This window comes from Physeter macrocephalus, chromosome 8 (genome assembly GCF_002837175.3).
Source record: "Physeter macrocephalus isolate SW-GA chromosome 8, ASM283717v5, whole genome shotgun sequence".
Taxonomy (NCBI): Eukaryota; Metazoa; Chordata; class Mammalia; order Artiodactyla; family Physeteridae; genus Physeter; species Physeter macrocephalus.
Genome location: NC_041221.1, coordinates 135,955,255 through 136,027,343, shown reverse-complemented (window position 1 = coordinate 136,027,343; position 72,089 = coordinate 135,955,255). Strand labels below are relative to the sequence as shown.

At 40.5% G+C, this 72,089-nt stretch overlaps 2 protein-coding genes, 1 non-coding gene and 1 pseudogene across 8 annotated transcripts in view; 2 read left to right on the top strand and 2 right to left on the bottom strand.

The window, feature by feature from the left end:
* Positions 1-5,792: 5,792 nt before the first annotated feature.
* On the bottom strand, positions 5,793-13,115 carry PURA (purine rich element binding protein A). 2 transcript variants are annotated; one of them, XM_024118947.3, is made up of 2 exons: positions 12,741-13,115; positions 5,793-7,035 (listed from the first exon to the last, which is right to left on the bottom strand). In XM_024118947.3, the coding sequence occupies exon 2, from the start codon at positions 6,889-6,891 to the stop codon at positions 5,920-5,922; it is 972 nt and encodes a 323-aa protein (XP_023974715.1). In that variant the 5' UTR covers positions 6,892-7,035; positions 12,741-13,115; the 3' UTR covers positions 5,793-5,919. The 2 variants fall into 2 exon arrangements, with proteins under 2 accessions (XP_023974715.1, XP_028349090.1); XM_028493289.2 differs by having other exon boundaries at positions 12,871-13,115.
* A 25,064-nt stretch (positions 13,116-38,179) lies between these two features.
* Positions 38,180-38,286, top strand: LOC112065671 (U6 spliceosomal RNA). Its single transcript, XR_002892163.1, has one exon. It is a non-coding gene; the product is annotated as a U6 spliceosomal RNA (small nuclear RNA).
* A 2,106-nt stretch (positions 38,287-40,392) lies between these two features.
* On the bottom strand, positions 40,393-40,737 carry LOC102978672 (mitochondrial import inner membrane translocase subunit TIM14-like; annotated as a pseudogene).
* Positions 40,738-66,735: 25,998 nt separating this feature from the next.
* Positions 66,736-72,089, top strand: part of NRG2 (neuregulin 2) — a 178,180-nt gene continuing 172,826 nt past the window's right edge. For all 5 annotated transcript variants that reach the window (XM_024123287.2, XM_024123286.2, XM_024123278.2 and 2 more), the window contains exon 1: positions 66,736-67,399. In XM_024123287.2, the coding sequence (XP_023979055.1) occupies positions 66,736-67,399 (664 nt within the window). The remainder of the gene's footprint in view (positions 67,400-72,089) is intronic.

Here is a 72,089-nt window from a genome sequence, read left to right as displayed (position 1 = left end):
ATTTTACACAGAGGCTCACCACCATGTTTCTACCTATCAAACAAGACAATTTTCCACAAAAGCAAAGCACATCAGGAAAAAAAAAAAGAAAGGGAGGAAGGAAGGGAGGGAGGGAGGGAGGGAAGGAGGAAGGTAGGGAGGAAGGAAATGCCAAACACAATATGGGGACAAAATAAAAATAAATGAACAGCTATGAAATTCTTTTCAAGAAAAATGTTTCTAACAAGTGACGCTTGCCATACTCAACTTTCCTAAAGGCATATATTGCCTAGGACCATTCAACATCAAAACTTGGTAGTCAGTTTAGCAGCTGAAAGATGACAAACTGTTGGCTTGAAACCAATCATGTATTTCACTTTTCACCTGGTTGTCTTGCATTATGAAATTCTACCTGACCCATGCTAATGCTAGTTTAGATGATCTTCATTCAGCCCATAATAATGAAATTTCTGCTCAAAAAGAGTCTATCAAATGGCCTAGGCCTTAAATTCAGGTTTTGTTTTAGGATCAAATAACTCTTCAAATATTAAAATCAGCTTTTCTTAAAAATTTATTGCAAATTCTTCATAGTAATTATGTTGCTGAGTGAAAACAGTAATTTTAATATAGGTGAACGCTTAAGCTTTACATAATTTCACTACGAATGGCCTAAATTTGGTTAATTTTCAATGCAAATAAACAAATATTATGATTTAAAAGTGGATAAACTTCAACAGACAACTTTGCACAAATAACTTTAGTGAATTTATTCACTTAAGGAATTCTAATAAATTCTCTTTCCTATTCATTCCACTCTCATGGGGAAGTGTGTATATATATATATATATATATATATATATATATATATATATATCTCATTAAGATATCCAGATTTAGGGATCATCAACTATAAATGTTATACTCAGAGTTATCACCAATTTTTCCAAACCTAAGTTGCTAAAGATTCTCTTGTTTTAGCATCCTTTTACATAGAAAGCCGGATCTCATTCTGATATTGAAAATGAAAAAAGTCATCAGATTTGGTATCTCATTTTTTACGGGGGAAAAAAATCTTAAAAGTATGTTCACATGTATAACAAAACAAATCATGGAGCTATGAAAGCCACCAGAACAACAATTTCAGAAATCCCCATTCTGAAATCATATGGAAATGTGTGTATGTGTAACATGAAAAAAATGAATGGGAATATTGAAGAGAGGGTGAACCATGTGTGGGAGATAAAAATAATCATGCCCATGGTGGGGTCAACCATGGCTGGCAGATAATCCAAAATATCATAAAAGAAAAATGTGTTAGTTTAGAAAGTTTCAACATTGCCAAATGCAAAATGTTAAAGCACAGAAAAAATGAATGAGACAACCCCCACAAACATCATTTCATAAGAAAAAAAAGTAGAAGAAAGTGACCTATACATCTTTTTCAATATACCAAATCTTAACTGACTTAAAGATTATATAAAGTACTTGGGCCATGGTCCCCACCCAGATTCTCAATATCAACAGACTTATCTTTTCCCCTCCCTTCCACCCAAATTTAGTTGTTTTCCTGCAGAAAAAGCACAGCATTCCTATATTAATAAGTATAAGAAATGAAAACAGTGAGTACAACTGATATAGATCCATTGACTTTTATTACAAATGTACTTGATCACTTGGCTTCAAAAAGTTTAAAATCAATACCCTATTTTCTGTATGCCAGTACAAAGCAAACTGTTTTACAAATTAAATACCTAAAAATTTGACAAAAATATTAAAATTTGATGAAAAACAATTATAAAAATCCTTAATCTCTCTCTTCAAAAAAGGAGGCAGTCTTCCCAGTCCTATTGTACAATATTAATAATATTCACCATTTTTAGAATAGGTAGCTAAATTATATTTTTCTGTTAGCATACAAAACTCTTAGACTAATAGATTTTATTTGTATATGCTCCAGTTAAGTTTGTGAATGCCATCTGATTGCAATATAATCAACTATCTTTGAGTCCTAATTTACACTTATTTAATAATTTGCATAGTTTAAAAGGGATAAAGGTTATTCTATAACTAATTATCATAGGCTATTACAGTGCTATTTTTCAAGGCAACAAGTATTTGCTCCCAAATGAAATTATCTTCTTTAGGCAGGGGTTAAAATTACTAGCAGCTTTCTCCATTACCTGAAAAATCAAACTGGAATAGTTATCCATCTCTAGATGTGAAGACCTAAAAAACACATTGATACATTTTTCACTTTGAGTCAAATTTCAACCCCTGAATGGGACAACTAGAAAGTGAGACTTTCAAGGTTTTTATTTCCCTGTTGGTTTTGGTTTCTACTCTCCATGGCTTTTGAGAAGCTGGAAAAGTTTGTCTTTCCTGACTCACATTGTCTTTTTTTCCATTTGGCAAATATTCATCTACCTCCAATCTGTATCTAGTGGAGGAAAAGCCAACATGACTTTTCTTATGAACTTCCTTTGTTGTCAAAGGCATGTATAATGATTTCTACAGTTCTGGTTAGTTAACTTTAGCTCCCTCTGTGGCTGGATGACTGCTGTTTCCAACATCAGCATGATAAATAGGAGGCACAAATAAAAAGTAGCTTAAAAAAAGATTTGGTGACTTAAAAGAAAAAACAAAAAAACGAACAACACTAAGCACACACACTTACATGGGCATTTCAAATCTGGTGGCTGATCTCTGGATTAAATTACTTGACAATGTCTCTCATTTTAAAGAACGCAATGCATTTCAAGTGTTCTTTTATACTTAGGCAAATAATATAGTTTAACCAAGCTCTTGGACCTTAATTGCAAGACAAAGCAGATCATTAAAAATAAGGCATACTTGTCATGAATTAAGTTTTGTTTACTTGTTTTTGGCACATTTGATCATATTGTCTTCTATGAATAAAACATATGGTCAAACATACCATTTCCTTTTTTGTTTCAGCACAAACAGGGTTTACCAACTAGTAAAATAAAAACAAGGAAAAACTCCAACATAAAACACTGAGATATAGAACCTTGGTAAAGTACCGAGCACCTGGGGGGAAGGGTGGGAAAAGGATGAAACAGGAGAGGGGAGAAGGAAAGGTTGGGAGGGGACTTGGGGAGGTAAAGTGAGATGCAAAAAAAGAGCATCTTTACAGTCATTTGTCTTTTCTATGATCACGTCTTAAGAAGTCTTAAAAGATCTGCATGTGGATTTCTTTTTAAACCCACTGACCATAATTCAGACACTGGTTTCAAAATCTGAGTAAGATTGTGTTTAACTGTTATAGTGTAAAGACAATTGCACAATACATGTGCTTCTTGATCCGGTAGGATTCCAAGCAGAATCTGAAGTCTATAGCTAAGAAAGGCTTCACTTTAGGTAACTCGGACCCTAAAGAAAACCTCATGAAAGAACTCGCATCTCAAAGAAAGGACACTTTGCCTAAGTTTGCTGTGTTTTTTGTTGACTTGCACTACTTATTGCTGGCTACTATGAAACACTGATCTAGGAGTACTCCAACAACCTGTAGTACAAGGCTTAACTTTAAGAAGCTATAGTAAACAAGAGACAAAATCAAAGCAATTCTCTTCCTAACTAGTAACAGCACAGAGAATGCAGTCTTTTCCATATCACAGTTATAGTACAGTGAACAAAACAGCTCAACAAACCTTAAGACAAAAAAGTGCAGGTTATTAATGTTTACATGCAGTTGATAAGCATTCCAAATGTCACATTATGCACTGTAAAAGCTCAACTTTACTATATGGAAATAAGAAAAATGCACCTTGGGGGAAGGGGAAAAGCAATTTAATCATTTCCAGTGATTTTGTAAGTAAAGAAACTCCTAACTATTGTACGGTCACCTCATTAAACATTGTATGAATATTAAAAGCAAACAATTTAATGGGAAAATGCACAGTACAATGGAAATAGCTTGTTATTCAACACATACAGTAGATCTCAAAGACAACACACTCAACCAGGGAGCTTAAAAATACCAAATCAAAACCCAAAGAACCAGCAGAAAAAAAAAATCCTTCAAAGACAACTGTTTCACCTTCCTAGGCCAATGCTTTACAATGTGAGAAGCACTGATACCTTCCAGCTCCTACAGGTGGTGTCTTCTACATACAGCAGTTAGATCTATATGGCTGGATTTGCCAAGAAAACAATTCCATCCCCAGAACTCTTTATGTCAGACAAGATCCATTTTTTTTAAAACCAAAATACTTTCTACAGAATTCCAAACCAAAATGTACTGTTTAAGGCATCTTTTTTTATAACATTTTCTCTTCACTCAAAGATGATAGTCATGCAGCAGTTTAATGATAAAAATATATTAATATTTTACTATACAGCAGCAAGAAGTTAGTTGTCAATTAAAAGCACACGAACATCTTTAAATGAAAACCTGTAAAAGACTATCGTTACAAACAATTTCAGTTGGGAGGACACCAGCTTAGTAAAGTGCTCTCCTAAGCTTTGCATTTTCATACCCTACACCTTGAATATATGAGTTATAGAACATACTTTTGATAGAAGGCTTGTACACTTGGGGAACACAAATACACTTAGCATATAATGTAGCCAGTAATAACTAGCACCACAGCTACATGGAAATCCTTTACATACACCAACTTGGCTTTCACTTTTAAAATGAAGCTCAGAATCCATGGCTCAGTAGGATAACTATAATTGTGTTGCTCTGCTTTTTAACGGGTCTACATAAGTTAATAGCACTGGCAAAAATCAAAGGATAGCTTCAGACCTCTTGTAAGTTTAGGAGACAGTGCTAGTGACCACAAATAGACTCACTACCTGATGTCCAAGTACAGGTTCACTGGAAATTGCTGCACGTTAGTTAAGTTTTTAAAATCTTTCTACACATAATAAAAAAAATATATTATGAACGATACAAGTACATCTCATATACACAATAATGACAAAACGCCTACTCAGTCAAAGCAAACAGATGCAGAAAAATATTATGGGAGATTTCCTTTTCCTTCTTTCTCTTTTTTCTTTTACTACTTGAATAACTTTGGTTCCAACCGTAAAAATCACAACTTAGCAAATTTCATTTAAATGCCTTTTTTAATAATTTCTTCATGTTCACAGAAGTTTCACTGACCATTTTTAAATGTTTAAGGTCCAGATGCAATGCATATTGTATAAAAGAGAGCACTTATTGTTTACCTTGCATGAATTAACCTACGTACCTTTAACTCTACAAACTTCTGCATAACATTTAGACAAAGCTCAGACACACAGCATGCCTAGCCCTCATATATATACACATCTCTAATCACAGGTATATAGGGTGTCAAATATACTATAATAACCTCCATGTAAGGTTTGAAATTTGGTAACAAAATGAGAAAAAACTAAAAATATTATTTTACGTGTTCTAAAATATCTCTTTTTTGTGCTAAAGTCAAATGTTAGCTCAACATGAAAAGGACTTTTATAGAATTCAGCAATATTATAATCTTGACCATTTTGCAAACACTTTTAATAATAATAGCTTAAACGTGTACAAAAGTTCTTGGTTAATTAGGGAAATAAACACTCAGTTCTTTATATTTTTTAATCAAGTAGGAAACACAGTTCATATAATGTTATTACTTTTTGTATTTTTTTTTGTTTTTTGTTTTTAGCAGCTGCTTACTGTTTTATATGGTGGATAAAGTGGACAACATCCAGCGATGGGTGGCAAGTCAAGAAGAGAAACTGTCAGTTGGTGGAGGTTCTGTGGGTGGTGCTCCCTTGGAGTTAACAGTTCTTTTTTTTTTTTTTTTTTTTTTTTTTTTTACTTTTTAACTTTTTATTTTCTCTCTTTCTTTACAGTATATTTTCTCTGTGTGTGGCTGTGTGTGTGTGTGTGTGTGTGTGTGTGTGTGTGTATGTATGCATGTGGGGGGGGGGTTCCATTCAGTTTGATCAATCTTCTTCCCCTTCTTCCTCACCCTGCAGTAGCAGGGTGGCAGCGGCGGTCTCCTCCTGCTGCTGCTGCTGCTGCTGGTGGAGCTGCTCACAGGCAGCTCGCTTCTCCCTCTGCTTCTCTTGAATCTTCTTCATCTCCTCCGAGTACTTGCAGAAGGTGTGTCCGAACTTGGCCCACACCTTGTAGGGCACGGTGATGGAGTTGCGGTAGGTGGGCTTCACCTCGCTCACTCGCATAAACACGCCGTACTTGTTGGAGCCCACATCGAAGAAGAAGCGCTTGTTGTCCACAGTCAAGGAGGTGCCCTCGGGCAGCTCGGCCGGCTCCTCCTCCACTCCGTAGTCGTCGATGAGCTTGGCCAGAGCGTCGCGGAACTCGATGAGCCCCTGTGCGGGCAGTGCAATGGTCTGGCCCTGCGTGGAGCCCAGGCCGGGCCCCCGGTTGACCGTCTGGCGGATGCGCAGGAAGCGGCCGCGCTGGTTCTCCTTGAGATCCATGTAGTACTTGCGGTTCTCGCGCACCAGGAACTCGCTCTTGAGCGCCCGGCGCGGCTCGTCCTGCGCCTGGGCCAGGTCGGGCGGCTGGCTGGGGCCCAGCTGCGCGTAGTGCTCGATGAAGTCGCCCAGGTAGTCGCGGAACTCCACGGCCACTGACATGGAGAGAGTGAGGCGGCTCTTGTTGCCGCCCGCGCCCACCTCAGCGATCTTCAGGAAGCGGCCCTTGGCGTTCTGCTTCACGTCCAGGTAGAAGCGCTTGTTCTGGATGTCCACCCGCTTGGAGGCCAGCTCCTGCGTCTCGTGCTGCAGCCCCCCCGGGGCCCCGCCGCCGCCGCCGCCACTGCCGCCGCCGCCGCCCCCGCCGCCACCACCGCCCCCGCCGGAGCCCGAGCCCGAGCCCGGGTGCCCCAGGGAGCCGCCCGAGCCCAGCGCCGCACCACCCTGCTCGCTGCCGCTGTCTCGGTCCGCCATGATGCTGCGCTCCGCCGCCGCGCTGCCGCCGCCTGCCGCTCCGCCCGCCGCCGCCTCAGTCGCCTCAGCCGCCGCTGCTTTCCCTCCCCGGCTCCGCCTGCTGCCGCCGCAACCCCCACAGCCAGTCAGCCACTCTCGCGAGATCTGCGGGAGAGACGAGACAGACGAGACCCGGTAACAGGGCACTGACTCCCCAGTACAGTAGCCGGGCGCCCTACTGTACGCGCCCACCCGACCGCCAGCACGTGACCCGCACCCCCTCCCCGTTGCCAGTCCCCCATCCGCCCGCCCGCCAGGCGGCGCCCACCCACCGGCCCTCACCCCGCACCCCTGGTTGGGGTGGGGGGGGACCAGAACGCGCCGCGTCGCAGCTGCTGCCGCCACTGCTGCCACCACTGTGGCTGTCGCTGTTGGCCAGACCCTGAGTGGCCTCGGCCCGGGGAGTTGGGGTACTGGCGTGAGAAGAGGACTGCCATACTAAGCACAGGGAGTGGGCCTGAGCTCTGCTTTCCAGTGACCCCAAAGAAGATGTGGGGGGGAGGGGCCCGCGCAGCGCAGTTGAGCCCGCTGCAGAGAGGGGACACCGAGTCACGGCCACCCCCTCCCCAGCGGGCCCCATCCAGACCCAGATCCAAACCCAGACAGGCCCACCCGTCACTTGACTGGACTGTCTCCTACCGCAGAGCCCTGGCCGCAGAGGCGGGCGAGGAAGAGGAGAGGTGGTGCAGCGGTAAACCTTAGCTGCAGAAGGGGCTGCCAGGGATGAGGACGGGGCGCCGGCAGCAGTGGCGCGGAGCACCAGACACCTAGCCCTTCCCTCCCCTCGCTCCCGCCGCTCCCCCTCCCCGCGCACGGCAGCGGCTCTGGCCTCAGATGATCCCGCTCCCCCCTCCCCCCAACCGCAGCCCCGCACAGTCGGGCAGGCGGGCGGGCGCACTCACCGGCAGGGGGGAGCCGAGCAGAGGACGGCAGCCGCACCAGGGCCGGGGTGCCCGCAGTGCCTTTTCCCGTTGGCTCTGCCCTTCTCCCCAAGCAACAATCAAAAAGAAACCCCACACTCACCCCAAAACCTTCAACCAGCCCCCTTTGGGACAACGACTTGGCCGCCTGCCTCCCCCTCCTCCTTCTGAGATTTGGGGAAGGGGGGCACCCTGTTCAGGGCTGAGCCCAGCCTGGGTTGCCGGCCAGCTCTGCGGATAAACCAGGCCCTGCCGAGCCTTCAGCCCCTAGCCCACTCTTCCTCTCTGGAAGGACCCAGATGGAAGAGAAAACCAAGCAGGCTTTAGGAAATTCACGAGCTAAAAATGTCAGGAATTTCCTGGGAAACGCAGTTCCTTACGGGATTCATTAACGCAGGTTCGCTAGCCCCTTTTACTCCTCCTCCCAGAAACTCCTAAGTGTCAAGGAGAGCCCCCATCTCTCAAAAAGTAAAACATTAAATGATCCCTGGTTTTTAGTCAGACAGCTAGGTTACCGACCATTACCAATGACAGCTAAACCAGTGACAGCTAAAGGGGGTCTTCTCTGGTCTCAGGAAGGGGCTCAGAAATAATAGATTTCTCTCTTCCTAGATCTGAGGCATAAACTAGGGCCTATTTTCCTTCTTCCAGATAGATAGCAAATGCTCATACTCTCTCACTGCAGTCTGCAGTCCTAGCAGCTGTGGGAAAGCTAAGGCCTGTCTCCAGGGCACCTCCTGCCTATGCCCCTAAATGCTCCCCATCACCTTCTGCAAGGGACTTAGGGGATACAGACCTCACAGCCCTATTCCTGGCTTTCTCAAACATGGACTGTTGCCTCCATCCTGAGAAGCATATACCTATATCATCTGTAGGCTCCATTCCCATTTAACACCCTCCAACCCCTGCCCCCAAAAGTAAGGAGATTTGCCTCTCTCACTCTTAGCTCCCAAGACATCTGAGTACCTGGCTGCCCAAGCTTCCTGGAAAAGAGAGGGGTAAAGAGAGGACTAATGATAAAGAAACCCAGACCAGCCCAGGGCATAAGCTTTGTCAATGCTTGAGACCTTAAAGCCCCCTGATATATCCCTTCATCTCCTGGGCAAACCCGCCTGCTAAGTATTCACAGCTACCTTTTTCTCTTAGCAAGGGCCCCATTCAACCCAGCATTAGCTACTTCAGCTCTGGGCTGACGTTCGCTACCTCCCGCTAAAGAGGAAGAAACGGCAGAGCACCCTGGCTCCCAAGAAGAAAACTGGGATAGTCCTGTGAACCAGCCTCAGAACCACCCACCTGTCCAGCTGTCCCTGAAATGGCTCCCTGAAGAGGAGGCCCACTGTGAGAGACAGAAATCCAGATTTTGGGCCCCATAAAGAACTTCCCCTTAGTTTAGGGTCATCCTCTAGCACCGCGTAGTACCCTTTCAGTGCTGATTTTTCTGCACTCCCTCCCCTGTCCCCAAGTCTGTCGGGAAGGAGATATAGAACTGTTGGTGCACTTCCCACCACACAGAAATACATGTGTAAGAAGCGGCGGCTCCTCTAGGTTTGCACGGTAGCGATCAGGACCCTGGATAGACCCCGGCCCCAAACAGGGTCTCAAAGGCTGAGTGGCAGGGTCTCCGCACAGAACTGGGCGGGGCATTACGCTTCCACCTGTAAACTGAGACTACTACGACCTGGTTAAGACCGCTCTAGAAGAGCCGCTATTCTTCCTCAAGGGTTTACTTCGCGCTGAACCAAGCCCTTGACCCCTCAGGAGAACTCAAAGCAGCAAGGCCAGTGGGGCTGCGATAAGGGGGCACGCGCCTGCCGGTCCCTGTCACTCTTCCATGCTAATGATCGCTTCCCCCAGGACAAAAAAGTAGGGCTCAAAACTGCCCGCCTTCTTGAACCAACTTTGGAGTCTAAATTTCTTGCCCTCTGACCCAAACGTTTATGTCCAGGGGCTCTGAATTGGTTTGGGTTTGGGCATGCCCTGATTTTCTGAAAAAGTGACTGTCACCAGGAACTGAGTTCTTAGTTCCCCAGCGCAGAGGCAATTGATGAAGTTTCTAGACAAAACACAAGTTAAATATCATTTGCACGCATAAACTGGGAATTTTAAGCTCAAATCAGTAAACAACTGAGACCTGGAGCTCTCCACATAAATATGTTCTTACTTATTTCATGCTTTTTATTATATATGTATAAAATTTTGCCTTTATTAGCTTCTTGCCTACTTTATAAATGTATCTAAAAGCAAACAAGGTTAATAATGCCTTTCCCAAAATAATACAATGATAAATAGGATATTTAACACATTTTCACTACTCAAACAAGAGAGTTTATTTCAGGATAAGCCTGTAAGTGTGGGCTTTTGGTCAGAATAGAGGGGGTGGCGAAAGGCGGCTTTCCGTAGGCTACAGAATATAGTACCCTTAAAAGGCAGTCTGAGAGAAAAGTCTTAAAACAAAGAGTTTAACCTTAAACAGAACTTCAAAGTTAAATTTGAATCCTAACATTGAAAATCCATTAGCAAAGTTGTGGATTTAAAAACACACCTAGCTATTTGTTAATTACCAAAACAATATGCTAACTTGGTAAATGAAAAGCCAGTTCTAGTGTCTAGATGTTTGCATTGTCATTTTAAACCAAATAGTTGTAAAATTAAAATTATAATTTCAATACAATGTAGGAAAGACAAAGGGAAAACGAAATATATTAATATGCACAAAATATCTGTGTTGATGAAAGAATTATCAAAAAATATTTCCTTCCTCCTCAAAGTTTGCTTGTATTTTTAAAACCTAATAAACGTCTCTAGATTTAGTGTGCTCTCTTATTAACACTACACACACATTTCAAGGAGAATAGAGATTGCTTTATTTTTAATCCCTCTATCTCTACATCTTTAACAAACTCTTACCAACAAAAAACTGTTCACAAGAGAAACAGATACTAGGCTGAACAAGAAGGAAAAAAACTCATTTTCCTCAGCCTGAAATACGGGTGAGTCTGAAATAATCTAATTCTAAAAGTAAAAATTAACACACACATTTACAAAATAAACTTGGAGAGAGGGGATCTACCTCTGGGTAATAAACCCTTTTGATTACGGAGTTCCCAACAGAAACAATACGCTCATTAATATTTCACAGAATCACAGATTTCCCAAATAAAAGAGAAGCAAAAACATTAGAACTTGTGTTTTCAAGTGCTACTTAGGTTAAATGCCTGTCTTAAACCAGACAATTATCTTCAATACCCAAATCATTAAAACTAACTGGAATGTTGTACTGTAACTGTTCAAAGTGGAGGAATTACCCATTTCTTCTCATAGCTAGCTACCAGGAAAATTAAGGGAAACTCTCAAGTAAATCTTAACATTTAACAACAACGACTAATAGTATTTCACCGACCATTTTTTAAAAGTCTATTCCCTTTCTATAGCTCGTCTAATCTTTAAAATTATGCCTCTCCAATGCTATTTCAATGTTTAGGGTTAAAGATATGAATTAAACATTTAAAATCTGAAGAGAACAATCCATGTGATAGAATCCTCACATTTCCCCAAATGTTATTTTAAGCATTTGCAGAAGAATTAAATAAATGTAGCACACATTCTAAATTCGATAAAAGATTCAGAGAACCCGACATTTTATGTACCCAAAAGGTCCAAACAGAACCGATGCAAATGTCAACAGCTCTCTCTCTTTCGGCTGATTCTTAAATGGTTTTACTAGTACCCAAAGGAATGAAATCAGCAACTCTCTCCACACTCTAGTCAACACTCCAATTTTCAAAGCCGCAATTCGAAAACGTCAGTTTGGGCGGGGAACAGTGAGGGTCTTGAAGTAATCAAAAAATTCCTTTTCTCCTCTGACAATCTACCAAAAGATGTCAAACCAAATTCAGCCTATTATAAAGCACTGGGGCTTCCTTCCAAGGACACGGGACACCAGCAGAGACACCGCTGCAAAAAGCTGTCCAAAAGCGCCTGGCCCGACAGAAACGTAAAGGGGCCCAGATAAGAACGAATTAGAAGCCTCAAGAGGGTCCCGCAGAGACAACGGAAATTAAAGTAGCATTTATTCAGGGGTAGACAGCAACGAACCAAAGAAAGTTTTCCCAGCCGGACTCTTGGGCCTTTCTCTATCCAAGTTCAGGCTCAAGACAAATATATTTGTTGGGGTCCCTTCCCCTATAGACATAGCCGCAGCCGGGGCCTACCGTCGCTCAAAGGGAAGACCCTCTAACTTCACATCCGTCCGTTTTGCCCTCGGACAAAGGCAGAGGAGACTATGGAGCTGAGCTAGCCCTGTGGGGCTGCAAAAATGCCTTGTTCGGGCCACCCATCTTTGGGCCTGGCTTCGTCTGCGCTGTCAGCACCAGTGTATTCTTTTTTATTTTTACAACGCATACTGGGAGGGTGTATGCATTGCGGGGGTGGGGCGGGGGTTGAACAGAGGAAAGGAGGGGTTGGTAGTGGAGCCTAGAAGCCTCCTTCCTCTCCCCTCCTGCCAGGGTTGCTGTGCAGGGAGTGTCGGCCAGGTTTGGCGAACTGTCCCAGGCCCCAGGCAAAGGTGGTCACGGGGAATGGGGCTCAGGCATTGCTAAGCAAACGGCACCACTGGTGGTCTCCAGCGCCTGAGGAGGTAGGATTGCTTTTTTTTTAAAGGGGCGTGTGATTTTCTTCTTTTTTGGAGGTGGGAAGGAGTTCGTTCGTTCGTGCGCTCCGGAGGGAGGGGGGCGCGTTGCTGCACTACCAGGGTCCCCGGAGGAAGGGTGCGGGGATGTCTACAATGCTACAGTAATTATTCCTGGGGCATAAGAGGGCAATTAGAGGGGACAAGGTGGGCGGCACCTCAAGCTGTGGCAGTGGCAGCAGAGAAGGTCGCGAGGGGCTTACCCGGGCGGGCGGGCGCTGTCCTGCCGCAGGTGAGGGAGGGCGCGGGCTGGAGGGAGGGAGGGCGCGCGCGAGGCAGGCGCTAGGCGGGCGCGAGGAAAGGGGGAGGGGAGGAGAGCGCGCGCGCGCACACCTGTCCTGGACAGCGGCGCGAGCCGAGCTGCGCCTCACTCGGGCTCTGCCGGCTGAGGAGGGAGAAGGGCGGGCTGGCAGGCGGGGGCGGGACGCCGAGGGGAGGAGGAGGAGGCGGCTCGGATGGCTGGCTCGGCTCTCACTCGTTCTCCCTCCCGCTGGCAAGTCCGGCTCACACCCTGCTTCTCCCGCTCACTCACAGCCCCCTCGGCTCTCCCTCCTCCTCCTTCCCCTGCGGGATCCGCTCGCTGCCGCCGCCGCCGCAGACGGCAAGTCGTGGCAGCCAGACGTCGGCGCGTAACCCGGCGCTCCGTGCGTGACTCCGGGCGACGTCAGCGCGCGCTCCCCGCTACCCACCATCTCCCCCCCAACTCCTCCCGTGGCTCGCGCCCTCCGCCCTCGCGTTCCTCCGTTTCAGTTGCCGCGGCGGCGGCCGCCGAGCGCGCTCCCTCCGCCTCCGATCTCGCGCGTGCGCGCGCCCTCCCCGCCGTTGGCGCGTCAACAGCCCACGGCCCAGGCCTTGAGGCGCGTCTGAGGAGGGGGCTCCCTGCGGCCTCTTTGCCCGCCCTTCCTCCACTCACCGCCGGTAGCGCCCCCGGGAGGACTTCTCCCTTGTTGGGCTCTGAGGGCGGAAGCCAGGCTCAGGCGGGGAGGGAACCCTGTAGGGCCTGCGTCAGCTCCAACTTAGGGCCCTCAGCGTCGTTGTCAGTGTCGCTACCACCCTGTCACCCTGCCCCGCGCCCCCGTTCGCCCGCATCTCTTAGGAGGCGATAGGCCTTTCATCTCCCGGGAGGGTCTCACCTTGGCCGTCAGACGCCCGCCGAGAGGGGCTAGAAGGGCAGAATTAACATAAAGAAGAAACGGGCTAGACCACGTTCAGGCTGTAGCCCCAGGAATCCTTGACAGGAAGCGTGGGGTTGCTGCCCAGCCTCCCACGCAGTGTAGGTGAAACTGGGCCCCTTTGAGGGACTGTGACTAAGGACAAAACCCTGATAAATATTATTTATGCGTCCTTGGGCCGAGAGGGAGAGAGTAAAAGGGACGAGTTAATTTTCATAAATTGCTGTGCTAGGGCGAAATGCAGAACTATAAAATGTCCTTTAAGAGTTTTCTTGAAATCTTTGACCAGGTTTGACAAGATTTTTGGTACACGTTAACTTTCTCCCTCATTTTGTATGCTGTCACATCTCCATCCTGCAACACTGCATACATAGAAGATGGATCAGTTAAAAATATCGGCTTCAAAATAAGCAAAAAACAGCCTTCCATCTTTATCATTATTTAAATAGCTCTCAGAGAAGTCAATCTGTGATTTAAGAAAACTTAAGTCAATGTTTTAACTTATTTAACTGAGTATATTTTATTTTGAGGTAACTTTGCAATACACTGTGAGATACTCTTATTAGGCAATAGTAGACTTTTTTTATGTTTTATTTTTAATAGTAGACTTTTCAACTCACTTATTATAGGACCTTTTCCAAGAAGCTTACCTAGCTAAGCCTTAGAGGCAAGTAGGAGAGAGGTGAAATTAACCCCGTTTTATAGACGAGAAAATTGAGTTACAAAAATATGTCAGTTGTTGAGAGTTGCAAGCAGTCTGTCACCGATAGAGGGAAACACCACAGGTCTATTATTACCTGCTTTATCCACTAAACCAGAGATTCCTCAATAGTTTACTTCCGGGTATCTTTTGATTCCCCCTCCCCCAACCCCACACTTGTGTATTGTAGGCAGTGCCTAATGTCTGAGAGAAACTAATCTGGGGAGTTTCTTGGAGACCCCAAATCACAAATTACTCTAAAAGGTTTGAATTTGAAAATTTCTGCCATAGAAAATTACAGCTCAGCAATAATTTATTGTGAAACAAACTTCCATATTAACAAAACAGCAAAATGTTTATTAATCCCTAGTTAGAAATGAGAAAATTTTTGAGACAGCCTTAAGAATGATGGGTCATTTCCTTTGAATTGCTTTTTTATTCGCCTCATCTTTAGGTGGCAGCACTACTATATAAATATCTTTAAAACTACAGTCTTCTGCAACTTGATATCCTAAAGAGTATTTTGTCCTAAATGCTTCCAACTATATTGTGGAGATTAGAAGCTGGTGAAAATATGAAATCATAGCTGAGAATTAGAATACTTAGGAGGTTCTAAAGGTGGAAAAACAGGCTTTCAGAGGAATGAATAAAATACATGGAGCTACTGAGGGAAAAGATTAGAAAGGGTTTTTTTTTAAGCTTTTAAATTTATCTTTACTTTTTAGCTATATGAGGAGCAAGTAGCATCTTTAAAGATCTCTTGTTGAAAAAGCACAAGATAACCTTCCCAAGCAAACCATAGTTTCTCAATACTGCTTGTTTTTCAAGTGTTTACAAATTTAAAGTTGTTAGTTGTATAGTTGCAAGTATTCACTACAATTTTTAAATTCAGGTGCAGTTTTCCTCATTAAACTCCATCAAAATTATGAAGATTCCAAATAGGACCTTATTGTTGACCCTTGTGGAAGGGTCAACAATAGAGAAGAACTCATCTTGGCTCCTTTCCTGGCTTCCTACATTTTTCATGTAAAAAATAAAACACCATTACTCAAACTCAGAGATGTGAGAAGATGAACTAAAACAAATGTAAAGTGATAAAAATTTACAGATATTCTATATCTTAATTTCGCCCCCATTTTTCAAGGGTAATGAATTGGGATATATGGGGGTTATTTGGATCAAGTGTTTTCTAAACAGAACTTTGTTGTAATTAATCTTGTATATTTACAGTCGTTCTTCCTGTACTTCTATATCCAAGCAACCAAGCAAAACTGAATTTACATGCATTTCAAAATAGACTGCTTTAGAGTTACAATATAAATACAACCACCAAGGAATATAGAGGTATGACCATCAGGACTGGGAAATTAAATCATTTCTGAGAAGATGACGAAGTGTTAGTAAAGTCTTTCTTGATGGCAGCTTCCATTTTTCTTAAGTCAGACTTGGGGAAGGAGTCTTAAGCAAATTGGTAGAACTCAAACTCAGCAGTATTATGTTAAGATTTTTAAGCTCTCTTGCGCCAGCAAATCATGCAGCCTGTGGGCCTTAGCTCCAAACTTCTGCCAGCTCCGTTTTGGCAGTAAAGTGTTCTGTTGAACAAAGTTTGCACGTGTTTGGGGTGTGAAGTGGCTCCTCAGGCATTTATTGGTTTTATTCCAGTTTAGGGACTTGAAGACAAGGGTCAGAAGCATGAGGCTTGTATAGTTCATATGTGCCCTGAAACAGACTATGCTAGTGATCTTGAATTTTCACTTAAACAAGGATAACTTTTTCTTTGTTGGTGTCTGAGTTATTGAAGTGGACCCTTTAGTTTACTCCTTAAGTACTCACATGATATTCAACCAGTTCTCAGAAGCAGGTAAGCAGGATCCTCTCTGTTGAGGGAATAGAGCTGTGGAAAAATCACTCCTCATCCTCTTACCCACAATACCACCAAAATGTGTTTATCCAGATGAAACTCACTAAGTAATAATATGCAACTTGAGAGCAAAGGGGCCAGTAATTATTTAAACTCAATCTCATTGTCAAATTATATATAACTATGAGCTTCTGATCTTCTTTTGTATCAATTGTCTGACTTCAACTTTTTTACCTACCTCTTCCCATCCTGGAGTCATTGGTTAACAATACCTGGTCCAGATATGTGTGCTAATTTGTCGTATTTCAGAGGTCCCTTGTCCTGTTGGAAATATATATAAACAGTCTGTTTCCATTATTTTTTTCAAGCAATTCTAATAGAAAATCCTTGCATAATCCGGGGTAACACAATTTGAAAGCCATTAGAGTGCTGCTGGAACATTTTTTTTTTCCCTTCCTGATTTAAGAGTAATGGGGGGAAAAGACAAAAGTAAAAGTAACATGTTGAAATGAAACTATCATCTTACCTTTAACCATGATCAATGGAATGTCAATTTGTAGGCTACAAGTATGGTCATTTGAAAAAGGTAGTTACTCTTGATACTTTTGCCAAGGGACTGTGGCCTAAATCCTTATTTTCACCTTTCCCTTCTCTTTCCTTCTCTTTAAAAGTAATTCCCAAGTCAGAACTAACATATGAATGTTAGAGATGGAGAGGAAAGCTGGGCTTTTCCAAAGAGTGGATCTATCTGGACTGGAAAGTACCATTGAACTTTGTTGCACATTTTATGGTGACCCCAAAACCCTTTGCTTGCATACTATAGGATATCAGTGTGTTGCCATTTTATTACCTGGAGCAAGACTAAATACATTCATGAGTATGTATGTACATGCAACCGGATACCACTGCCCTCTGAGGCTAATTTAGGCCATTTTTTACAACCCAGTGCAGTAGCACTTGGAAATTAGAAGAAGATCAATTGCGTTTCTTCCTGTTGTGAGTAAAATGTGTGAAGGGAAGAATCAAAATATACCGTGGGAAAAATACAAAGGGAGTTCTTTAATATTTTGTGCTATAAAATTTTTGTCTTTCAAGTATAATTTTTCTTCTTGTCTATTTAAATACTCAAAATTAATTATTAAATGTAAATATAATGTAATGATTAGTTTTTACTTTCTAGATAGTAAATCAATATTTACTTGATAAGTATGTGTATAAAGAAGAAATGTTTTTTAATTACTATTTTGGAATCCCACAATACATATTTCATAAACATATTACAACTGATGCTTAGTTTAGATGGCTTTTTTTTTCTCTTTTTTCCCCTTGAACTTCCTTTTGGAAAGTAAATATTACCTGCTATTTTAGAACTAGTCCTTGGAACCCACCACTGTTTGTCAATCAGCCTTATTTTCTTGAGTCATTTACTGAACAGTATCTATCTGTTCTAACAGTATCTATCTAACAATGCCAGACATTGTCTTAGGTGCTTGAACAAAACAAAGTCCTTGCTCTCACAGAGTTTCCAGTCTAGTAAGACACATAATATAATAAACACGTATATAATATAGTGCTGTATAGTGATAAGTGTTAAAAAGAAAAAAATAGCAGGTAAGGGGAAAAAGTTTTCTGTGTGATTGTGTGTGAATGTGTATGTGCATGTCTCCCACCTGATATTTTAAATAGAGTGATCAAAGAAGCCTCTCTGAAGAGGTAGCATTTGATCAGAGACTGAAATAGTCATGGGAAGATCTGGGGAGATGTTCCAGGTGTTTATATATGCCACATAAATTCAGTCACTCAAGTACAATCCAGATAACGTCTCATATATAATCTAGATATACATCACACTATGTATACCTTTTTTTTTTCTTAAGAGAAAAAAGAAATTCATTAGGTTTTCAGAAAAGTTTCTCATTTAATATCAGCATTGCTCTATATTTCCCATGATTATTATTCCATTATTTAATACAATAAGATTTATGGCTCTACAGACAAAGCTTCATAGTCCCTTATCTGCAATTCCAAAATCCAAAAACTTTTTTCTTAATTCATTTTGTGGCAAAAATGGATCTGAACTTACTTGACTCTGTTTCAAGTCTTCATTTGGTCCATTTGGTGTGACTATTGATGCATTTCATTGTGGAAATATGTGTTTGATTAAGGTATGCTGCCCCAGACAACACAAGTTAAGTAAAACATAGGTAGCATAATATCTTACATTCCTAAAATATGAAATGAATTTTAATTCAGAAACACATCTGGCCCTAAGGATTTGGGATAAAAGATTGCAGACCTGTATCAGATTTCTTCTTGGTTCTCTGATTAAATATCATCACTGATGTTAATCTTTAGATATTTTATTCAAAAGTATAATGTTTATATAATGCTCGTATTATGTACCTGGCACTGTGTAAATACTCTCTATTACCTCATAAAATCCTCACAGCAACCTTATTAGTAAGTTCTATTATACTCGTTTTACAGATGAGAAAGCTGAGCCACAGAGAGATTAAGAAACCTGCTAAAAATCACACAGTTACTAAGTGACAAAGTCAAGAATTAAACCTAGACAATTTTCCTTCATAGTTTGCACTCTTTGCCACTAAACTAACTCTCCCTCTCCCCATCCCTTTCACCCTCCCTTCTTCTTTGGAGAAGTTTTGAATATAAGCCCTTTCCAAGAGCATGGTTTTTTTCCTTCTACTCTGAAGTATCAGACATCAAAACTTTACATTTTATTTACAAACAAATATCTGTCAAATTTTTTCATTTTATTTGCTCCTGCTATAATTTCAGCCATTTCTATTTCAAACTGACATTAGAGATTTACTTATTCTCATTCTCAGTCTAACAAGTTTCCAGTTTAACTTCATCTTTCACCATCCTTTTCATTTGAATATCTTTGGATAATTATGAGACACCTCCCTTATTATTGTGGTCTTGTCAAATGTCAGATCATATTAAAAGTTTAGATCTAGTTTATTGAGCAGTAGCGTCTGCCAAATAAACCTCTGTCACTGCTTTGTAAGTTTCTCTCAATGAATTATATAGCTTACTTCAGATCACTTTATTCTAGGCATATTAAATTTGTGTTATTGAGTTGGAATTGATTATATTTTCATTAGTTTGTCCTCAGGTAAGAGTTCTTCCATAAGTAATTACAAACTGAGATAGTTTCTGCTTTTATTTATTTACTTGTTATTTATTGGCTACCTAAAATCAAGATTGATTGAGTATATGTCATGAGGTTGTGCAAAGACTTTATTATGACTGTATAACATAGGTAGGGTCAATTTGAGTAAGTGTATTACGTTGAACTTTCCAAGAATCTATTCTTGATTGTCCCAGAGATCCATTGTGAGACATTAAACAAATCACTTTATTTGTTCTCTGTGAAAATTAATGTGTTGTCCTTGAATACAAACATGAAGGTTCTGACACATACTCAGTAAAGCATTATCTTTTGTGTAACGTTGATAGACTTGTTCTGAGCCAAATAGTTTCTCTGGGGTCACTCGACAGCTCATGTATGCTAAGTTTAGGGGTGCAGTTCATGGCCACTAGAGCTAAAAAGGAATTAAACCCATCAATTTTACCTCATTAGCATAGTGCTGAAGCAAAGGAGCCAACAAGTCAGTTATTAAATTGCTGAGAAAGCAAAGAGAGACTGAATAAATATGTATGTGGGTTGAGATTGGCTATAAAGTACATCAGTTTATTACATGAGAAATTGAGGTCTTTGCCAAGGCTTACCTTGAGTAACTTTCTGTCTCCTGAGGGATCCAAAAGATGAGATTCTTCTCCTAAGACCATGCCCTGGAGACACAGCTTTTCTCTACTAGTTCTGCAATATTCCATGTTCCTAGTGCCCAGTACAAAAGTTTTGAGGCAAACGTAAAATAGATAGCTAGTGGGAAGCAGCCGCATAGCACAGGGAGATCAGCTTGGTGCTTTGTAACCACCTAGAGGGGTGAGATGGGGAGGGTGGGAGGGAGGGAGATGCAAGAGGGAAGAGATATGGGGACATATGTATATGTATAACTGATTCACTTTGTTATAAAGCAGACACTAACACACCATTGTAAAGCAATTATACTCCAATAAAGATGTTAAAAATAAATAAATAAATAAAGATGGCTTCACCCACCTGGAAAAAAAAAATGTTTTGAGGCACACCATTAATATTTACCAAGATGTAATAATGTCTCAGGGTAAAAATCTTAATATTTACAGTGTACCTCAACTGTATATAAACTTTAATGAATTCATATGATGAAATACTTTTTTAGCTCTTCCGTTTTCCCTAATTTTTATTTAGGCGAAACATCCTCTGTTCAGTGTGGTGGTCAAGAATGTGGGCTGGGTAATCAAATCTCCTAGGTTCAAAGCTCTGCTTTCATATTCCTAACTTTGTGACTTTGGCAAATTACTTAACATCTATAGGCCCCAGTTTCCTCATTTATCAAATGAGGGTAATAATACCAACTGCCTCATAGGTATACTATAAGGGTTAAGTTAGTTAATTCATAAAAAACATTTAGAAGAGGATCTGGCACACAGTAAGTATTCCATAAATGTGAACTCCCACCCACTGTGGCACCAACTTTTCCTGCCTTTCACTCAAGGCCCAAGCCAAGTTCTCTTTTTTTTTCCCTTCCAATTTCAGGCTCACCCGCGTTGGCCTGAGATTAAAACTGTCCTCTTCCTCACTACTAGATTCGCCACCTGCATTGTTCTTGAAAACCTCCAAGTATTCTTCCCTTTTCTAGGTTTTGGGCCATTTTACTCCATCTGAAAAACTGTTTATGGGTTCTGTAGAGAAGTATCTCTTCCATTTACACATTGAAAGGTTTTTCTCTGATTACTAGAATATGAGTTCCTTGAGAGCTGGGACTGTGTCTTAATTACCTCTATTACCTCTGTCCCTTCCCCCTCCCTGCTGCACAGTCTAAGTTAAAGAAAAGTGAAAAAAAGAATTAATCCATTTAGCCTTTGTATTTTTTGCTCATTTTATCCTGGGTATTCTGTTCCGAGCCTCCCGTTTTCCTGAAATTTTTCTTGCTCCTTTTATCTCTGGACGTTTTAACTTCACCTAGTCATGCTGAGATCCCATCTTGGATCATCACTATTTCCTGGCAGGTAAGAGGTTCAGTTTATCACACAATCCATTCACATGTTAGAAAAAAAATTCACATTTAATTCACTTGGATTTAATTTCATTTGTATTTTCTTGGCTCCAGCTAGACAGACCATTCTCTTTTAAAAAATCTATCAGTAGCTTTGAGAGGGATTCTATTTTGCAGAACTCTTTGTCTTATTCCTTATTTGAAGATAGGGTTATACCACCCTAAGTTTCTTTCTTTTTTTTTTTTTGAATAAATTTGACATGTAACATTGTGTAAGTTTAAGGTGTGCAGTGTGTTACTTTGATACATTTATATATTGTAATATGATTGCCAATGTAGCAGTATTTATCTCATTACATAATTGTAATACAATAGTACTGTCTATATTCATTATACTATGCATTAGACTCTATGGCTTATTTACTACTCATTCACGTTTGTACCCTTAAACACCATCACCCTTATACCCCTACCCCCACCCCTGGTAACCACTATTTTAACTCTCTTTTTTTTTTTTTTTAACAGGTTTAACTTTTTTAGATTCTACGTGTAAGTGATATCATTACCCTCCGTTTCTTTACATGCAGAGTAAGAATCAGCTCTCACTTGGAGAAGATGAGGATAAATTAGATCAATCTCTTAATTTTTTTTCTTTTTAATACATGCAAAAGATATGTGGAACACATATATTGGGTATAAAGCTTAATCATGTAATGAACTACCCAACCCAAGAACTCGAATATTTATCAGTAAATTGCATCTACAATCGTGTTTCTCCTCTATCTCTTCCTCCTGCCCTCGGAGGTAACAGTATCCTAAATTTTGTGCTGGTTTTTTTTTTTTATTTAGTTTTATCACAAATGTATATGTGCTAAAATAATATATTGTTTAATTTGTATGTTTCTGAGCTTTATAAAAAATGCTTTCACTCAATACATAGTTTTCTGGGATTTACTCTTTTAACTCAGTATTATGTTTCCAAGATTCATTCATGTTGTTGTGTATAATGATTATTGATTTTCAGTACCATATAACATTCTATTGTGTGAATATATAATAATTTATTCTTCTGTTGATACATAGTTGGCTTGTTTCTAGCCTTTTAAATAATTATAAACATTGTTGCTATAAAATTTTTTATGCATGCCTCCTGGACACACATGCAAGGGTTTCTCTTGGTCATATACCTAGGAGTAGAGTTGTTGGTTGTAGAGTATGCAAATATTCATCTTTGTGAGATAATTAATGCCAAACAGTTTTCTACTATTCCCACAGTTTATAAGAATTCCACTTACTCTTCAATATTTGGTATTGTTACTCTTAAATTTTTGCTGGTCTAGAGGGGATAAAATGGTATATATATACATTTTATAGGACGGAAGAAAGTCATCTTTACCTAAAACTTTTTAAACTTCCTCTTCCTTTCTATATTAAGAGTATACAGCCTCATTTGACATTACTGTGCCTGGGAGTTCCTTTGAGGGAAAGTCATCTATTTGTGTGTTAGTTTCTAAGGGTATAAAAACTGAGATAGGGTGGAGGCTGCTAACTGGGTAGTTTTTTTTTTTTTAATTAATTTGTTTATTTTTGGCTGTGTTGGATCTTCGTTTCTGTGCGAGGGCTTTCTCTAGTTGCGGCGAGTGGGGGCCACTCTTCATCGCGGTGCACGGGCCTCTCACTGTCGCGGCCTCTGTTGTTGCAGAGCACAGGCTCCAGACGCGCAGGCTCAGTAGTTGTGGCTCACGGGCCCAGTTGCTCCGCGGCATGTGGGATCTTCCCAGACCAGGGCTCAAACCCATGTCCCCTACATTAGCAGGCAGATTCTCAACCACTGCGCCACCAGGGAAGCCCAGCCCCTAACTGGGTAGTTTGAATATTGCTTTTAGGTTGATTTTGCATAAATACCAAATTATACACAAACTAATATTTCTTGTTAATGTTCTGCAGAAATGGAAATATGCAAAATTGTATTCTTTACTATTGACCCATCATAAATTAATCTAGTCTTGAGTTAAACCTATCTGTAAAACGTTTTAAGTAAAAAGCTCCTACAATCTGTTGATCTGAAATATTTTCACGGAATCAAGTTTAGTAAAGATATCTTTGTATATTTCCTTGTATTTTAATTTACCAGAGATTCAACTTGCCCTCTTTTGACATGGTTACATGATGCAATGCAAATTAATCTCTCAAAGAAAGTTCAAAATTCCAGATGTTCATCTTACTACTGTTACCCACTGAATTGACCCACACACAATACCCAGGAAAATAAGTCCAAACAGATGATACCCTAAAATGTGTTTGTGTGTTTTTTAACTGAAAAATATTCATCTTGTATATAAACAGTTTTCATCAATAACTAAAAACACGTGGAGATGGAAAAAGAATTTACAAGTGGCAATATATGTATATTTTTAAGAACATTTATAGCTCCTTGTGTTTATTGTCTTTAAAAACAAATATCAAATAAAACATAACAATAAAAATAAACAAATATCAGTTTGTCATTTGTCTATTTTTTTTTTTGCCTTTGAATGAAAGATTTTTGAAGGCAGGGACCGTGTATTTGTTTTATGTTTCTTTATTATATTATTAAATACAGTGTCATATCCCAAAGGGAAACTCAGAGAATATTAATTGAGTATAAAAGTCCCCTCTATATCATTAATATTTGTTGACTGACAAAATGACTGAGTGAATATTCATGACCAAACCATAAGAAAGCTGCAGTTACTTTCTTCTTTATTGTACTACAGCTATTTTTGGAGATAATCATTCATCAGGGTGAATACATTTATGCCAGGTGAGTGTTTTTCAACTTTATTTATATAGCTAATACTGTGTTTAGTCAAGTTGCTATCAGCCATTGGTTTCTTCAACGTTCTCTTTTAAAACCAAGTGTTACGCCTCCTTTCCTCATTCCCATAATACCAGATATTCACTTCTATACTAATCAAGGGACATCAGGTGCTGCTGAAGTAAGACTGACTCCTGCCAAAGATCCCTCTAAGTGAGGGCTTTTCCTTTATACCATTCAGTGTAAGTGAGCTTTTTGTTTATTTACTCTTGTGATCTTGTAAGTGGTGATCTGTAAGACGAGGCAAAGCTAGAGGTTTAAGCCTTTACTTCTAACATGGATTGCAACATGACAACATCCTCACTGTAGTAGGCAGCCTTCAAGAAGGCCCTGGGCTTCCCTGGTGGCGCAGTGGTTGAGAGTCCGCCTGCCGATGCAGGGCACACGGGTTCGTGCCCCAGTCCGGGAAGATACCACGTGCCGCCGAGCTGCTAGGCCCGTGAGCCATGGCCGCTGAGCCTGCGCGTCCGAAGCCTGTGCTGCGCAATGGGAGAGGCCACAACAGTGAGAGGCCCGCCTACCGCAAAAAAAAAAAAAAAGAAGGCCCTGATTCCTGCCTTCTGGTATTCACACCCTTGTGTAGTCCTCTCCCCCACTGTATGAGAATTGGTTTGTCTGACCAACAGAATATGGCAGAAGTAGTGGTATGTCGCTTGCAAGATTAGGTTATAAAAGACTTTAAGGACCCAAGGACCATGGGCCAAACTAGAACCTCAGTTCTAAAGGGAACTGTTTCTGAGGTTGGGAAGTGTTAACCCAGATCCTGAGCCAAGAAGGCTCAGGTCTTTCTTGTACCTAAAAAAGTGAGAGAGAGAAAAACCTGGATATGTAAATATAAATAAGTAGGAATTTCACTGAAAGATAGTGAAAAAAAGAGAGCACGTAATAAAAACAAATGAAATACTGATATATGCTACAACATGGTTCAACCTTAGTGAAAGAAGCCAGTCACAAGATTCCACATATTGTATGATTCCATTTATACATAATGTCCAGAATTGGCAAATCTATAGAGACAGAAAGTAGATTGATAGTTGCCTAGGCTGGAAGGTTGGGGTGGGGGAATTTGGGGTGCAATAGCTTAGTCCAGGGTTTCTTTTGGAAGTACTGAAAATGCTGTAACTGATTGTGGTGATGGTTGCGAAACTCTGTAAATGTACAAGCCATTGAATTGTACACTTTGAATGTGTGAATTGTATGGTATATGAATTACAGTTGACCCTTGAACAATGCAGGGGGTTAGGGGTCCTGACCCCTGCCCCTTCCCACACCCCTGCCCCCACCCCACACAGTCAAAAACCTGTGTGTAACTTCATGTATATCTCAATAAAGTTGTTTAAAAAAAACCCTGTAGCTTCTATCTTGGGCTTTCTCTCTCTTCTATCACTTGTTCTAGAGGAAGCCAGTTGCTATGTCTTGAAGACACTCAGACAATCTACCTATGGAAAGGCTTATGAGGTTTCCAGCCAACAGCCAGTGAGAAACTGAGGCCTGCCAATAACTTTGCAAATAATCTTTGCTAATCCTATAGATGGAAAGGGGTATCTTGATGAAGTTTTAATTTGCAGTTTTCTATGAGTGATATTAGGCATATTTAATATGTTTAAAGGCATTTGTAGGAGGAGAACAAGAAATAAAAACATGAACTCCATATTCAATGACATTAGGAAACATCTTTAACCCCAAGGCACAGTATGTGAAGGCTAAAAGTGGGTGGGCAAAAGAAAAATGGCTTAAGTCAGAGAAAGGTAAAACTTAGGTACTGCAGATGAGGCAGACATCAGCAATAGGCACACAGACTTGTCCCAAGGATCCTCAGAAAGCCACAGGAATTGGAGGGGCAAAGAATATGTGCAAGGAGGGAAGGGGCTAGAAGGGGGTGGATTATTTACGAGTCTGTGTAGGGATCATGTAGAACCTAGATCCTCATTCCCTACACCTACCCCAAGTAGCCAGATGTGTTTCTCTCCTTCCATGCAGGAGACAGAAGGTGTCATCCTCTGGAGAAACTGAACTAGGGAGGCTCTGGACTTGGACATACCAGGCTCTGAGGAATGGGTATGAAAACATGAAAGTCTGCATTCTATACAGGACACTCTGCTCTTTTCCCTACCCAGCTCTAGAAAGCTAGCAGCCAGACTATTGCTATCCCCAGGCAGGAGATAGGGGGAGATCTTTCTCTGGAAAACTGAACTGATAGAAAATATTTACATGTATTGAGGATTGCTAATTGAAAAAAAAAAAAAGCCATCTTCATAGTGTAATATAATTCATAACATATCCAGAATGTAACCACCTCTCCCCACTTTCACATACTACCATCCTGGTGCTCACCTTCTGTGAGTTTAAAAAATATCAACACACTTTAAAAAATTGTGCCTAAGATGAAAGTCAATAGGCCTTAAGCCTGAGGGAATCCTTTATGACAAAATGAAAGACATTGAAAACTTTTGACATCGCTTTTGCCTGTTCAGAATTTTTTCCTTCACGTTTATTACTCTTTTTATAGATTATCTACTGCACTATTAGATAAGTAGAAAGACAGTATACAGTTGCCTAGGTTCAAATCTTGGCTAGCTTTGGGCTTTGGGGCAAGAATCATAACTTTTCTGAGCCTCAGCAAAATGGGGATAATAATGATATTTACCTCATAGGGCTGTTGTAAGGCATAAATAGTTTAATACATGTAAAACATTTAGAATGGTGCCTAGAACATAGTAAGTGCTCAATTTTAACTTTTATTATTATTTCTATATTCCTAGAGTACCTTTCCCTGATGTTCTTCAAGTGTCTGATGAACATAGATGAAGATGATTAAGGCCATATTTAAATCTTCTTGTATTTTAAGTTCAGTATTATCATTTTTCTATCTTTGAAGTAGGAAAATTGAATCATAGAGAAGGAAACATGATTTACTCAATCATACAAAACTGTTAAGGAATCATGAGTAGGACCCTACTCTCTTAGTTTTCCCTTTTGAACTTTTTTTTAAACAAATCAGTTATTGATATAATTATTGATGTAGATTGAAAACATGGATTTCATATTCAGGGGAGTGGTTTTAGATGCATTCTTTGTATGGCACTATATTTCTGCTACATTTCATTGGCTGTTAAGGTATAGACAACATTATCACTACCATATTCATTGAAAACCCATATTATTTTGAACATATTAAGATGGATCATTCTTTAAGAAATTCACTTGCTCAAAGCCTAATTGACCTCTGTGTCTAACTTGAACTAAGTAAAAGATAGGATTACACATTTGAAAAGTACTAAGTTCTAGCTACAACAGAATGACATAGAGGGCAAGCAGTTTAGGTCCACAGTCTAGGAAGTCTGAGATGTAATCTCATTTCTACTCCTGTATGCACATCTCAAAATAAATTACTCTTGGTGGTAATTTGCTTCGTTGATAATGAAAAAAATGATGTTCATTCTGTCCCACATCTGCTTTAAAAACTTTTTTTGTCCAGTGGCCCCCTCATAGGGTCAAGTCTTCATTTCTAACCTTGTCCCATAAGATCATTAATAACTGGCCAACAGACCCAAATAATTTAGAATTCTTTTGTTATATATGACAGAAAATCTAATTTAAAATGGCTTAAGTAAATATGGAAATCTACTGGCTAGCATAGGACTTCCCTGGTGGCGCAGCGGTTAAGAATCTGCTTGCCAATGCAAGGGACACAGGTTCTATCCCTTGTCCAGGAAGATCCCACATGCCGCAGAGCAACTAAGCCCGTGAGCCACAACTACTAAGCCTGCACTCTAGAGCCCGCAAGCCACAACTACTGAGCCCGTGTGCCACAACTACTGAAGCCCACACACCTAGAGCCCGTGCACCGCTCACTGCAACTAGAGAAAGCCTGTGCACAGCAACGAAGACCAAAAGCAGCCAATAATAAATTAAAAATAAAATAAATGTATTTAAATACATATCGGCTAACATAACTGCAAAGTCTAGGGGTTACTGGTTTCAGTCATGCTTTCATCCAGGAGCTGGATGATATCACTGGGACTTACTCCCTCTCTTCATCTCTCAGTTCTTCCTTCTGCTATATTGAATCATTTCCTGGCACAAAGTGCTCACCTGTCAGCAGCTCCAAGCTCACAGCATTGTTACTACTAGCAATTTCAGAAGATAAGACCATGTGGCTCTCTTAGTAAAAGTCTCATTGAGTCTTACTGCCCATTCCTGAATCATCTCTACAAATTGAGGACTACGACATTGATTCACCAGGTCTGAGTCACATATTCACTCCTGGACTGTGGTTAGAGTTAATTCTACCCAAAGTTCATCTAGTCAGAAAAGAGGGAGAGGGTGATTTGCAAGACGAAATTAGGGTCATATTACAAGAAGAAGGTTAAAGGGATGCAGAACAGCAAAAACAATTGTCTACTATAAGACTTCCTAACTTATTTGTTGCTGTACTTCCCTCTATCAACCGCTGCTCATGTAGGTCAGTCTAATTATTTCTCCTGATACATCAGGCACATTCTCATCTTTCCCACATAGAGGGTTGTGACCTTCTCCAATTTATCTCTAAGTACTACCCATTTTTTGAATTCCTCGTGGAGTTTCTTGTGGATACATCGATCTTTCCTGCTTGAGAATTCATTAGTTAGACCACTCAAGTAAGTATATTAGGATGCAAATAAATGAGAATGATGTTATCATAAGAACAACTTTCAATTCTGTGTGTGTGTGTGTGTGTGTGTGTGTGTGTGTGTGTGAAATAAAGTGCAAACTCTGATAATGGTTACATTATGGAACTTAATTATGGATACACATTACTGTGACATGCTGCACAATTTATAGTAACATATCGCTGTACTGAGGCATCATGGTTGAGAACTGCTAATTTATACTGCTCACCTGGTTCTTCCTCTTAGGTCAGAGCTATTGACTCATACTATATTATTTTTTTCTAACGTATTAATTTTATATGATTTTTAAACATATCACAAAATTGGAAAATGTTGGGTCTTCCCTGGTGGTCCAGTGGTTAAGAATCCCCCTTCCACTGCAGGGGATGTGGGTTTGATCCCTGGTCGGGGAATTAAGATCCCATATGCCGCGGGGCAACTAAACCCGTGCGCTGCAACTAGAGAGAAGCTTGCGCACTGCACCTACTGATCCTGTGCACTCTGGAACCCCAGGCGCCACAACTAGAGAGACCCCGCACTGCAACTAGAGAAGCCCGCACACTGCAACTAGAGAGAGGCCCTCAATGAAGAGCCCGCATGCTGCAAGAAAGACCCAGCGCAGCCAAAAAAAAAAAAAAAGTTACTGAAAACTTCACAGCTATATTACTTTTTAGCTTTTCATATATCATACCTCAATCCCAACCAGATTAGAAATTTCTTTGTGCTTTTGTTTGCATTGAGTAGCCAATTAATAAATATTTGTAAATGAATGAATTAAAAGATAAACTGGTGATGGGAAATACTACAAAAAATAGTTCTAGGTAATTATAGTGGCAATTTAACAGATCTATTAAGGAAAAAAGAAATATTCCTATTATTAAACTTGCTGCACTTTGGTGTTTCCACAATGTTTTATTCACACTTTCATTATTGCACTTACAATGTTAGATTATAATTTATCTTTTTAAATAACTGTCTCCTCTTCTAAACTCTGTGCAATTAGAGCACAGCATCTGCATCTTCTTCCTTCTTGTAATCCTGAGATGTAGTAGGTGTCCAGTTAATGCTTATGGAAAGAATAAATGACAGATAATTTTGAGCTCAAAATACTATTTTTACATCCTGCTAAAAAGGATATATCTCCTTATTCCTTCAGTCTTGAATATATTTTAATTCAATTTTCCTTCAGATCCATTTACTGTAGAAGCAATGGGTAAGGCTGGCTGGTTATTTTAGGCTAAGAGGTACAGTTGACTGTACTTTGGTGAGGTAACTATGATCTGAGGTCTAGTCACCAATTAATATTTAGGCAGTAGCAACCTGACCCACTCTTGAGTAAGGAAATAACATGGTTGTAGTAAAGAGATATTACTCTGTCACTGATAAGCAGGGTAATTAGAAGGCTATTGCATTAATCTGAGTATGAGGGCATAAAAACATGATGAAAGGTAATAGAAGTAATAGAGAAGAAAAGAGGAGACACATTCTACATATACATGTTTATTTGATTTTGTTTTCTGATCTCAAAGTAATACTTTGATTTTAAACAAGGGTTCCAAGACTATTTGATGGGGGGAAAAATAATCTTTTTAGCAAATTGTGCTGGAACAACTGGATATCCACATGCAAAGGAATTAAGTTGGATCCCGACCTCACACCATATACAAAAATTAATTCAAAATGGATCAAAGATAGGGATCATTATATTTAATAAGTGCTAAAACTATAAAAACTTTTGAAAAAAACTTAGTGTCAAATCTTCATGACTTTAGATTTGGCAGTTGTTTCTTAATTATGACATCAAAAGCACAAGCAATAAAAGAAAAAATAGACAATTAGACTTCACAAAAATTAAAACCTTTTGTGCATCAAAGAACATTATCAACAGAGTGAAAAGATAACCCACAGAATGGGAGAAAATATTTGTAAATCATATATCTGATAAGGATTAGTATCCAGAATATATAAAGAACTCTTACACTCAACAATAAAAAGACAACTCAATTTAAAAATGGACAAAGGAGACTTCCCCAGTGGTCCAGTGGTAAAGAATTGGCCTTACAATGCAGGGGATGCAGGTTCAATCCCTGGTCAAGGAAATAAGATCCCACATGCCACGGGGCAACTAATCCCACATGCCACAACTACTGAGCTCGCGTGCCTCAACAAGAGAGACTGTGTGCCGCAAAACTACAGAGTCCACGCAGTCTGGAGCCATAGCCCTTGCGCCACAACTGGAGAGAGAAAACCTGCATGCCCACAACTAGAGAGAAGCCCATGCGCCTCAACAAAGAGCCCGCGCACCACAACGAAAAAGATCCTGCATGCCTCAACGAAGATCCCGCATGCCCCAGCTAAGGCCTGATGCAGCCAAAAAAATAACAATAATTTTTAAAATGGACAAAGAATTTGAATAGACATTTCTCCAAAGAATATGCACAAATGGCCAACAAGAACATGACAAGATGCTCAACATCATTAGTCTTTAGGGAAATGCAAATCAAAACCAAAATGAGATTCCACTTCTTACCCACTAAGATGGTCATTTTAAAAAACAACAAAAACAACAGAAAATAACAAGTGTTGATGAGGATGTGGAGAAATTCAAACTCTATACATAGCTGATGGGAATGTAAAAGGGTACAGCCCACTGCGGAAAACAGTTTGGCAGTTCCTCAAGAAGTTAAATATAGAATTGTCACATGATCTGGTAATTCTACTCCTGGGTATACAGATGACCCTTGAACAACATGGGTTTAAATTGCCAGGAATCACTTATACGTGGATTTTTTTTTTTTTTGCGGTACGCGGGCCTCTCACCGTTGTGGTCTCTCCCATTGTAGAGCACAGGCTCTGGACGCACAGGCTCAGCGGCCATGGCTCACGGGCCCAGCCTCTCCACGGCATGTGGGATCTTCCCGGACCGGGGCACGAACCCGCGTCCCCTGCATCAGCAGGCGGACTCTCAACCACTGCGCCACCAGGGAAGCCCTATGCGTGGATTTTTTTCAATAAATATGTATTACAGTACTACAGGATCTGAGTTTGGTTGAATCTGAGGGTGCATAACCAAGGATATGGAGGGACTGTAAAGTTATATGTGGATTTTCGACTGCCTGGAGGGTCAGCACCCCTAACCTCTGTGTTATTCAAGGGTCAATTGTATATTCAAAAGAATTGAAAACAGATGTTCAAACAAAAACTTGCACACAAATGTTCAGAGCAGCCAAAAAGTAGAAACAACCCAAATACCCACAGATGACTGGATAAACAAAATGTGATATATCTATAGAAAGGAATATTATTCAATCATATAAAGGAATGAAGTACTAATACAAGCTACAACATAGATAAAGCTTAAGAACATTATGCTAAGTGAAAGAAGCCAAGCACAAAGGACCAAATGTTGTATGTTTCTATTTATATGAAATATCCAGAATAGGCAAATCTAGATACTGAGGCAAATCAGTCTCTATGGCCCAATAGAGATAGAAAGCAGCTTAGTGGTTGTCAGGGGCTAGGGGAAGGAGAGGCTAGGAAATTACTGCTAAAGGGGTATGAGATTTTTGTTTGGGATAATGAAAAAGTTTTGAAACTAGTCGGTTGTGATGTTAGCACAACATTGTAAATGTACTTGATGCCACTAAACTGTACACTTTATATGGTTAAAATTATAAATTGAATGTTATATGCATTTTACCACAATAAAAAATTTATGCCTTACCCTTTGGCCCAGAAATTTCAACTTTAGGAATCTACCCAGCGGAAATAATGGGATGGATGTGAAGATATAGTCAAAAGAATGCTCATTGATGGGTTATTTAGAATGTTAAAAAAATTGGGACAGTCCAGAAGTAGAGTTGGCTTAGTAAATTATAATATCTCCTATTATGGAATATTATGCAGTTATAAAAATCATGTTGGAGAATACTTTATGGACATGGAGAAATATTCTGGATAATATGTCAAACAAACAAAAACATAGTTCACAGAGCAGATATGATCATATTTTTAATAAGAAAAACACTGCAAAAGGACCAGAAGGATATTAACCAAGAGGTTAACAATGGTTATCTCTGGATGTTGAAGTTATAGATGAATTTTGATAGTGTTCCTTTAAATTATTATGTATTTTCTAAGTTTTCTACTCTGAAAATGAATAGTTTTTATAACTTGGAAAGAATAAACAGGGACTTCCCTGGTGGTCCAGTGGTTAAGACTCCATGCTCCCACTGGAGGGGACCCGGGTTCAATCCCTGATCAGGGAACTAAGATCCCACATACTGAAACTGAGCCCTTACACCGCAACTACTGAGCCCTCACGCTCTAGAGCCTGAGTGCTGCAATTAGAGAAGTCTGCCCACTGCAGTGAAGAGCCTGCACGCTGCAACGAAGACTGAGCACAACCAAAATAAATAAATAAATAAATAAATTTTTTTAAAAAAGAGGAAAGGATAAACAATGAGTGCTATTTGCAGCAAGAAAACTGTACCAGGATCCTTATAAACATCTAGAGGGCTTCCCTGGTAGCACAGTGGTTGAGAATCTGCCTGCCAATGCAGGGGACACAGGTTCGAGCCCTGGTCTGGGAAGATCCCATATGCTGCTGAGCAACTGGGCCCGTGAGCCACAATTACTGAGCCTGTGCATCTGTAGCCTGTGCTCTGCAGCAAGAGAGGCCGCGATAGTGAGAGGCCCGTGCACCACGATGAAGAGTGGCCCCCGCTTGCCACAACTAGAGAAAGCCCTAGCACAGAAACGAAGACCCAACACAGCAAAAATAAATAAATAAATAAATAAATAAATAAATAAATTTAAATCATATGGGCTTCTAAGAAGACCTCTGCTTAAAAAAAAAAATCTAGAAAAATAATTTTAAAGGAGAAAATAAAAATCATCTAGTATCCCACTACTTAATGAGAAATTCTGTAATTGACATGTTTTCTTCTGCATGTGTTATTGCTTGCTTTTACTCTCACTTTGTGTGTGTGTATGTAATATATTTGAATTAATAAATCCACATAGAGTATATGAATTACTTCAGTTACTACATTATCAATCACTGTAAATTAATGTTTAATATAAAAGAAGTACATGACCATTGTAAAAATTTAAATGGTTATAGAAGTATTTTATAAAAACCTACTGTTCCCAAAGAAGCAAGAAGAACTACAATCCTGCAGCCTGTGGAACGAAAACCACATTCTCAAAAAGACAGACAAAATGAAAAGGCAGAGAACTCAAACACCTAGAAGAATTAAAGAACAAACAAACAGAGATGAACAATACAAAAATACACTAGAAGAAATCAATAGCAGAGTAACTGAGGCAGAAGAACGGATAAGTGACCTGGAAGACAAAATGGTGGAATTCACCATTCCCATGCAGGGAAGTCCTGCATAGGACATTTTAAAGGCAGAAATGATAAGGCTTGTTGACAGTTTGGTCAGAAGCTTGATTTTATCAGTTCAACCAGGAGTTGAATTAGGCATCAATTAAACCAAATTTATAAAACTCTGAATTAGGGGCTTCCCGGTGGTGCAGTGGTTAAGAATCCGCCTGCCAATGCAGGGGACATGGGTTCGAGCCCTGGACAGGGAAGATCCCACATGCCTGCCGTGGAGCAACTAAGCCCGTGAGCCACAACTACTGAGCCTGCACTCTAGAGCCCGCGAGCCACAGCTACTGAGCCCACGTGCCACAACTACTGAAGCCTGCGCACCTAGAGCCTGTGCTCCACAACAAGAGAAGCCTGTGCACCGCAATGAAGAGTAGCCCCCGCTCGTCGCAACTAGAGAAAGCCCGCACACAGCAACAAAGACCCAATGCAGCCAAAAATAAATAAATAAATTTTTAAAAACACAAAAAAACAAACAAAAACTCTGATTTATAAACCAGGATGTCACTGTGGTAGTTATAGTAAGAGGTGTATCTGTTTGAAAATAGAAATCCATTCTCTAGAGCACCACTTTTCTTGGTTACAAATCATCAGATAACCAGAAAGTTGCTTCAAGAACTGGGTATTATAAGATAAGGAGGTTAAATGCACTAAGGGGATTTTTCTCAAGCTGTGATGGTTTGAGACATCCTTATTTACTGAACTATCTACCTGTCACACAGATTGTAAGGATCCCACACTCTGGCTAGGTACTTTTTCTCTTAGTGCTGGAAGCATGTTGACGTATTCTTACTTAACAGTTCTACTTAAAAAAGAAACTCTATAATGAACTTGCCTTTGTTATTTATCATGTCAGTTTTCATCATTTTGGGTTCTCTCTCATTTTGAGACCAGTAGTCCACTCTTCACTTTGTTTCTTTAGATGAAATTCTCTGCAGTGTTCATACCAGACTACTCTTTTCCTTCCCTTAGTTCTTTTAGCTCCCAAAGGGCTGAGGGAGGATGAAGAACATCACTCCTTCTTCCTTTTCTCCTTTTTAGTTGGTTCTTCATGCATTTCATTTCAAATGAAGAAATCAATTAACTGGAACCAACAGGCTTCCTACCCTTTAAGTGGTGACCAGGGGGAGGAAAAGAGGGCAGTTTCAGCTTTTAGGGGCCCTTGGCTCAATTTCTACAAGAATGGTAGAGGAAGGGGGTAGCCATTTCAGTCACGAATGATTACGTTCTTCTAGGCTAAACCTATAAACGCCAATTCTGTGGTGGTAAATGCCACCAAATTGGATTGCTTTTAAAACTACACATAACCATGGCAAATATAATTTCAGCTCTTTTCTTACACTGCGGTATCCTTTTACTTGCACCATACTTTGACAGAGAAAGAATGGAACAAGCTTCATTTTGATTCATGAATGTTGTTTTTATTCTAAATGCCCCCATGTGAGGAGAATGCAAATGGATACAAGATATATGCAAATTCACTTGCATACCCAGAGAAGGCAAATGAGGCTTAGTTCTTAGATTCCTTGATCAGGCTCCCTGGGTGAGAAGGCTAAGGAAAGAGGTGTCTGTAAGTGAATTACAGAGAATGTCATGTTTGAGAAGGGAGAAGAGAGACGTTGGCTGCCATACAGCTCCCAGCATTCCAGAACCTGCATATAAAAGTGAGTGCAGCTGCCAAAGCAAGAGAAGGAGCTCAATGAAAGAACAGCCTTCATTGGCATGAGGGCGCCCAGGGCACAGAATGCACACAGCAGGATAAAATGGAATCTCCAACTTTTCTGCTTTAGGTCTTGACCCCAAATCCCTGCGTAAGTCTTTAAACCACTGACTATCTCTTTCTGCCTTCCCCCTCTCTCTTTTACAACCCAGGTCAGGACTAGTGTGCAGTGAGTAAGGCAAAGCATTTAAGGGGAGCCCCAGAAATCAGCAATCAAGATAAATAATGTTTTAGTGTAGTATTTTTTAAATTCAAAATTAGAGCAAAAAAAATCTATGTTGAACAAAAACCAAATTTGAAATGAAGACAGAATGCTATTGTGCACTTTTATGACCCTGCCTCAATCGCCCTGAGCCTGACCTTGGTTCCGATAAACTTTATTTGCAAAGCAGGTGTCTGGCTGTAGCTTGCCAAATTGATTTTTAAAACTATTGCATTAAAATATTATTTATCTTGATGATTGAGTTTTGGGTGCCTCTTAAATTTGGTGCCCAAGGGGAGTGTGTCACTCACCCTACCCTAGTTCTAGCCCTTTTTCAATCCCTCCTTTTTTTCTTTTTTAACCTTATGACAGTTCGGTTAGTGAATAAGCTCCCTCCTGGACCTGGCTCAATATAATGAGACCTGGGAATATGCAGGATGTACTGGATTTTGCAGAGAGCTTTTTCTCTTTCCACCTTCCTTCTTTGCCTTCTTTCTCTGAAATCAGTTCCCTGGCAGAGCATTCTTAATTGTCCTTTCCTGTCCTCCTATTTGCTTGACTTTTCTTTTTCTAAGCAGCATCTCCTAAATTTCTTGATCCCGGTTAACCAAGTTCTGTCATCTGTCATCTCAAAATGCCCCTCGGGCTTCCCTGGTGGCGCAGTGGTTAAGAATCTGCCTGCCAGTGCAGGGGACACGGGTTCAAACCCTGGTCCGGGAAGATCCCACATGTCTGCCACGGAGCAACTAAGCCGGTGAGCCACAACTACTGAGCCTGCGCTCTAGAGCCCGTGAGCCACAACTACTGAACCCGGGAGCCACAACTACTGAAGCCCGTGCACCTAGAGCCCGTGCTCCACAACAAGAGAAGCCACTGCAATGAGAAGCCCGCTCACCGCAAGGAAGAGTAGCCCCCGCTCACTGCAACTAGAGAAAGCCCATGCACAGCAACAAAGACCCAACGCAGCCAAAAATAAATTAATTAATTAAATAAAATTAAATAAATAAATAAACTACATTGTCATTAGTGTATAGGAATGCCAGAGATTTCTGTGCATTAATTTTGTATCCTGCAACTTTACCAAAGTCATTGATTAGCTCTAGTAGTTTTCTGGTGGCATCTTTAGGATTCTCTATGTATAGTATCATGTCATCTGCAAACAGTGACAGTTTTACTTCTTCTTTTGCAATTTGTATTCCTTTTGTTTCTTTTTCTTCTCTGATTGCTGTGGCTAGGACTTCCTTGTACTGATTTTAGACAACTAGGAGGGAAGAGAAATTTGCTCTGCTTGTGACAGATGCTCTTATGCCTGAACCATGTCCGTGCACAGGGTAGGCTAGGATGGTTTGCTTAGGAGAATGGACAGTGTGTATATGCCATGACAGACACATGTCAGACTAATCCCTGAGGTACTTATTTCTGTGCTGTGTTTATAAAAGAAAAATTATTACTTTCCCTTACTTTGGTGCCCTCACATTTATGTTCCATTCTAGGTTCGTATGACAATGGAGTAACATCATAAGTATTTTAAAATTATGTACATTCAAATATACACAACAAGAGAGGGAGGAAAGGAGAGAAAGAGGAAAGGAGAGAAAGAGAGAAGGAGAGAGAATTCAAATTTTGAAGGTACAGCTCAGCCATTACCCTAAATTTGGATATATCCCAGGGTGAGCATGAGAAGGGAGATGTGAATCTGTTGTTTCCTTACAAAGCTATGTCTATGGAACAGTAGTTTATGAGCAATTTAAAGGAATTTTAGAGTAATTTGTCTGTGTTCAGTTTTTTTCCTTACATGTTGATTTGGGAACCAACCCCCCATTAGAGGCTATTCTACCAGAGAGCAATGAATGATTGTTACTATTGTGTTTTGTAAGAGTGTTTTCCAATTGTTTAATGCATTTGAATTCTCTTCACCCAACTAAATTTACTGTCTTTGAAAGAAAATGTAGTGCTCGCTTCGGCAGCACTTATACTAAAATTGGAACGATACAGAGAAGATTAGCATGGCCCCTGCGCAAGGATGACACGCAAATTCGTGAAGCGCTCCATATTTTTGTGAGAGGCCCGCGTACCGCAAAAAAAAAAAAAAAAAAAAGAAAGAAAAAGAAAATGTAAGGTCATCGCTATCACACAATGTTGCACTTAAACTTTTCTCCTCCGGGTCTGCAGCAGGTGTAGGTCAAGTCTGTGGGCTCCATATGTTGACTTCCCAGGTTCAAATTTTATCTCCGCCCCTTATCAGCTGAGTGACTTTGAGTAAGTTACTGAGTCTCAGTTTTTTTCTCATCTGTAAGGTGAAGATAATGCTACTACTGACCTCATAGGGTTATTGGAAGGATAAAATGAAATAATGCATGTAATGTGTTTTGCCCGGCACCTGGTGTTTAGTAGGCATTCAGTAAATCTTAGCTGTGATTGTAACAGGTCAGGGCTGCATGGCTGCATGGTAAGTCTGCAATTTGAGGAGTTGCCACTAAAAATAGTGACTTCTCACTATGGTGGTAAGATCCAGTCAGGCTTCCTTCTAACAGACATCTGGTCAGCATGTTATTCCCGTTAGTTATGATTTTTTTCCATAATAATACGTTTAGTAAGTTTACAGATCTGAACAATTACTAAGTTCTAAGGACCACAAAGAAAATGTGATACACTTAGAGCAAAATGGTATGAAATAGACTTAAGTAAAGTTTGGGTCCCTTTTTAGTTTCCACTAACAGTTATCAACTACTTTTTAGTTCCTTGTCCTATTTCCAGGTGTTAATGGAAGATAATCTTCCTCCTATTATTGACAAACTTGCTTTGCATGTTTAAAACACCAGCTTTGTCACTGGTGCCCAAAGGTCTTAGCAGCTTGGCGAAAAGACCATAAGAACAGTTTTCTCCTATTTTCAGTTTTCTCATTCTCTTGCCTTGTGGGTTCTCAGTCCTCATTCTAGGATTTCTTAGGGGGAAAAGAATCTCATCACCCTTCCAATTATTTTATTTCTCTTCTCTGGGCAAAAAACTTACAAGGAAAGTTAGGAAAAGAATTGTGACCATATTGTGCACATACCCTTTTCTAATCAGGAGTTTCCTTGGTAGTTGGCTTTGCAGCCTTTGGCTGAGAAATCCCCCAGCTCCTATTACTCCTTTCTAATCATTGCTTAATATCATTAAAATTGGTTTCTCTAGAGCAGAGGCTGACAAACTATGGCCCACGGGCTTGCTGCTTGTGCTTGAAAATAAAGCTTTATTGGAACACAGCCATGCCCATTTGTTTACCTATTGTGTGTGGCTGCTCTCCTGCTGCAACAGCAGAGTTGGGTAGTTGCCACAGAGACCATATGGTCCAAAAGCCTAAAACATTGACTGTCTGGCCCTTCTAGAGAAAGTTTACAGACCCACTGCTCAAGAGCATCTATAGCTTTCAGCTTTGTATTAGTTATCTATTGCTGAATAACAAATTACCCCAAAATTTAGCAGTTTAAGGCAAGACATATTGTTTCCCAGTTTCTGTGGGTCAAGAATTCAGGAGAGGTTTAAATGGGTGGTTCTGATTCAGGGTTTCTTATGAAGCTGCAGTCAAGACATCAGCCAGGACTCCAGCTATCTGAAGCCTTACCTGGAGCTGAAGCCTCCCTTTCCAAGATGGTTCCCTCACATGGCTGTTAGTAGAAGGCCTGGTTCCTTGCTAGCTGTTGGCAGGAGGTCTCAGTTCCTTGCCACATGGACCTCTCCACAGGGCTACTTGAGTGTCCTCACAACATAGCAATCAGCTTTTCTCCAGCAAGTGATCTGAGGGCAAGGAGAAGTCTGTAACATCTTTTATGATCTAGTGTCAGAAGTCACACACTCTTATTTGCACACTACTCTATTTTATTTTACTTTTGGGCCATGCTGTGCAGCATGCGGGATCCTAGTTCCCCGACCAGGGATCGAACCTGTGCCCCCTGCAGTAGAAGCGTGGAGTCTTAACCACTGGACCGCCAGGGAAGTCCCTGAACATTACTCTATTTATCAGAAGGAAGTTACTGAGTTCAGTCCACACTCACAGAAAGGAGAATTAAGCTTCATCTTTTATTTTTAATTATTTATTTTTTGCAGCTTTGAGGTATTTTATGATAAAAGCTGGTACTCATATACATCAATGAAAAAGAACTTAAAATTCATCATACATATACTTCATTTTCTAGCTTGAACTTCTAGTAAATCTTTAGCTTCATTGATTTTTGACTGTTATCTAAGGAGATCCTGCCTTGTCTGGGTGATTTAAATGCATAATAAGTCAATGAGCATCTCTTTCCTTTATTGGCTGTAGGGCTTACTCCTAGTATTAATGCTGCTTCCCATTTTGTCATTTTGGGTTCACACTCACCTCTGTAATAGCCACTGGTGAGGGCAGATTTTGATAGACTGTGAAACATGTTTTACTTGAGGCTCCATATGCTTCATGGCTTGCAAAACGTAACAGCCTGCACATCCTGCAGCAGCAGTGGTCAGTCCAACGACTACCAGTGTATTGGCCATAGTTCTGGCTCAGCTCCTCTGCCTCCAGGGAGAGCACAGTTGATTCCAGCCCAGAAGTCACAGGCACTGACTTCATTCCTCCAACAGAAAGCAACGCGGCTGCCACCAGCAAGCACAAACCGCCCAGACATGGGGGCCCCAGCACTTCAGCTTCATCTTTTAAAGGCAAGTGTATCAAAGAATTTGTGGACATATTTTAAAACCACCATCCTTAACTCCAAAGCTTTTTTTAAAAAATAAATTTATTTATTTGTTTTTGTTTTTGGCTGCGTTGGGTTTTCGTTGCTGCACGCGACCTTTCTCTAGTTGTGGCAAGCGAGGGCTACTCTTTGTTGTGGTGCACGGGCTTCTCATTGCGGTGGCTTTTCTTGTTGCGGAGCACAGGCTCTAGGCGCGCGGCCTTCAGTAGAGGCGGCATGTGGGCTCAGTAGTTGCGGCACGTGGGCTCTAGAGCGCAGGCTCGGTAGTTGTGGCGCACGGGCTTAGTTGCTCCATGGCATATGGGATCTTCCCGGACCAGGGATCGAACCCGTGTCCCCTGCATTGGCAGGAGGATTTTTAACCACTGCACCACCAGGGAAGTCCCCAAACCATTTTTAAAGTTTTGTTTTTTTGTTTTTTTTTAAAGGCCTACAAGAGGAGTTAAACTTTTTCCATAAAGGACCAGTTAGTAAATATTTTTGGCTTTGTGGGCCATATGATCTCTGTTGCAACTACTCAACTCTATATCAGAAAGTAGCCTAGACAATAGGTAAATGAATAGACATGGCTGTGTTCCAATTAAATTTTATTTACAAAAAATAGGCAAGGAGTTGGATTTGGCCCATGGGCTGTAGTTTGCCATCCTCTAGTCCAGAAGATTCTTCTTCAAGAACACAAACCAGGGACTTCCCTGATGGTCCAGTGGCTAAGACTCTGTGCTCCCAATGCAAGGGGCCCGGTTTCGATCTCTGGTCAGGGACTACATCCCACATGCCTCAACTAAGAGGTCTCATGCCACAACTAAAGATCTCACACACGGCAATGAAGATCCCGCTGCCTCAGATAAGACCCAGCACAGCCTAAATAAATAAATAAGTAAACATTTAAAAGAACACAACCAAAAAGTTGACTCACATAGAAGACATATAATTTAAAGCCAGGGATCTGTGCATCTTTGACCCATCTCAACCAAGTCATAAGCTCCTCCAGGATAAGAACCATGGCTTATAGTTCTTTTTATTCTCCTTCAGCACTTAATAAGGTTCTGAGCATGTAGTTGCTATTTAATTAATAATTGTTTATTATTTAATGGGTTCATAGTATTCTGTTGCATGACTATTCTATAATACTTAAGCAATTGTTTCTAGTCTTTGTTGGTACAAATAAGCTGCAATAAATACGGTTCTACATACATATTTATACACATGTATGAGTGTATTCTAGGAGAGATTCCTAGAAGTATAATTATTGAGTCAAATATCATGCATACTCTTGGGACTTCCCAGGCAGTCCAGTGGTTAAGACTCTGCGCTTCCACTGCAGGGGGCACAGCCAAAAAAAAAAAAAAAAAGATCATGTGTACTCTTAATCTGACAGAATTTCAAATTAATGTTAATGTGTAATTTATTTCATATAATAAATGTACACTATTTCAGGAAAAAATAAAGATATACAAGGTGCCTTGAACTTTATTTATAGACTTGTATTTCCTGTGTAATCTTCATAGAACACTGTAAGCCCTTTATATGCAAAGTAGTACAACTGAATGCTGATGACCAATGTATCTATTGTCAAGGTGGTGTATGTAGGTCACAGAGCAGGCAGAAATGAAATAAGTCTCTTGTTACCATGTTTTCAGAAACTTCTTGAGATGCCTCCTAGAACTTTTAGATTTCCCAGAACATAATACAGAAATCACCACTAGCACTGACCTTGCCGCATCAAAAACTCCTATCCTGAGAGTCCTTGTTAAAACACAATATGTTCAGGAGGTAGTATATCCCCTTACCTCACTATTATGTCAGTGTAATACTATGGAAAGTACCAAAGGATTGGCCTTGCATCAGTGGACCAAGAAAGGGTGACATTTAAAAAAGTAATTTTCGGGACTTCCCTGGTGGTTCAGTGGTTAAGAATCCGCCTTCTAATGCAGGGGACGTGGGTTCGATCCCTGGTCGGGGAACTAGGATTCCATATGCCATGGGGCTACTGAGCCCACATGCCACAACTAGAGAAGGCTGTGTGCCACAACAAAGATCCCCGTGTGCCACAACTAAGACCCGAAGCAGCCAAGTAAATAAATAAATGAATAAAAAGTTATTCTCAATTAAAAGAATTTGCTGGAGAGGGGAGGAAAGGACCAAATTGTATTGAGTACTTATTAAGTATCAGATTCTTTACTCATGTTTCTGGTTAAAGTAGATATTATTTATCTTTCTTTCACAGATGAGGAAACATGCTCAGAGGATTTATTGACTTTATTTACCTGTCAGTCAAGTTTGATTTGAATTGGGGTCTAACTCCTAAGCTGTTTCTACTATATTATGCTGCCTCCCAATATGCTCAGAATGTACTGATATTCTCATGCTAGAGACATACAAGACCTCAGAGCACTGATTTCCCTAGCCTGGCCTTATGACACTAATGAACTTAGGAAAATTTCAGCCTTTGCTCTGTCCAAGAACAAAGCAGGAGCTGTCCATCTGAAAGCAGACTTTTCAGCAGGTAAAGGGAAGCCAGCAGAAGAGATAGGGTAACCAGAAGTAATTACCTTGACCTAGAGTTGAGAGAAATGGAATGCTTTAATTTAGTCATATTGTCTGGTCTTTATGCTAATTAGAGGAAATAAAAAAGAAAGGGAAGGCAAATGGAAAGGAAAAGAGTGGTGGTTAGGGGAATACCTGAGAGAAATAAACTGTTTGCTATTTATGGTCCCAATGAGGCAAAATCAAAACTGAAACTTCTGTGCTCTGCCTCTTTATGATTTTACTTTAGGGGGAAAATCTATTTCACTGTATTTCAGTTTCTCTACCTAATAAATATTAGAAACAAACTTTGCTATTTTAGTAACTACTTCTGTCCCTGTGCTTGGAGATTGTTCCTGGATTGTATTTCTTCCAAATATATAATATATATGAACATATATATTATAATGAAAAAGTTAGAGTAAAATTTCACTCATTTGGACTCTAGTAATTCAGAATTTAAAAAATCAGTTGTGGGTTGTGCTGAAATTTATGCTATTGGGGGTATAGATTTTTAAAAAAAAGACAACGAAGTCATTGAAAAAAAAATGGTGATATTCAAGTCATTTAAGGGAATTAATAACCTGTAAATAATTTAACACTTATTTCATATGTATTGCTTCTGTCAGAATTCAGACCAAAAAAAAGTTGAATTTATTCAGTAAAGAAACTCTTGTTTACATGGCATTCAACAATTGAATTAATCCCTAAAGGGCTATTATACACCTTAGATCTGCATTTTGGGAACGCTGAAAGTAAGAGGTTAAAAAATAATTTTTGGAAGGAAGGGTTATGTTAAAGGAAGTAGAGAATTAGGGTCTAGAAACTATTATTGGAATCGACACGTAAGAGGTTTTTTGGTGACATCCAGAGGTTAGTTTTGGTAGTGTGGTGTGAATGGAAGCAAATTTTCAGGGATTTCAGGAATGACTAAGTAGTAAGGAACATTCATTCCAAATATTTGGCAGGGAAATGAAGGAGAAAAAGAACAGTAACAATGGGGGGTGGGAATAACTGCAAGTGAAGATTTTTGCAAAAAGTGGGAGACTTCTGCATGATGGGAGGCAGACAAAGATTATTCTAGAAAGAAATGGAAAGGAATGGGATTAAAACATTGGGTAGAAATGAGGAAATTAATAAATTAGACCTTACAAAATAGAAAAAAATTCTGGTCTTTGAAAGTCAGTCTAAGAAAATGAGAAGACAAGGCACACACTAGGAAGAAACATTTGCAAAACACATATCTGGTAAAGTATTGGTAACCTGAATATGTAAAAGACTCACTAAACTCAATAATAAGAAAACAATCAAAAAAAGAAAAAGAAAAAATGGGCAAAATATTTGAACAAACATTTTACAGAAGAAGATATACGGATGGCAAATAAATACATGAAAAGATGCTTGATACTATTGGTCATTAGGAAAACGCAAATTAAAATGACAATGAGGCATCACTACATACCTAGTAGAATGACTTAAAAATAAATAAATAAAAAAAAAACCAAAAACTGATAATATCAAATGCTGCTGAGGATGCGGAAAAACTGGAACTCTCATAATTGGTGGTGGGAATGCAAAATGGTACAGCCACATTGGAGAACAGTTTGGTAATTTCCTATAAAGTTAAACATGCATTTATTCTATGACCTAACAAACCCACTCCTAGGTATTTACTCAAGAGAAATGAAGACTTATACCTACGCAAAAACCTCTATGGGAATCTGAAAAAATATATATATATTATATATATATATATATATATATATATATATATAAAACGGAATCACTTTGCTGTACACCTGAAACTAACACAATATTGTAAATCAACTGTACTTCAATAAAAAATCAAAAATTTTAAAAAATCTCTATGGGGATATTTATAGCAGCTTTGTCCATATTTTTAAAATACCAGAAATATGCCAAATGTCCATCAACATGAAACAGACTGTGGTACACCTGTACAATGGAATTCTGTTCAGCAGTAAAAAGGAACAAGCTACTAATACATGCAACACCACAAACGACTCTCAAAAGCATTACACTCAGCAAAAGAAGCCAGATTCGAAAGTCTACATACTGTATAGTTCCATTATACATTTGGAAAAAGGAAAACTATAGGGACAGAAATCCAATCAGCAGTTGAGAGGGGGCTGAGGGTAGGGGAGGTACAAAGATGTGTGATGGAACTTTTTAGGGTGATAGAAATACTACATATCTTGATTGTTGTAATTGTTACATGACAACATAAGTTTGTCAAAATTCACAGAAACACCATAAAAGGATGAATTTTACTATATATAAATTATACCTCAATCAACTTGAAAAACAATTTTATTTTTTTAAATAATAATTCTCATATTTGTTTATTTATTTTTGGCTGTGTTGGGTCTTATTAGAGGCACACAGGCTTTCTAGTTAACGCGCACAAGCTCATATTGTGGCTCTCAGGCTTAGTTGTGTTCCCCGTCATGTGGGATCTTACTTCCCGGACCAGGGATTGAACCCGCGTCCCCTGCGTTGTAAGGCAGATTCTTTACCACTGGACCACCAGGGAAGTCCAAAAAAAACAATTTTAAAAGGCTGGGTAGAGAATAGTTTCTGGGAAAAAGTATTGGTAGGAACACTTGAGCACGGATGTTTTTTCTTGCGTTAAAGCTTTTGCATACATGTGTCCTTCACTTAAGGAGTCTCTCCTTTTCCTTTTTTCCTGAATAACTCCTTATTCTCCTTTGCGTTTCAGTAAAGCATTACTCCCCCCACCCCCAGAAAGACTTCCCTGACCCATAGACTAGGTTAACTTTTCCTGTTGTGTGTTCCTAATAGCATGCTTATCTAATCCCTATGGCAGAGTGTATCATACGCTATTGCAACTGCTTATTCCTTTCTCTTTTGTGCTGTAAGCTCCCTGAGAGCAGGAATAGCATCCATCTTAGTTAATTATTGTATCCTTGTATTTAGCACAGAGCCAGGAAGAATATTTGTTGAATATATAAAGCAGAAGGTTTGGAACGGCTAAATGAGAAATTGAATATTAAATTGATAAGGGATGAAAAATAGGTAAGTTATTCCCAAAACTACATCTCCAGTTCTGACCTCATACCTATGTTCTACTTACCATAATTCAGATTGTCTATGTGATATCTTCACAGAAATGTCCCACTGTTACTTAAGGCTTAATACTTCTAAGCAGAAGTAATTTTCTCCCTCCTCAATTTCATTCAAATTGAATTATTTTCCCAATTATTCTATTTCTGTCAAGTGGTATCTCTATCCTTATAGTCTTCCAAAAGAGAAACTTAATTACATTTAACTTTTCCTTCTACTTGCCCACTCATCTAATTTGATATAGAAAATGTTAAGTCCTTCTTTTAAAATGTTTCTCATTCACATGTTTTCTTTTTACTACCACTGCTGTTCTTATAGAGCCAAATATGGTCAGAGAGGCAGACACCAAGCAAGGAATCACATATTCCAATATGCAATTATGACTTGCAATCAGTACATAGAGGAAATAAACAGAGGGCTGTTATATGGGATGGGGAGGACCTAATCTGTATAGAGTGGCAAAAGAACACTTTGAGAAGGTTACATTTAAGCTGAGAAGAATGAGAGAGAGCCAGCAATAGGGAGAATAGAAAGACCATACTGAACTGAAGGAAAAGAGCGTGCATAGTATTTGAGGTGGGGAGAAAAATTGGTCTTCAGTTATAGCATGTTCCAGAAACTAAAAAAAGATGATTATAGTTGGAGGGCAGTGAGCAATGGGGAAGAGTGGTAGAGAGGAGGCTGGGGAAACAGGCAGGGACCAGGTCATGTGAAGTGTTGTATACTATGGCAAAGGGTTTGGATATTACTGTTTCTAATGTGAAGCTACTGAAGAATTTTAATCAAGGGAATAACATAATGCAAGAAGTGGTAAGCAAGAAAATTGCTAAACATGTGAACATATCTAAATAAGCATTTATTGTAAACAACATTAACAATGATTTTAAAGTCTAGATTGGGAAGATGTTAAAACTAAAATATTAGATAACGACAGTGAGCAAGACGGGAGGGAAAGTGATTGGAGATAAAGTTTTACAAAGCCCTTGATTATTCGGGAAGAGAATAGGTAAATTAACTTTAGACTTTCTAATGTGCATGTTAAGAAGGTGAGAATAATTATCAAAAGGATAGAAACATAAAGGCTCTAAATCAATAAAGGTAAAGAAAGAGGAATAAATAAAACCAGAACCATCCAATAAAAGGCATGCAAGGAGGAAAAAAAGTTTTTAAAATGCATTATAAATTGAAATAAAACACATCATAGAATTGTAGAAATAAGTCAAAATATGTCAATAATTTAAATATATAAATATATTAAGCTTGTCAGTTAAAATCAGAACTGCTTATATTAGATAATAAGGAAAAAATCTAGCTATATGTGTTTGCCATAGACATAGCTAAAACATAAAGGCATAGAAATTTGAAAGCAAATGAATGAAAAAAATACATGATGGGCAAATATTACCCCAAAAGAATGCTAATGTAGTGATATTAATACCAGACAAAATAGACTTTAAGGTGGAAAGCATTGTTAGGAATAAATTTATTTATTTATTTATTTATTTATTTATTTTTAAGTTACCTCTTTTTTTTTTGATGTGCACCATTTTAAGTCTTTATTGAATTTGTTACAATATTGCTTCTGTTTTGTGTTTTTTGGTTTTTTGTCCCTGAGGCACGTGGGATCTTAGCTCCCCGACCAGGGATCAAACCCGCACCCCCTGCATTGAAAGGCAGAGTCTTAACCACTGGACTGCCAGGGAAGTCCCATAAATTTATTTTTAAGATAAATAATAAAGGAATAATTTACCAAGGAGATATAGCAATTCTGAATCTATATGTAACTTACAATATATCTTCAACAGATATAAAGTAAAAATATCATTGACAGAATTGCAAGAAATAAACACATTTTAAATTACAGTGGGAGATGTTTTTTTTTAAACCACATTTCCTACAGAAACAGAAAAAGCAGACAAAATATTAATAAGGATATAGAAGATATGAACAACACAGTTAGCAAGATTGATTTCATGGATATAGCCAGAATCCTTCACCTAACAGAGATTACATGTTCTTCTTAAGTACACACAGAAAACTTACAACATCTTACTGCAAAGCCAGTCTCAAGAAATAGCAAAATAATTGATATCATATGGACTACATCCTTTTTTTTACAAGAGTATAACAAAACTAGAAATCAACAACAAAAAGCCCCACACCCCACAATAGAGTAACTTTTAGTTTCTGCCTTAAACACATAGGTGGATGGTAATAGTGCCATTTACTGAAATAGGAAAGTCTGAAAGAGGAAAGGGTTTTTAAGCTGGGTGGAAATGGGGTCAGAGGAAAGATGAATCAGTTCAGACGTCTGGGCAACCTAACACCTAGTGAGGTATTGGGACAGATGTACCTCAACTTAGTCACCAGCCGTAGATTTAATGTGTCTGCTGTGACCACACTTCTTTTCAAAGAACCCTCTTTCTATTTTGGGATTTTGTAAATTTGAGTTTGAAATTTACTTAAATTAATATTGCCAATTAATTGGTTATATCACCACCTGGTGGTGTACTTTAGGATAGCAGGAGATGTGTTTGTTAGATGAATTCCTGTATACTTTTTAAAAAAATTAAAGAAAGCAAGGATTATAAAATCATTGGTTTCATTGTTCAAAATATTGCCATTATTATATCTATATTATGCACTTTTTTCTATATCCCAAACTATCAGTATTGCTTTTATTTTAAACTATTAATATTGCAAAAGGTTAGATCTCCCCAAACGAAAAAAGCTGAATGCACAAAAAATTACACAAATAGCTAATATTTGTTGAATGCTGACTACGTGCTAGGCACCACTGTAAGTTCTTTACAAGAGCATCTCGTTTAATGTTCACAACATTCCTATAAATACTGTATATTATGTCTGACGAGGAAATTGAGGCATAGAGAGATAAGTAATTTAATCAAAGCTACAGGGCTAGTAAACCACAGAGCTGAGATTTGAATATAGGTAGTATGGTCCTATAGCTCTTTTTTTTTTTTATAGCTCTTAAGCTTAACCATTGTGAACATTGTTTAAATCAGGAAAAAATGAATATAGTCTAAATGTTTAACAATAAAGAAAATGGCCCAGTAAACTCTAGAGTGTCAGTTTGTTAGAATGCTATGCAGACATTTAAAATGATAGATTCAAAGATTCTGTAATAACATGGGAAACTATTTATAATGTGAAAAATCTAGCCAATGTTATGCATACAGTATTAGTTATACCTCTGTATGTGACAGTCTAATATTTTTTTATTTTTTGTTTTTAAAAACTTATTTGGAAATAATTTCAAACTTATAAGAAGTTGCAAAAATAAAAATAGTACAAAGAACAGTCATATACCTTTTACAAATATTCACCTATTGTTATTTTATCCCCTTTGCTTTGTCATTTATTCTCTCTCTCCATACACACACAGAAGAGATGCCAATTTTTTTCCTGAACCCCTTGAGGTAAGTTACATACATCATAGTTCTTACCCCTAAATACTTCAGCATATATTTCTGAAGAATAGGGCTTTGCCCTATGGCTATTAACTTCGTAAATTTACATTGGTAGAATACTTTTATCTAATTCACTGTCTATATTCCAAATTTTTAAGTTGATCTAATAATGTCCCTTATAGGCTTTTCTCTTTCCAGGATAGGTTCAATTTTAGGGTCAGGTACAGTATTTAATTGCCATGTCTCTTCAGCTGCCTTAAATCTTGAACATTTCCCAGCTTTTCTTTGCCTTTTTTTGACATTGACATTTTTGAAGAATGTAACTCTGCCCCACCTCCACCTTTAAAAAAAAATAGAATATTTTTCATTTTCTGTTTGATGTTTCCTCGTGATTATATCATCATACACTTTTAGTAGGGATACTGCATAGATGATGTCATAACCTTCTCAGGATATTACATCTGAAGGCACATGATGTCTATCTCTCCCTCACAGGTAATACAGTATTAATTTTCATCATGCAGTCAAGGTGGTACCCACTACCTCCACTGTATAATCATCTTTTAATTTTTTTCCTTGCAACTAATAAGAAGTGGGGGGGGGGATAATTTAAGACCATTCATATATTCTATTCTTCCCCCCAAATTTCTCTTATATTTAGCATCTATTGGATGACTCTTGATCCTATCTTTCCCATGAACATTGCCAAATGATGATTTTCCATCTAGCACCCTGTCCATATTTACCACTAGTCCCTCACAGGGCTGCATCATGACTTTCATGAGCCCTATGATATTTTGCCTTCCTGGGCCCCTTACTCCATAAAAAAATTTTAAAATTATATTTATGACTATGTTGGTATAAAGATTAATATGATCCAAGCTAGATTTATTGTTATTATGTTTATTTTTCTTTTGGTTTCTTTTAAAAGAAATAAAAATTAAAACATTTTCATTGGCCTTTAAAAGTATCATGGGATTTTGGGACTTCCCTGGTGGCTCAGTGGTTAAAAATCCTCCTGCCAATGCAGGGGACACAGGTTTGAGCCCTGGTCCGGGAAGATCCCACATGCTGCGGAGCAACTAAGCCTGTGCGCCACAACTACTGAGCCTGTGCTCTAGAGCCCTCAAGCCAAAACTACTGAAGCCCGCGCGCCTAGAGCGCGCGCTCTGCAACAAGAGAAGCCACCGCAATGAGAAGCCCGTGCACCGCAACAAAGAGTAGCCCCTGCTTGCTGCAACTAGAGAAAGCCCGCGTGCAGCAACGAAAACCCAACGCAGTCAAAACTAAATAAATAAATTTAATTAATTAATTAATTAATTTAAAAGTATCATGGTATTTAGACACTGTGCCTAATGGGTAAGTTGACTCTAGGCCCTTAGTATTCTGCACTAAGCAAGAGGCCTCCCTTCTCCCCCATTTATCTATCTATCTTACTATCTATCTACCTGTCTGTCTATCTATCTATCTAAGATTACAGACTCATGGATTGCTATTTTTCTCAATGGTGTATAATTCATTATTGTTTTTACTTAGTTTGGTGCTCAGATTGCCCCAGATTTGGCCAGTGGGAGCCTCTTCAAGCTGGCCCCCATGTAATATGCTCCTGTCATCTTCTAGCACTTACTATCTGGCATAACAAGATGTTCCAGGCTCCAATTGTACCTACATTGCCCCAGCCCTGGTATCAGCCATTTCTCAAAGGAGCCCAGGTTCCGTTTAGTGGGGCATGGTATTGGAAACCAAGATCTGGACACCAGATATGCTCATTGCTATTGGGTTGTATTTGCTACTTTGGCTATTCTTTCCTTTGAATAGCCAGAGCTAGGAAATATAGGCATATATGTACATATACATGGGCACAGACATAAACATGTATATACACACATATTCATATTTTAGAAATCATGAGTTCACACCAGTTTCTCTAATTCCAACCTATCTCTACAGGATTTTTTCTTGTCCTCCCTATTCTATACTTACGTATCCCTTCTTCCACAGTAAGAAACTTGGTTCCCAACAATTTCCTCAATCTTAGATTACATATAAAATTGTTTCAGAATTGCTTTGTCCATACCATTATAATTAACAATCATGCTAAAAAGAGTTTAGGATTTGTTTGCACTTTTCTCTCTCTACCCTCTCGAAAACTTAGCATATAATGTGTCCATAAATTCCTTGGATTAGTTCCCTTTTTAAATTTTATTCCCATTTAGTGTGGTCATGGTATTCATTTGAAATAAAGTGTGTTCATTTGTTTGATTGGATTTTGGTTTTAGTTTTTCCTCCCTTCTTATTATTTTTGAGTATGTAAAATATTAACATGCTTTCAAAAGTCAAAACTATATAAAAATTTACATTCAGAGAAGGGTCACTCCCTTCTGGTTACTCCTTCCACCCCTTCTCCTTGTAGGGAACACATTTTGTTGTTTTCTGGTTTATCCTTCATGTTTCTTTTTGTAATGATAATGCATGTTTTCTTGTTTTTCCCTTTTTTCTTACACAAAAGGTAGCATATTATATATGCTCTTTTGCACTTTGCTTTTTTCATTTAATATCTCCTGGAAATCATATCAGTTCATTGAGATCTTCCTCATTCTTCTTTACAGCTGCATAGTACTCCATTGTATGAGTGCATTATTCAAACCTCTTTCAGTTAGATATTTAGGGAGGTTCCAATATCTTGAAATTACAAATAATGCTACAATGTATAATCTTGTTCATGTGTATTTTTATGTTGTTAAAGCTGTAACTTCAGGATAAATTTCTGCAAATGGGGTTACTGTGTTGAAGGGTAAATTTGTATGTAGTTTTACCATATTCCCTCCAGCAATGTATGAGAGTATCTGTTTTCTTATATCCTTATCAACAAAGTGTACTGTCAAGCTTTTGATTATTTTGTGAATCTAATGAGTGAAAAATGATATCTCAATATGCTTTAATAATGTCCATTGTTCTTATTATGAATGAAGTTGATATGTTTTTATATATTGAAAAACTATCTTTATATATCTCTTTGTGAATCGTCTGTTCATGCTTTTTGCCTATTTTTCTACAGGAAATCTTCTGCATTTTTACTGTTTGATACAGTAGCCTCTAGTCATATATGGTACTTGAGCACTTGAAATGTGGCAAGTACAAATGAAGGACAGAATTTTAAATTTATTTAGTTTTAATTGCTTACAATTAAAATGTAAATAGTCACATGTGGGTAGTGGCTACCCTATTGGACAGCACAGCCTTATGTGTCACTTGTAGCTCGCAGAAGCCCGCTTAACTCCTTTTCTCTAGAATCTGAAAAAACTGAGCTGTAATATCATGATTCACTAATGATCCTATCATTGCCCTATCATACAGTGTTTATTTGTAGTAATTTGATTAGTGTCTGTATACCTCATTCGGTCGCAAGCTCCTCGGGCAAGGGCTGTGTTTGTTTTTTCTCAGTTTTATATTGTGCTCAGCACCTAATCCAGTATCTAGAACATAACAGGTGCTCAATAAATATGTGAGCACATGAAGGAATTTAAAAGTATATGAACACCGGGTCGCCGCGCTGCGCGCCACTGGTCCCCCCACCCCAACCCGCCGCGGCCGTCGGGAGGGGGTTACCCGGAGGCCGTCGTGTGGGCTGGGGCCGTGTGCGCGCACGCGCGCGCGCCCCGCGTCCCTGGGGGAGGTGGGAACCCGCTGGGGGAAAAAAAAAAGTATTTGAATATACCTTTGCTATAAATGTGTACTCCACTATCTACTGCGTGTGTGTGCGCGCGCGCGCGCGCGCGCACGCTTGGGGAGGGCGGTTTCCAGAGACAAATCTAAAGATGTGGAGATGATACCAAGACCAGGTTATTCAAGAGAAATGGAGTTGGTTGCAGAATACTTTGGAATCAGGAAATTGGCTTTATTAATAATAAGATTTTTAAGCACTCACTATATGCCAGACAGTATCCTAAGTACTTTATGTGAAGTGTCTTATATTATCCTCATAAAATGACCCTGTAGAATAAGTACTATTATTATCCCCATTTTACAGATGGCATGGAGGAAAAGAGGAGTAACTTGCCCAAGGTCATACAGCTAGTAAGTAGTAGAGCAAGCGTTTAAATCTAAGCAATCTGACTTCAGAGCCTACCTTCTTAACCACAATGCAGTATTGCTTTCTGTTTGATTGTGTCCATATGGTGACAGAAGCTTAGTAACATCAAATGTCTGCTTCAAGCTTTTATCTAAATTTAAGCTTCAGTAAGCCACTGTCTCCTGGAGGTTTAGACCTCTTTCCAGTGGCGCAGGTGGAGGGAGACTGGGATAAGAGGATATGAAAATCTACAGAGGATCCCTTTTCTCCAAGTCAAACAAATATTTTTGCCTCTAGGATTTTCTGCCTTGTACATAATAAAGGGAAAATAAAGCCTTTTCTTTGATAAAACAAGACACAAAATAATCAATCCCCCCTTCTCCAAACCTCTGGTCTAGTAAGAAAACTTAAAAGAAAGCTAAGAGTTACTATAGTCTTATGAATTAGCTAGTTTTATTCAGCTTTCCCTCTCTCCTCCCTTCATCTCTGTCACATATTTAGTGCTCCATACATAGTCCTATTTAGTTGATATTCCTAATATTGATATGTTCTTTCATTTAGTTGTTTCTTTAATTGTTTCATGTAAGGATATCTTATCTTCCTGTGCTAATTATACTCTGCTTGCCCCCGACCCACCCCCTTTCCTAGATTCACTCTCCATCCTTCCCTATCCTGCTTTGAACCATGGAGCACTGATCTCTATGGGTTACATCACCTGGGTTCCCCTGCCTTCTGGCTTCCAATGGGTTGAGCAGAAGCTTGGCACAGGGAAGCTTGGCGTGGGAAGAAGAGCAGGAAGAAAGAGAGATCAGGGTATTTCTTTTCCCCTCTTTCTCCCTACTTTGCTACCATGTTCTCAAAGTAGCTGCCTGACAGCCCCTCCTGCAGAGCTCCAGCATTCACTGGGCTCCCATAACACTTTCTTCACCTTGCCCCTGCATGTCTGGGGAAGGGAAGGTTTTAGCAAACTCTTGCTCATCCCTGGCTGACTCTACATACCTGCTATTTCCTGAACTGCACACATCTTTGTAAACAGGCCCTTTAATAAATTATTCTCTGTGAAATTTTTTGAGTAGAATATTATTTCCTGCTTGGGACCCTGCCCAGTACATTTCCCCTTTAGAAGTCTTTCAAAATTCTTAAAGGCATGGAGGAGGTCTAGACTTTCAACTAGGGATAAGATTAAATAGGCCTCAGGTAGATTGTCCCACAAATTGGATCAGGAGATTTTATCACTCTATTTCCAAGATTATTCTGGGGAGAGAGACTCTGAATGTGACAAATGTGTGTACCCTGTTATATGTATCAGAGATAGTTCCTCAGGCTCTTTTTACAGCTTGAATGAAATGACCTCAAGATTATTCATTCCCTTTGCCCTGGGACTCTGATCATCAAGAAACCTTGTGAGGGCTTCCCTGGTGGTGCAGTGGTTAAAAATCCGCCTGCCTAGAGAACAAACGTATGGACACCAAGGGGAGAAAGCGGCGGGGTAGGGTTTGTGGTGTGATGAATTGGGAGATTGGGATTGACATATATACACTAATATGTATAAAATGGATAACTAATAAGAACCTGCTGTATAAAGGAATAAATAAAATAAAATTCAAAAAAAAAGAATCCTCCTGCCGATGCAGGGGACACGGGTTCAAGCCCTGGTCCGGGAAGATCCCATGTGCCACAGAGCAACTAAGCCTGTGCACCGCAACTACTGAGCCTGCAAGCCACGACTACTGAGCACACGTGCCACAACTACTGAAGCCCACACGCCTAGAGCCCGTGCTCCACAACAAGAGATGCCACCGCAGTGAGAAGCCCGTGCACCGCAACGAAGAGTAGCCCCTGCTCGCTGCACCTAGAGAAAGCCCGCATGCAGCAACGAAGACCCAATGCAGCCAAAATACATGAATTAATTAATTAACTAAAAAAACCCCACAACCTTGTGATTAATAAACTGGTTCCCAGGTAACTTGATCCAGAGAAAGGGGTACCCTGGAGGGTAGTAGACACCAATAATCCAGACCCTGAAAAAAGTATAGTCTTCACTTAACATTAATCATGAAAAGAAAAAGAATGCAGTTCCCCACCTTTCCCCTTCCACAAGCACACTATGTTTTTCGTTTGTTTGGTTTTTTTTTTGCTATGGCTTCAGCCCTGTAGTAAAATGAAGATTCCTGTTACCCAGATCTATAAACAAGTCTGTATCTCTACTCGGATATGGTATCCATATTCTATCATCCTTCCTATTATAATAGAAAAATCATTTTTTTTCTGTCCAAGAGCAGCCCCTCTCCTTGTGCTATTATGCTCATCCTCTTTTGTCTTCTGAAGGGCTTCCCTCTTCAATTATCCCCTTTTTTTCCCCACAGCTATTTCTTCCTTCTTATTGGAACATTCTCATTAGCTTACAAGCATGCTCTAGCATCTCCTGGTTTGGTAAAAACCCTCCCTCAACTCTACATCCTCTTCCAACTAGTGCTTCACTTCTCTGATTTTCTGAACAGCAGAACTTTTTGAAAAACTTGTTTATACTGGCTGTCACCACTTCCTTACCTTTCATTGACTCCATTCTGGCTTCCTTCCAGGAAACCCATCACTCCACTGAAACAGCTTCAGTCAAGGTCATCAGTGACCTCCATGTTGTTGAATTCAATTGCTCTTTCTCATCTTACTCAGCCTCTTATAAACATTGGACACAGTTAACCAGTCTCTTTTAAAAAATACTTTCTTCTCTTGACTTCCATGGCACCATTCTCTCAGTCTCCTCTCCTGACTACTCCTCCTCCTCTGTTCAACCTCTAAATGTTGAGTTGTCCCAGGGCTAAGTCCTAAACTTGCACTATGCACACGTGGCTATTGAGTAATTGAAATGTGGCTAGTGTGAAATGAGACATGCTGTAGGCATAAAATACTCTCTAAGTTTAAAAGACTTGGCATGGGGACTTCCGTGGTGGCACAGTGGTTAAGAATCCGCCTGCCAATGCAGGGAACATGGGTTTGAGCCCTGGTCCAGGAAGAGTCCACATGCCGTGAAGCAACTAAGCCCGTGTGCCACAACTACTGAGCTTGTGCGCTAGAGCCTGCGAGGCACAACTACTGAAGCCCGTGTGCCTAGAGCCCATGCTCTGGAACAAGAGAAGCCAACGCAATGAGGAGCCTGCGGACCGCAACAAAGAATAGCCCCTGCTCACTGCAGCTAGAGAAAGCCCGCGTGCAGCAACGAAGACCCAGCACAGCCAAAAATAAGTTAAATAATTAATTAATTTATTTATTTATAAAGGACTTGGCATGAAAATATATGTAAAGTACCTCATTAATAATTTTTATATGAATACATGTTGAAATAATATTTTAGGTATACTGGACTATTAAAATTAATTTCATCTGTTTCTTTTTATTTTTTTACTGTGGCTACTAGAAAACTCAAAATTACATATGTGGCTCACATATATCGTATTGGGCTGTGCTCTTCTATATCCTCTTCCCTATCAACTTTCTCTTTTCATCATCTTATCTAGTGCCATAGCTTTAAATGCCATCTATATGTTGACTCCCAGATTTAAACCTCTAACTCTGACCTCTCATTTGAAGTCCAGACTTACATATCAGCTGGTAATTTAATTTCCATTTGAATGTCTAAAGGTATCTCGGTATCAATATGTCAAAAATGGAATTTTCTCTTTTCTCCAGCCCTATTATGTCCCCTGCTAATTTCCCATCTCAATCAATGGTGCCATTATCTGTCCAGTTGTTCAAACCAAAAATTGAGTCATCTTTGATCACTCTATTTTCCTTACCCATTTCATCCAATCTTCCAAGTCTTGTTGGTTCCACCTTCAAATATATTTTGAATTCCATCCATTTTTCTTCATCTCCACTGCTACTACCCCAGTGTAAGCCACTGTCACCTCCCAGACCACTGTAACAGCTTCCTAACTGCTCTCTTTGCTTCCACTCTTTTCCCAATACAGTCTCTGCTCTATATCTCAGAATGATCTCTTTTAAATATAAACCAGATCATGACAGACCTCTACTTAAGCTGTTCATGACTTCTCATTGTACTTAGAATAAAATCCATACCTACCATAGCTTGCAAGGCCCAGCATAAGTCTGAGCCCTACTTATCTCCCTAACCTCATTCCATGGCACTCTTTCCCCTTATAATGACCTCCAACTTAATTGGCCTTCCTTCCACACTTTGAATCATGTCAAGTTTGCTGTTGCCTCAGGCCCTTCCTATGGTATTCTTTTCTCTGCCTCAAATGCTCTGCTCCCAGAGTTTTGCAGGGCTGATGCCTCTCCAACCTTCAGATCTCAGCTCAAATGTAGCCTACTTAGAAAGGCCATACTTGCAAGTGGTATTCTGTCCCAGTCGTTTTCAATCTAATCATATCACACACTCTCTCTTTCTTCCTTCTTCTTTTCTTTCTCTTACAGAAATGTTTTATGTATTTGTTTCCTTTTTAGTGTCTGTCTCCCTTGAAGAGTATAAGCTCTTCAAGAGCAGGGACCTCGTGTGTCTTATTTGCGCCTGCATTCTCAGCATCTGGTATGAAGTTTGGTCCAGAGTAGACACTAAAAATAGTTTTGAGTGATACATTGCAAAATTAATGTTAATCAAATGGAGTTTTGAAAAGAATGAATAAAACTATTTGGGAAATAAATAAATTCACTTTGGGATGAATAATATAAAATGTCTTAGAAACTAAGGTGTAACTTAAGGAGCTATGCATTGGGCCTTAGCAGATATTAATCCCTTAGTGTGATTGAGTTTGTCATGTTCAGCAAATATTGAGGACCTAGCATTTGCAGAGCATACTCTCTCTGCCCTCAGAATTGGGAGAGCTTAGAGAAGAGTGGGACACTGAGCCTGAGAGGCAAAAGGGAGGGATGACATTAAAGAAGAAAAGTGGGGAGTGGGGGTAGGGGAGAGACCCAGGGCAGGTGCTAGCTCAACAGATAATAGATCCTGACTCTAATATTGCTTAGATTTTAGTTCTAGCAGCAACCATGGCTATTATTTCTTTGCATCTAGGTCAGTATGCATAGTAGGTGTTCCATAAATGCTTTTTGGTAGAATAAATAAATTTATGAATTTTAAAGAAAACTCAGGAAAAGTGAAGTCTTCAAATTTCTGACCTTGGATGATATTGGAAGTGTCTGGGAAGTAAATGAAAGAGAATGCACATGGACTGGAAATTATGAGGTAGAAACAATGTTGAATTGGACACTCAAAGGTACACTAGGCTGAGGATTTGGGAGTAAGGGACTAATTTCTTCTCCTCATCCTGCTTCACGCCCCCAGAGTTGAATCAACCTCAGAGTTCCTGTTGACCTCAGGAGAGGATTCCAAATACACAAATCAGGAAAACAGAGAGAGGAAAATCTTTGAATGTTAAACAGCAAAAACATTCAGCTTGAAAGACATCTAATTTTTTCTCAATGCAAATTAGACAGGCTATGATGCTTAAAAGAAAACGAATGCTGCTGCAAAGCACGAATGTATTTTCTGATCAAAATAACACAGGACAGATACATCTGTGTCCAGATTGTACTTCTGCTGTGGTCTATTTTAGGGAGCTTCTGGATTTGAATCTAAAACTGATATCTGGAAAAGAGATAATAATTTATGCTCACACAGCGCTTTTCATTCAAAGGTCTCAAAGCACTTTACAAAGAAATAAGTATTATTATCCCAGATGGAACAACTCAGACAGAGGGGCTGCTGCCCTCTTCAGCAAATTGGAGAGTGTAAGCCCTTGGACTCTTGATGCAGCCCTAGGCTATAAATTATTGAATCATGTCCTCTATTGATTGGGAGCTGGGACTACCAATGATGTGACTTTTAAAAATATACATATAAAGTAGAACATCAGACTCTATGCTTAAGAATTTTAGCATGTGTTCAAAAAATATGAAAATGGGTGGTTTTAAAACTGCTGAATTGGGGGTAAAGTATGTCTACTTAAAGTAAGAAAATGGTTATTCTAGTCAGACTAATACTAGTTAACATGTGCTAAGCATTATTCTAAGTGTGCTATATATATTCTTTTATTTAATACTCACAACAATTTTTTAATCGAAGTATAATCAACACATGACGTTATATTAGTTTCAGGTGTACAATATTATAATTTGGTATTTGTATACATTGGGAAATGATCACCACAATAAGTCTCGTTACCATCTGTCACCATACAAAGCTACAAAATTTTTTTTCTTGTGATGAGGACTGTTCAGATTTACTTTCTTAGCAACGTTCAAATTTGCAATATAATATTTTTGACTATAAGACTCGCGGCAATTTTAATGAGGTAAGAACTATTATCACTTTGCGCATTTACCATTGAGGAAACTGAGACCCGGAGAAGTTAAGTAACTAGGCCAAATGTCAGCTAAGTAATTGGCAGAGCTGAGACTTGGATGTAGGCAGCCTGAGTCCATTACCCATGCTGTTAGCCAGTTACTCCGTGCCAGGTACTGTGAAGCATTTTGCATGCGTTATGTCACTGAATCCTCACAAAACCTCTAGAGGTAGGTATATTATTATCCCGATTTTATTTGGGAAGGACAGTAAGGATTAGAAAGGTGAAGTGACTTGTCCAAGCGCCCATTCCAGTATGTGGGGAGCCAGGATTTTGCAACATAAACAAAAGAACACTAGGCAGGAAGTCAGGGTTTTAGTCATGTTTCTGCCACTAACTAGGCTGTGTGACCTTGAGCAAATCGAATAATCTCCATGGTCTCTACGTCTTCCTCTGTGACAGGAGGCCATCGGGCTACATTGATGCTGATTCTTTCCCAATGCTAATATCCTCAGAGTCTCAATATCTGTTTTCTATCTGGTCCCTTGTTTAAAAGTCCTTGGAGGAAAAGAAATTAACCACACAGAACCTGAGAGTGACTCTGGAAGCCAAATTTAGAAAACAGATCTCAAAAGGAGAAAAAAAGAAGTTTACAAAATATCTTTATTTAGAAAATGAGACTGTCCTGCAAAGTGTTTGGCTTGATTTGTGAGACCCAGTGACCACATAAAGACCATACACATCACCTGATGGACCAGTTCTCCTGGATGTAATAAGCCATGTAACCTGGTTCTGTGGCCATTTCTGGCCACTGAATCGGCTAAAGCTGGAAGAAGTCCATCCTCGTGTGGGAGGGATCTGGGAGAAGAAGCCAAGCTTTTCATGTGGGTGTTCTATCTTGAATTCAGTATGTCTATACCATTCTGTCTACTTCTGTTTTTGTTCTCAGTGATTATTATGTAGTGACACAGCCCACTGCTACCATGAACAAGTTTTTTCACAAGTATGTGGGGAGCCTGTATAGTGAACAGGTCTGCCTTCCATTTCTCTGTCTGGTTCTGTTCAAAAGTATTAGCTTGATCCACATGAAACGAAATCATTATCTTGAAGAGATATCTGTACTCCCATGTTCATTGCAGCATTATTCATAGTAGCCAAGTTACAGAAACAACAAGATCAATGGATGAATGGATAAATGTGGTACATATATAATGGACTATTATTCAGCCTGAAAAAAGAAGGAAATCCTGCCTTTTGTGACAACATGGACGAACACGGAGGGTATTATGCTAAGTGAAATAAGTCAGCCAGAGAAAGACAGATACTGCATAGTATCATTTATGTGTGAAATTAAAAAAAACAAAATAAAAACCAAAGTCATAGAAACAGAGAATAAAATGGTGGCTGCTGGGGACTGGGGAGTGGGGGAAGGGGGAGAGGTTGGTGAAAGGGTATATGTTTTCAGTTATAAAATGAATATGCTCTTAGGATATAATGTATAGCATGGTGACTGTAGTTGATAACTACTGTATAGTTGAAATTTGCTAAGAGAGTAGAACTTAAGTGTTCTCATAAACAAAGGGGGGTGGCAGAGTATAGAAGGTGGTAGATAATGTTAATGAGTTAATTGTAGGAATCCTTTCACAATGTATACATGTATCCAGTTATCATCTTGTACACTTTAAATATATGACAATTTCATCAATTATACATCAATAAAATAAAAATAAATAAAAGACAGAAAAAAAAAGAAAATCAAAAAACCCCCAAAATGTGAGCTTGAGTTTATGAGAAACCTTGGTCCTATCAGTAGCTCTGTGATCTTGCGAAAGTCAAATTCTCTGAGTCTCAGTTTTCCTCATCTTTTTGTAAAATGATGTTTATACCATTTGCTTGCCAGTGTTGTACATTTCAAATAGTCTGACATTGGTGGAAGTATTTTGGAGAGATTGGAGACCTCTCAGATGACAATGAAAGTGAGGCTGCAAGACACCTTCCCTCAGAGAGACACGGTGTTGTGCATAAAGCAAGCCTGAATGGGAATCCCAACACTGCCTGCCACTTGGGCAAGTTACTAAACCTCTATACGTCTCTTCAGTTTGTAAAATGCAAAGTTGTTGAGGCATGGAAATATAAACATGAAGCTCCTGACACACAAGAGGCCATTTAAATATGGTAGCTATTATTATTTTGACTATCAATTATTGAATTATACTGAAGAGTTAGCAGGTTCAGAATATCAAGCTTTATTTTCTGAGACTGTGTACCAATTCACTTTGATCCCTAAGGAAAAGCCAGAAGAGAATTGGGCTGTCTTCTCTACTAAATGGCTGGTGTTAATTCTGTAAAGCTTATCTTCATACACACCACACCTTGGGGAAATCTGGACAAGGACCTCTCTTTCTTTTAGACATCTCTGCCTAAGTCTCCACCCTCTGTGGCCGCACGAATTCTAGTGGACAATTGGAATCTCAGAACTTATCTTTGCATTCTAAAGAAGATAAAGTTATAGTGCAATAATTCCCAACCCCTTTTTTAGCACCAGAATCTCATTTTAAAGTTAAAAAAATTTCAAGGAATCCCATATAATAATAGTTCTACTTTAGGTCACTTCTGATTGAGAAAATACATGATAAAAAAAATCAGCATCAGTAAAAAATTAGAGGATCCTCTCTCAAACATTGTTGGGAATAGGTAGTATATGAACTTGATAAAAAAATTCACAAGGTACAAAAGGGAACACCATGAAAAGCATTCTTCTTGCACATTCCTCCCCCACCCAGTGCCCTTCCCCAGAGCCTACTATTGTTTCCCTTTCTGCTGTGTCCTTTCAAAGGTAATCTACTACGATCTACAAATATTTATGTATTTATCCTTCAAAAAAAGACAAAATGGTAGCATACCTTGCCACTCTTCTTCACCTTGTTGCACTCTTCTGCATACTTAACAATGTCTTGTTATACTTTAAAATGGATATGTGAAAAAAAGAAATGGAATATGTATTTTTATTTACCACACTGGCATCTAGTATTGAAAAATTGCATTGCATTTTTTTTTACATTTTTAAAAACTTTTTACTTTATATTGGAGTATGGTCGATTAACCATGTTGTGAGTTTCAAGTGCACAGCAAAGCAATTCAGCCATGCATATACACGTATCCATTCTCCCTCAAACCCCCCTCACATCCAGTCTGCCATATAACATTGAGCAGAGTTCCCTGTGCTATACAGTAGGTCCTTGTTGGTTATCCATTTTAAATTATGGCAGTGTGTACATGTCGATCCCTAACTCCCTGAATGCATTGTATTTTTAATATACAGAAAATCCTAGTGTGCAATAACTACATACCACATAGAGAGCCTCAGCTCTTAGATTAGGAACCACTGGTATAAGTAAAATATCAATAACATTCAACATTAATTTTGGCCCTTACTCTACACCAGGCATTGTTCTAAGCACTTTACACTTGTTATCTCACATAATCCACATCCTTCAAATCCTTCTAATCCCAGTTTAAATGTTATCTCCTCAGAGAAACCCTCCTTTATCCAAGTAGACCTACCCTCTCCCCTTTCCATTATTTCCTATCATTTCATCCTGTTTATTTCCTTCAGGACAGTTACCTATTCGTCCTATTTTACCTATTTGTTTACTGTTGTCTCCCGAATGGAGTAAGAGCTTTGGGAGCGGGGACAGTGTCAGTTTGGTTCACTGCAGTATATCCAGTGACCAGTCCCATGCCTCGGTGCTGGGCACAGAGGAGCCATTCCATCAGATGTTTATTGAATTAAGTACACAATGAGCAAAAAACAATTTTATGAGGTAGACCCTAGTATAATCTCTATTATACAAATGAGAAAGCTAAGCCCTAGAGAGGGAAATAGAGTCAAGTCAAAATTAGTAACTTACAAAATTGGTTTGAAACCCAGTACTGCTTGACTCTAGAGCACAAGCTCTTCACCACTACCCTGGTCTGAGAAACAGAAGACTGAGTATAATCTTGGCTATGTGTGATCTTGAGTAATTCCCTTTTCCTCCCTGGGATTGTTTCTTCCATTGAAAAATGCGAGGGTGGAGTTAGTAATCTTCCTTATAGCTATGATCAATAAAAATGGAAAAGGAGACACTGAAGGGGCCAACAAGATTGGCTTGATGCCTTTAAGAGAGCTGATTTCCATTCTTTAATTCCTACCCTCCTTCTTTCACTAAGGATTTGCTGATCCTTATTTTATGCCAGGCACTGTGTTGGTTGTTCCTTTGGTTAGGTATCTAAAGACTAATAGGACATAGTCCCTGCCATTAAGGTGCTTAGTCTGATGGGTCTAATGTAGACCCATTAATAGCTGCTTGAAGTACAGTATAGGTCTTTGCCATAACAGTAATATGTATGAGGCACATGGTAACACAGAAGAGGAAGGAATTAATTCCATCTTGTATGCATATGGTGGTGAGGATGGTGGTGCATATGTAGGGAGGGAGGGATGAGGTTTACTGCTTAGCTAGGCCTTGGGGATAGAATAGTTTTCCAGGTGGACAAGGCGGAGGTGAGGCTTCCTGGACACAAGAGACATCATGTGCAGAAGCACACCAAGAAACAGTATGATGTGCTGAGGACTGCTAGGGTAGGGGCTTGGCTCCCAGAGGATGAAGTTGGCTAAGTAGAGGGGCCCGTGAAGAGCCATGCAGAAGAGTTTGGACTTTACTCCTGAGAGCAGTGGCATGGCCAAATCATATTTATATTTTATTTTTAGAAAGATCACTCTGGCAGTGGTAGGACTGGAGGAGGGTGATGAGGTGAAAGGTGTGGAGACTAGTGAGAAGGCTTTGTGGTGGTCCAGGTGAGAGGTGAGGAGCACTTGTTGGACCTCGGGTATTCACGCAGAGTTGGAGAGGAACTAGATAAATCGGGGATTTTTTTAATAAAAAGAAGTGGCAAAGGACTTGGTGGTTGGTTGGATGAGGGAGAATAAAATGAGACTGAGGGACTTGCTGGATTGGGTGGCCAAGTATAAAACGGTTCCATTAATGATTATATGGAATTTGGAGTTGGGTGGGAGAAATAATGCTGTTGGCTTTGAATATATTACGTTTGGGGGGTCTTTTAGCCAGGAGAAAAGCTCTAGCTCCCTCCTTCCTTTCCAGAATAGCATTCCTAGCCAAAGTCAGACATCCTTGGGCCAGTTTCCTGCAGTCCCCAGTCAGGGATAAGATTCTCCAAGACCTCACTGGAATTCCTGAGCTCCATATCCTTCAGGGATATAAGCTGGGTCTTAAAAACTCCCTGTATCCTTATTGATAGAAGGAGAATGGATCCCTAACTCACTTTTTAAAATCAGATGCTGGCTTCAGTGGAGCAAACTCTCCTGCCTCTTTGCAAGCAGCACACTTTTAAAAAGAAACCATTTCCTGTGGGGCAGCTCTGGCCCTGACCGGCTCTGGCTCTCAGGTTGGCTCCCAAGAAGCCCCCACCTCCTTTAGGAAGAGGCTTTTTTAAAAGAAGATGAGGTTGTGTACCGTGTAACCTGGTCCCGCCTGGCTGCTGGAGAAAGCCCAGAGACCTGGGAACTGGACCCTCTCTCAACCACCACCCGGGGTTAGGTGTCCTCAACGCCGAAGCAAGACTCCATGTAGCCCCAATTCTCCCCCAAATGACGGGGCTGGGATCCTCCCCCACCTTAACTCGAATCTCCAGCGCTCACCTGGCGGTGGCAGGGCCAAGCACGTGGGCCCGATTAAGGGCTGGCCTCTAGGGTCCTCCCAGGAAAGGGGATATACAACCCCAGGAGGCAGGAGGTTGGCCAGTCACCCGGGCCGTGACAATCTCCTTGGCTCCTACAGCCGATGTCCAAAGGCAGGGCACAGCCTGTGTCCCACTCCCCCCTTCATAGGACGGTGCCAGAATCTGTTATCTCTACTCCGCCCTCTACTCACGCACTACCCCACTGTCGTGCCCATAAATCCCAAGAGCAAAGGGTAGCACGATTCCTCCCGCGTCCCTGCGGGCCCTGAAGCCGGGCACTAAAGCAGTGCAGTCCCAAGCTTCCCCTGCAGAAGCCGCGCTCCCCACTCGGTTCGGGGGTAGAGGGGGCGCGAGAGAGCAAGTGGGCGGACGTCCCATCCTCCGCATCCACCTCCAGGTCCTGGCGCGCAGGGTGGGAGCGCTGCGCGCCTCCGCGCTGCGCATCGCGGCCCGCTTGCCGCCTGCCCCCTGCCCTAGCCTGGGCCGCCTCCCCGGGCTGCGGGTGGAGGGCTACAAGGCGCTAACGTTACGCTGTTTCCGGTTTTCCAGCGGGCTCTGGTTTCCCCTCCCAAGGCGGCGGCGGCGGCGGAGCGGCGGAGCCCCCCAAATGGCCTGGCCAGATGCGGCAGGTTTGCTGCTCAGCGCTGCCGCCGCCGCCACTGGAGAAGGCTCGGTGCAGCAGCTACAGCGACAGCAGCAGCAGCGAGAGCAGCAGCAGCAGGAGCAGCAGCAGCGACAGCAACAGCGGCATCTCTCGTCCCGCTGCGCCCCCAGAGCCGCGGCCGTCGCAACAGCCGCAGCCCCGCAGCCCCGCAGCCCGGAGAGCCGCCGCCCGCTCGCGAGCCGCAGCCGCCGGCGGCATGAGGCGCGACCCGGCCCCCGGCTTCTCTATGCTGCTCTTCGGTGTGTCGCTCGCCTGCTACTCGCCTAGCCTCAGGTCGGTGCAGGACCAGGCGTACAAGGCACCCGTGGTGGTGGAGGGCAAGGTACAGGGGCTGGCCCCGGCCGGCGGCTCCAGCTCCAACAGCACCCGTGAGCCGCCCGCCTCGGGTCGGGTGGCACTGGTGAAGGTGCTGGACAAGTGGCCGCTCCGGAGCGGGGGACTGCAGCGCGAGCAGGTGATCAGCGTGGGCTCCTGTGCGCCGCTCGAAAGGAACCAGCGCTACATCTTTTTCCTGGAGCCCACGGAGCAGCCCTTAGTCTTTAAGACAGCCTTTGCCCCTCTTGACACCAACGGCAAAAACCTCAAGAAAGAGGTGGGCAAGATCCTGTGCACTGACTGCGGTGAGTCGCCCCCTCCCTCTGCTAGAGAAAGGGGGGAGGGGCGAAGCGATGGAGAATGGGGGTGGGGCGGGAGGTGCTGCAGGTGCCCAGGCCTGGCAGCGCCCCGGCCGGCCACTGGGGGGTGGGGCCGCCCCTGTGCAGGGCGTTTGGCATGGCGGGTGAGGGTGTTGGGCTGGGGAGAAGGAGGATCAGGCTCAAAGTGTGCCAGGGGTGGGGGCGGGGGGACGCGCTGGCCTGTGCCAGCAGGGATCTGCGGCTGATGTATGGCATGTGGGGCTGGAAAGCTGCCATCATAGCCCAGTAGCGGCAGGAAAAACGGAGAGGTCCTGGTGTTGCTGGCCCGAGGCTCAGTGAGTCAGGAGTGACCCTCGGAGGCCTTGTCCGCTCTGCTCCCACGGGCCTGCCTTGCCCAGGCTGGCAGGGTCTGCAGGAGCAGCTGGGCAGATTCCCAGGCTGTGAAGGCCTTCGCTTACAAGTTCTCCTAGGGAATCATGGCCCCCGCCCCCTCCTTCCTCTCCTGGGCTCCCGGCTCAGCTCATCCACGCCGCTGGCACAAGCAGAGTTGGGACTTTTTCTGCTACTGTTTTCTGTCCCCCATGTGGCTCAGGGATTTTTTTCTGCATCGTGATTGCCTGTCTTTGCTAAGCTGGTAGCACAGCCCTCTCTTAACCTCCACGACTAGTGAGCAGACACCTCTTTTGGCTGTTTCTGGGAGATCTTCCTAGGTCTGTTGATTGTGATGACAGCAAAATAGAGTAACTTCTGCTGAATGCAGTAAGTTCAGCTCTGACATCTCACCAGCAGGATGTGTTGACTGCATATCTCATCTTCATGATGTTGGGTGCTGAACAGGAATGCAGGTGATTAGAAACAAAACACTGAAATCTGTAGATCTGTGCAGCTGGGAATGGAGGTCTCCAATGTCAAAAGTCAAAGAAATGTCAGTTTAAGATCTTTTTTTTTCTTGTCCCTGAATCCAGTACTTAACTTCTCAGTAAGATATTTCGAACCAAATTGTCCCCAGACTGGAGTGTTTGATGTTAGCTTGTCTTGTGCTTATTCACATTGGGGTTTCATTTTATCCCCAAAGGCTGGATTTGGTGTTTGCAGTGTGACTCTGAGCTGTGTAATCACTGAATTGTGACAGATGTCCTGGTCTGTCATAGAAGTTGGTGTGTTTACTAATTTACCAACTGATTTTGGGTAGTATAAATAGGCTTTGAGTAGCAAAGAATGTGTAACAGCTTGTAGGAAGTTTTGCTGCCCTCATCTTTCTAGATCAATGCCTTTGACTTTTGGAAGCTTCCCTTCTACCCCACGTCCCCCGCCCCCTCCCCACCCTTGTCCTTCAGGAGACGAATTTTAGTTTAGTGGTGGGAGTATATCTAGGTATTATGTTAAACTGTGATCACTTTAATCAGAAGACTCTTGCAGTGTCTTAATAAGAAGAAAGAAACTTTGGTGTTAACAGCAGTTTATCTCTCTGACATTGTTCTGAGGAATATTGTTGGCTGCTCTTTAATGTTGGTTTTATGCTCTGAAATGTTTGATGATGACCAATTGAGACCAGTTAAGAATTTCTAATTTTTTATTGTGTTAAGCATTTTGTCTGAGATCCCTTGGGGAGCTGTGGAACTGTATTGTGCAGTGGGAAATAGATAGTAAAAACATTTATTGAACCTTATCCAAGGACAGCTTCTGTTTTGGTTTTCAGTGAGTTGCTCCTGAATGTGCATCGTGCCACATAATCCCTCGTCTGGTCCACTGAGCCCCAATGGTCGTCGTCCCCTGTCTTCCTCCTCCTTTCCTCCTTCCTCCATCAATTCTACCTTGTTTGTTTTAGTGAGCGTTTAATAGCTTAATAGTTGAATGTGGAGATCATGAAAGATCTGGGGTTCAGAAATATAGTCTGCTTTTAGGTTGTGGTCATCTCATATTATGAACATAGCATGTGCAATATAGTTCTCAAAAAGATAAATTTAGGACTGCAATCACCGCTAAGGAGAAGGCCCTCATACATCACAAATTATCAAGGGGCAGGGAAGTGTATGGGAGTAAACATTTTAGAGTGCAAAAATTTTTGCTTTGAACTGATAGTATATAGATTCAGGTCAGTTTGGGGGCTTTATCTAAGGGGATTAGAAATTAGAGGACATTTTTGTGAGAGGAAACTTGTGGAACTGGTGATAATATGACAGAAGAGCATAAACTGCATCTTCTTATTTTCTACAATGTGGTTGAAGAAAACATGCACTAGTGATGGTATATTAAATAAGGAAACAAATCTTCCTAACTAACCACAACACCTTCCTTGTGCTCAGCAGGAAATAACTAACAAATTCATTTTCCGTTTTCTATCTCTTAAAAAAAGCCCTCTGGGCCACAGGGTCATTGGGAACATTTTCTCCTTGGAGCAGATCTGCCCATTGCAAAATAGGGAAACTGGCACCTGGAAACTGTCATCATGGCCGTTATATTGAGCAACTGTGGTTAAATTGTTACTTTATTTAGCCATTTTCAGCTCTGAGCCTGTCTGGGTTCTGAGAGCTATGGTTCCTCGGGAGATTGTCCAGAAAGCTGTTTTGGTGGGCCAGGACTTTGGGATAAGGTACCATACAGAGAGATAAAGGTCTTCATAAATGGCTAATTTTACCACAACTATGAAATGTTGACTTGTAGCCTGTTAAGTCCTTCTGGAATAGCAATATCTGCCAGAGGGGCATTTTTATAGATCTAATGTGTATCATTAATCCCAAATTACTACCTCTGGTGGTAAAGAGTGGAGTAAAGTCTTTGCATTTTTCAGAAGATTACATACATGGAGGTGTTTTCTGTGCCTTCTGAGGAAAAAACAGGAAAAAGATTTGAAAAGGACTCTCAGGGATTAGCAACTCTGTACAATGCTATAAAAGCATCCTGTTCTGCAAATAGTCCTACATTTTTAATGATGGTTGCATATATTTTGGTTTAATCACACTCTATCATTTGCTTTCCTATATGTGTATGTTTTTAAAATTGTTTCCTTATTGAATAGATGCAATAGATATCTTTTTTTTTTTTTTAAAGAAAGATCATTCTTCCTTTGGGACTTTATGATTTGCCTTTCTTTTCCAACGTATAGTGTACTTTGTTGTTAAAGCTAGAAAAGGTGTATTCCTGGGGGACTTTATGTTCTTTAGGATAGTTTTAAATTAATGTGGCACCCAGATTCACATATTAGAGCAAGGTGGTTCACAAAATTCAGTATAGCAAAAGCGACTGCATATTTTTAAAGTGCTGTTTATTTAAAGAATCTTTTCTTCCCCAGCCAGCTGGAAACCCAGCTGTGCTGCAGCTTGAAGATGGGAAAGTGAAACTAGATTAGAAACTGACCAGTCCTAGTGGTGAGGACAGGCTTGATTATAGATTTAGGGGTAGAATTACCATCACAATGTCATTATTTCTTTCAGTGGCTGCTTTCCTCAGCAGACTGGGATTCTTGGGGGAAGGAACCATATCTTATCTTTGAGGTCTTTCTCCTAGCTCTCCTGCCCTTCAATGTTTGGTACTGCCCGTGGCTTACAGAGGGATTCTCATAAGTGCCTTTTGAATGGATGAAGTCAAGTGAAGTTCAAAAAGCAAGCCTCCAGATTAATACTAAAACAATCTTAACTCTCCTATCTGTGACACCAAGTCCTGTGCTGAAAAGCTGAGTTCGATGATAGCCCTTACCTGTCGCTATGGGAACCTTTTTTTCTGAAGGAGTCGTAATCAACTAGAGTACTTAACCACAATGTGCTTAATCATTGTGCTGATTAGTGTTAATGGGATTTGAGCAGTGGAGAGTCTAGGTCTTGTTGGAGAAGACCCTCTTTTTTTTTTTGGAAGGCAGGTTATCACCCCCCCCCCCCGCATGTTTAAACAAAAATAAGATAACTATCAACTTGAATTAACCAAAGGTTTGGGAGCTGGAGAGGGTGTTATATTAACTAGCTAGGTGACTAACTTCTTCTTGGTCCCAAGGCTCTTAACCATCTTTTATTATCTAGGACTTTTTTTTTTTTTTTGGCTACGTTGGGTCTTTGTTGCTGCGTGGGCTTTCTCTAGTTGCGGCGAGCAAGGGCTACTCTGCGTTGCGGTGCTCGGGCTTCTCATTGCGGTGGCATCTCTTGTTGTGGAGCATGGGCTCTAGGCGCGCGGGCTGCAGTAGTTGTGGCTCGTGGGCTCTAGAGCGCAGGCTCAGTAGTTGCAGCGCAAGGGCGGGCTCCTCTTCTTTGCGGTGCGCGGGCTTCTCATTGCGGAGGCTTCTCTTGTTGCGGAGCACGGGCTCTTGGCGCGTGGGCTTCAGTAGTTGTGGTATGCGGGCTCAGTAGTTCCGGCTCGCGGGCTCCAGAGCACAGGCTCAGCAGTTGTGACGCACGGGCTTAGTTCCTCCGGGGCATGTGGGATCTTCCCGGACCAGGGCTGGAACCCGTGTCCCCTGCATTGGTAGGCGGATTCTTAACCACTGCGCCACCAGGGAAGCCCCTATCTAGGACATTTTAATTTCATTTCCTAATAGCAAATATGTCATTAATTTTTTCCTTTATAAAGTTGTATTTATATTTTTGAATATGTAACACTTTCATATGGTTCAAAACTTAGAAAGTACATAAGAATATACGGTGAAGTCTTGCTTATCCCTGTCCTCAGCTACCCAGCTCTTAGGCAA

Bases quoted from the DNA above. Each gene is read 5' to 3' on its own strand.
- PURA (XM_024118947.3), bottom strand. From the start codon at position 6,891: ATGGCGGACCGAGACAGCGGCAGCGAGCAGGGTGGTGCGGCGCTGGGC.